General features: G+C 39.0%; 2 protein-coding genes, 1 long non-coding RNA gene and 1 pseudogene across 3 annotated transcripts; 1 reads left to right on the top strand and 3 right to left on the bottom strand.

Annotated features, from left to right (window-relative positions):
- Positions 1-14,192: 14,192 nt before the first annotated feature.
- Positions 14,193-19,686, top strand: LOC115897002. Its single transcript, XR_004056968.1, has 3 exons — positions 14,193-14,548; positions 16,949-17,014; positions 17,339-19,686. It is a non-coding gene; the product is annotated as an uncharacterized LOC115897002 (long non-coding RNA).
- A 4,547-nt stretch (positions 19,687-24,233) lies between these two features.
- MARCKS (myristoylated alanine rich protein kinase C substrate) lies at positions 24,234-30,419 on the bottom strand. The gene is made up of 2 exons (XM_030928583.1): positions 29,856-30,419; positions 24,234-28,015 (listed from the first exon to the last, which is right to left on the bottom strand). The coding sequence occupies exons 1-2, from the start codon at positions 29,955-29,957 to the stop codon at positions 27,119-27,121; spliced, it is 999 nt and encodes a 332-aa protein (XP_030784443.1). The 5' UTR covers positions 29,958-30,419; the 3' UTR covers positions 24,234-27,118.
- A 14,785-nt stretch (positions 30,420-45,204) lies between these two features.
- On the bottom strand, positions 45,205-45,293 carry LOC115897217 (annotated as a pseudogene).
- Positions 45,294-46,488: 1,195 nt separating this feature from the next.
- Positions 46,489-46,815, bottom strand: LOC104657113 (60S ribosomal protein L30-like). The gene has a single exon (XM_030929424.1). The coding sequence runs from the start codon at positions 46,813-46,815 to the stop codon at positions 46,489-46,491; it is 327 nt and encodes a 108-aa protein (XP_030785284.1).
- Between the last annotated feature and the right edge of the window lie 25,274 nt (positions 46,816-72,089).

The following is a 72,089-nucleotide window of genomic DNA, read 5'->3' as shown; positions in this document are numbered from 1 at the left end:
CAAAAAAAAAAAAAAAAAAAAGGCTTCTTTTACCCTGAAGAGCATGATGAACTAATACTGATACTATGCGATGACAAGATATGCTATGTTGCACATTGGAAAAAGAGTATTTTTACATATTTAGTTTATTTAAGGGAAAATGGTAAATTTAATTATGTGTGCACCATGATATGAAAAAATGTGAAAAAGGAGAATTTTACTGTTTTGTTTTTCCCCCCACTCCCACAAGCAATTCTCTTTTTAGCAGTAACTAAAGAAAGCTAAACATTTATTTTTATCTTTTAACTTCCATTTTTGTCTCGTCATCATCTTTTGGTTGCATGTAACTGTTTTTGTTTTTGTTTTTTTTAATCAGAAAATTTAGGGCAATCTAACTGCAAGGCTTAAGTGTGCGCATGCACGCATGGGCTTTGGAATCAGAAGGCCTGGGTCGTGCCCGGATACTTAATACCTGTTAAGACTTTGGGCAAGTAACTCAGACATTCTAAAGATGACTTCCTACCTTAGAATGATGCGATGTGACAATCAAGCTAAAAAACGTAGGTAAGTAAAAACGTAGTTCTTGGAACATGACATTCATTTGCTCATGTATTCACTCATTTGTTCATACATTCATTTGATGAATAGTTACTGGCACCTATTTCATGCAGGCCCCGAACCAGGTCCTGGAGATACAGCAGGGAACAAAACAGAACAACTCAGGCCCAGAGAGTTTATATTCTCTGAAAGGAGACGAACAATAATATGTAAGGTAAAATTTTAGGGTGGCAATTAGTCTATTGAAAAAGTAATAGGTATAGGGGACAGAGTGCTAGGGGTGCAGTTTTAATTTGATTGAACAAGGCTATGCTAAGAAAGAATGGGTTTAATTCAAGTTAGTTGTTAAAATTATTTTAATTGTTGCTGAGCACAGTGGCTCCCGCCTGTAATCCCAGCACTTCAGGAGGCTGAGGCGGGTGGATCACTTGAGGCCAGGAGTTCGAGACCAGCCTGGAAAACATAGTGAAACCTCATCTCTACTAAAAATGCAAAAAAATTAACCGGATATGGTGGTGCATGCCTATAATCCCAGCTACTTGGGAAGCTGAGGCAGGAGAATCCGTTGAACCTGGGAGGCGGAGAATGCTGTGAACTGAGATCATGGGACTGCACTCCAGCCTGGGTGACAGAGGGATACTCTGTCTCAAGAAAAAATTATTACAATAGCAATACATTCTCCATTCATATATCATATCTACATGTCTTTGTGAGTAAACTAATGACTGTGATATAATTATAAGAGCAAGCACAGAAGATCATTAAACACACATGCACAATGGCCACGCTCACCTTTCCTCTCTGAAAAGAATTTAACGTCCTAGAATTGTTCTGTGGCTCCCTATCATTGAACACTTAGTTTACATAAAATTTTATAGCAGATCTTGTATAAAAGTTATAATAATATTATGGTGAAAACTAGCCTGAATTTACCAAGCAAATGAAGAAGATAGATCTAACTCTCCAAAATAAATGTTTTTTGTAGTGTGGAGTGTCCATTTTGCAGTTCCTTGACTTGGCAAAGTTACTTGCTCCTGGTCTGAAGCTTCCTTTGAAGCAGTTATTACATCTGGAGAAAACAGGGCCCTGTACCTGGGGTCAGGACATAAGGAAAGGTATTTTATTACTCTTCAGAAAATAGAATCTTTATTCAGATTCCTTTTATTTTCTTGGCCCCACTAGTTCTTCCCTTTATTTCTTATCTTTTAATTTTTTTTCTTTCTACCTTTTCCTTTCTTCTTTACTTTCTTCTCTCAGATTCCTCCTCTTCTTCCTCTCTTCCTTCCTTGTTTTTGTTAGCTCTCTTCTCAGTGCAAGCTATGTAAAGAATAGGAAGCATTTTACCATCAAGTGAGAGCATTTCAGACTAAACAGAATGAGAATCTTCATAATCGATAGGCTCCCTTCACTCTGGAGAGCTTGAATCATCTGAAAGCTTCGCCCAAATCTCCAGTAAGAGGAGTGGTGCCGTGCACCAGCTGTGTGTCTCCAAGAACTCAACCTCGCTGAATCTCAGTTTCCTCAACAACCCACAATTACACATTCTGGTGGAAGCTTGTTTTATCCATTAGAAATAATAGATGAAAGTGCTTGGCCCTTTGGCATTGCAATGCGGCAACTACTGAGTGATGTCAATGCATGACATTTGAAAGGATGGCGATGGATTCATTACGTGTTTCAAAAAATATTAATAAGTTATTTTTAAAAAGTGCTTGGCATTCTGTAGGTACTAAAAAATATGAGTGATTGTTTCCTCACTCGGAGGTGTTCTCTGCAGTTTTCTCTTCCAGCCCAATCCTTCCTTTCTGTCCTCTCGGGTGTGTCTGTGCTTCTTCTCAGTCTAATACAAGCTTTTCCTCAGTTTCTTTGGGTTACCCAAGCAGCAGGTCCTTTCTTTCTGATTCTAAAGACCTTTGCCTAGGTCTGTGCATGCATGAGCTGATCCTGTCTTTCTCAGTTAGTTGTTGGCAATGCCAGGGCAGGAACCGGGGCTCCTTGACTATGGTTGTGGGGATTTTCCTTCGTGACACCATATGGCCTCTGAGAGCTGGCATATGATTTTCATTTAATTGAAATTCTCATAGAAGATCATCAACAATACCATTAGCAGGAACCAGCTTTTTAAATAGTCAGAATAATCCTTGTCCGTTTTTGGAGATGTCTTGCTCCTAGAGCAGCTGTGAGTGTGTGAACTCATCAGTGATGTGGACACTGCCCAAGTAGTAATCAGCAAAGAAATCTTATAAAATTACCAACAGATTACTGCTTCAGCCTGCCAGCACTTTCAATGCCAGCCAGCCTGTTTTTGTTTTTTCTTTGTTTGTTTTCCATTGCAATAGGTTTCAATTTAGAGTAAGTCTTTGTGGACTATGAATGAAAATAGAGTTTCACACTCAATTGATAAGCTTTGACAAATGAAAAAACACATACATGGTATATTTGGAAGAATAAACAGGAACGTAGAAAACTAGGGATTCATCTCCCCCTTTCCTTTACCTTAATAATATGAGACAAATATAATAAAACTCTGTCATACCCCCGTCATAATGCTGTACATGTAAGGAATGCCAAAGAAGTATATGATATTTCTTGCCCTTCAAGGATAAATGTCAGAAATTGTATCACAATGACCATGGTACAAATAATTCACCAGGACAGAAAAGAAAAAGAGGTTAAAAGTTTCCATTTGCATATATTTTGATGCACTTTGAAGTCCAAAGGATACAAGTTACATAACATATAAGTTAGATGCATTTCTAAACATCTTAGTGCTACCTCTGCTTGCTGTTGCTCACATTCTCAATTTTCCCCAGTGCCTCCTTCAGCTGTCCCTCAATGACTTCTCTAAGTTACATTTTATAGATTCTTCAAAGAATCCTTGCTTCTGTGAGGTTACCTAAACCAAGATCCCATAAACCTAAAGCAATGAGACAGGAACCACTGAGAGCACTGCAGGTGGCAGAGCAATTCTCAAATCACCAGAAGTTGATGCCACCAAATGGCTCCAGGCCTGAGCTTCTTCCACGTGCTTCTACCTGCTTTCTACCTCAAGGGAACTGTTCATTTTTTAAAAAAAAACAGATTTACTATTACTATCCAAACAGCTATGCACGATTTTTTCTACTCTATTTTATGTCCTTCCTCTGGATGCATTTTGAAATTCTGTTTTGAAAGCATTTAGATATTTAGAGAGCATAAATTTTTTTAAGATTTAAATCACTTTTGTCTTCACTACTGATTTTTTTTTCTTTTATTTTTAATTGATGCATAGTAGTTGTACATACTTATGGGGTACTATGTGATATTTTGACACGTCTACACACTGTGTAGTGATCAAATCAGGGTCATTAGCAAATTCATCACCTCAAAACTTAATTTCTTTGTGTTGGGAACATTCAAAATCCACTCTTGTAGCTTTCGAATATAAATTATTCAAAAAAATGGAAAGTAAATTTCTGTTAATTGTAACCATTCTATAGTGCCATAGAACACAAGGATTTATTCCTCCTATCTAGCAGTAGCTTAGCATTTGCTAATCAACCTCTGACTAGCTCCCTACCGCTCCAACCCCAACATACACCTTCCTCAGCCTCTAGGAGACACTATTCTACTCTCTACTTCTATGAGGTCAACTTTTTTGCCTTCCATAAATGAGTGAGAACATGCAGTATTTGTCTTTCTATGCCTGGATGATTTCACTTAACATAATATCCTCCAAGGTTCTCATTTTAACCAAACGACATGTCCTGGTATAGAATGTGAATTTAGATTTAGCAGGCAACTTTTATTTCAACACCGTGGAGTTTGGAAAGCACCCAAGAAGCCAACAATAAACCAAACCTTTTAAGAAGCCTGGGGCAAGTGCATTTAAGTCCATTTTCCCATCTATCACCAGGGCACTGGGCGAGGCCACACAGGCTCTGTCCTGCACAACTTCAAGGAACATGCAAAGAGGCAGCCTGTGTATAACATGACGAAGGATGGACAAGTTAACTGATTTTCAAAGTCCCTCTGAACTGAAATTTAATCGTTCTGACAATGGATACTCCAGCATTTCTCTATATCTTCTTCACATTTGTTTTTCTTTTTAAAACGTCATTTTTTAACATATATTGTTTTAATAACTGTTCTGAATTAAATTTAGTTTAGAAATAATTTTCAGTTTGTGTGCTACTTTATGTAATGAAATGAAATAGTAACTATTTAAAATGTTAATGAGTTTTAAAACATTATAAATCCCATGAAAATCAAAATCTAGTAACTCATCTGTCAGGCCATAGGCACAGTGATTTAAATTGAGATCTCTAACAAATGTAAATGGATTATTAGATATCAAATATTTTACTTTCCATTGTAATTTAAATTGAATATGGGCAAGGCTTAAACATCACCATAAACACTATTTGCTCTAGAGTGAACTTCCTTATAAGAATTACTGGTCTTGCAACTCAACCAAGGGAACTTAGTTACTGAATTGCTAACAGGAGACCCTGGGTGAAGTGATTCTCCCTGTTAAGTGGCTCTAATAGTGGTAGAATCCAGCTCTTTTGTTTTAGACAGTAGTATATTTATGTCAAATCACTATACTTCATATCCAAAAAAGATACAGGGAAGCTTCCAAGTTTACTAATGCCATCTTGACTGACACTGAGTAGGTGTTCCTTTCTTTGCAACTTCCAGCTCAATAGTATCTTACAGTGCAGTGTGCCAGGAAGTCTACAAACATGAAGCTAAGCCTTTCCTGCTATAAATTAAACCTGTTTCCTCCTTGGTACAAACCAAATGCTTAATTATCTCTCTCCTCTTTCACAGTCCCTTCATGCAGGCCAAGACTCTTTGATCTTCCTATTTTTTTCCACCTCTAGAAATGGGCATTATTTTAAAACTTCCACCAGTTTTATGGTTCATCTGGAGTCTACACCAACTTAAAAACTGGGCAGAGTATTCACTTTGATGTCTGAGTGCTTACTATGTGTCAAGATTAATGTTCACAATATCATGTGATACATGTATTATTACCCCATGAATCCTCACAGCAACCTGAAGAGGTAGTTCTGTTATCCTCCTTTTACAGATGAGGAACTTGAGGCAGAGAGAGGCTAGGTAAATTGCCGAAGGTCACATTGCACAAATTCCCCAAAGCAGAATGCGTGCCCATAACCACTGCTCTGCACTCCTTGTCTGTTACATTAAGCTTGCTGGTTTGGTTGCCCAATTCCTAAACACTGATGACCAACATATACTAAATTGCCTCTAGAACATTCTTCTGGTAAGTAGTATCATTGGAAGTCTAAAATCAGGCTTACCCATGGAACACATTCAAGTAAACTAAGAAATTATGCTCTAGGCCTGGCACAGCACCTCACGCCTGTAATCCCAACAATTTGGAAGGCTGAGGCGGGAAGATCACTTGTGCCTAGGTGTTTGAGATCACTTGGGGAATATAGCAACACCTCATCTGTATCAGAAAAAGAAAAAAAAAAGAAAATAAAGCCAGGCATGGTGGTGTGCAAGTAATCCCAGTTACTTGGCAGGCTGAGGTGGTAGGACTGCTTGAGCCTGGGAGGTCGAGGCTGCAGTTATCCATGATCATGCCACTGCACTCCAAACTGGGTGACAGAGCAAGCAGAGACTCTGTCACAAAAAAAGAAGAAAGAAAGAAAGAAAGAAAGAAAGAAAGAAAGAAAGAAAGAAAGAAAGAGAAAAGAAGTTATGCTCTAAACATGTCTCCTCATCCAGTACAGTCTCCTCTTAGACCACTCCCACTTAGTTTTGTGGATTTCGTTTTTCAAATGATGATTTTGATATTCAACCCCTTTTTCATCTTGAAAAGATGGTATATATACACCATGGAATACTATATAGCCATTAAAAAGAAGGAGATCATATCCTTTTGCAGGGACGTGGATGGAGCCAAAGGCCATTCATAGCAAACTACTACAGGAACAGAAAACCAAATACCACATATTCTCACTTATAAGTGGGAGATAAATGATGAGAACACGTGGACACATAGAGTGGAATAAGACACACTGGGGCCTTTCAAAGGGTGGAGAGTGGGAGGAGGAAGAGGATCAGGAAAAATAACTAATGGGTGCTAGGCTTAATACCTGGGTGATGAAATAATCTCAACAACAAACTCCCAAGATACAAGTTTACCTATGTAACAAAGCTGCACTTGTACCCCTGAAGTTAAAAGTTAAAAAAAAAATGAAAAAAAAAGAAAACATTGAATTTTACTTTAACTATCAGATATTGTCTTGCAGCATTTAAAAACGTACTAAAGCAGCCAAGCCAAGTGGGAGATAAAAATAATAAAGGTAAAAAATTAATACACTAAAAATATGGAGATTATACAGTAAACTATAAAAAATTTTGAGGCCGGGCGCGGTGGCTCAAGCCTGTAATCCCAGCACTTTGGGAGGCTGAGACGGGCGGATCACGAGGTCAGGAGATCGAGACCATCCTGGCTAACAAGGTGAAACCCCATCTCTACTAAAACATACAAAAAACTAGCCGGGCGAGGTGGTGGGCGTCTGTAGTCCCAGCTACTCGGGAGGCTGAGGCAGGAGAATGGCGTGAACCCGGGAGGCGGAGCTTGCAGTGAGCCGAGATCCGGCCACTGTACTCCAGCCTGGGCGACAGAGCGAGACTCCGTCTCAAAAAAAAAAAAAAAAAAAAAAAAAAAAATTTCGACTAGCATTGGTAGTTGAAAAGTAAAATAACAATCAATACAGTGAGAAATATAAAAATAATATATTCTTCTGAATTGTTCATAAGATAGATGAAAAAGACTTCCTTAGGAACAATTTTCTACACGTTATACTCACTTCAGCCACTGCACGGTATAAATGTGTGTTTTCAGATAATTGGGGCAAACCTAATAACTTTGAGAAAATAGAAATCAAAACAAACTGAAATCCTAGTTTGAAGGCTGAGACTATAATTTCAGTAAGTCTAAATTTAGTGCTTAATCCACTAAGGAGTGTCCTTGGCAGTGAAATTGAGATACAGTACATACCAGTGGCCTCTTCGTGTCGCTGGTGAGCTTTCCTTGGCTCCCTTCTACCAATCTCTTCAACCAGCTTCCACTCCAGTGCTATTGGTGTGCTTGCAAAGGCAAGAACTAAAGAGAACAGGTTTTTTTTTTTTTTTTTTTTAATTTTAAATCACAGCTAATCTTTTCCCAAGACAAACAGTATTCAGTGTGAAGAGAAAGCTCCTGGTTAATTTATATTGCTTAGAAAACTGAAACAGATAAAGGAATCTCCTTTAAAAATCACCACCAGACTGTAATATAATCAGGAACTGGGTAAATTCAACAATAGAAGGAAGTCAAATAGACTGACCTTTCCCAAGTTGTTTTAAAACTGACATGTGAGTGGAAGTTACTGGTGTGGTTTTGTTGCCGCTTCTTGTTTTCCTAAGGAATTTGGAATCTGAGCAGGGAGTCGCCTGCTCTTTAAGAGTAGAACAAGAAGGAATACACTCATCCTTCTGGGGGACAAAAAAAAAGTTATTCTAGCTGGGATGCACCTCCCCAAAAGAGATAGATAAAATCACCAACCAAGAATTTAAACAAGAAGTATTATTTATCTCTTACTATTGACCCGTACTGTCCTAAATATTGCTAGTGATGAAGGGAACAATTGTGCAAAAGGAGTATTGAAACACGTGGAGTTCATAAATGGTCTCTTCTGTCAAGACGTTGACAGTCTAACTCAAAATTGTTGTATTTTAAGCATGTTTGGAACTATTTAATTTTTTGCATCATTGTTGCTTGTCATTCTAAAAGTTACAGCTATGTCTACAGAAACTGTGGTTCCTGAGTTTTCTGACACAGAACCAATATATTGTTATATGTTACATATTATTTTGTCTTTTCATATAAATACATTAACAAATTATCAAAATGTAGTGGCTATTGCTAAGCCATCTGCTTTAATTTGGGTTTATGAAATGTGATCACTAGAACTATGCCCCAAGTTTTTAAGGGTGCTTATCCAATTTATATTTTTCAGTCAAAAAGTAATGTCTCCAAATAAAACAGCATCAGTCATTCCAATCTACGTTGTATCTTCACCCAGAATTGTTTCATGTTTGAAATCTTCAACTTCAAACCAATAATCAAATTATCTTCTATTCATCTAACTTGACTACCTTCTCTCCCATTACCATCTCTGAGTCTGCATGGGTGCTGCTGAGTTTCCATTGTCACCTGTTTCTTTTGGGTTCCTGTGCAGGACTGCGTGGTCAATGGCTTTTAACATCTCTCACATCAGTGTCCCTTCACATTCCTTCATCCTCCTCCCACACTTGCGCTGTTCATCCTCAACCCTGTGTCACTTCATGATCTGTTTCCTTTGTAACTGAGTGGGCAGAAAAATATCTCATCACTGTGTTGATGACAGTGTGGCAAATTCATGTATTTTTTGACCTGACTAGTCTACTTGTTCTTACTTTTAAAATTCATTTCCTACCTATGGAAATGCTGTTAACCTTTTTCATTCTCTTCAAGTTTTCCTCTTTATTCTCAAAAAATCATATTTAGGAGATAACCTTTCCTCTTCTTTCACATAAAAAATAGAAGCTGGGTGCAATGGCTCATGCCTGTAATTTCAGCACTTTGGGAGGCCGAGGCAGGTGGATCACCTGAGGTCAGGAGTTCAAGACCAGCCTGGCCCACATGGTGAAATCCCATCTCTACTAAAATTATAAAAATTAGCCAGGTCTGGTGGTGCACACCTGTAGTTCCAGTTACTCGGGAGGCTGAGGCAGGAGAATTGCTTGAACCCAGGAGGCAGAGGTTGTAGTGAGCTGAGATCATACCACTGTACTCCAGCCTGGGCGACACGGCGACACTCTCTCTCAAAGAAAAAAAAAAAAAGAAAAAAAGAAAACCATCAGGTTTGACTCTTCTCAGTCTTCTTACTGCAACTTGTCAATATTTATAGGTCATCATTTCACTCTTCAAGACCTAGCTCAAAAGCCATCCCTTTGTTGTGGCCACCCTGGATCATTCTCTTCCAGTTCCGGTGTCAGTCTTTATCAGTCACATTGTGAATATAATCACTACCAAAATGACAGATATTTTAGGAATATATTTCAAATTCCCTGCTCCCTACCAAATATCTGTTAATTTTTAGTTCAGGAAATGTAGCCTATGATACTTGTTATAATTTTTAGAGTTTAACTTTTAAAATAAGGTAATACATTCATATTATTCAAACTTCACCAGGCACAAAGATAAATTAGTGAGCATTCTTACATTCTTGGGTTTAACTACACAATTTCTTGTGTATTTTCTAAAGATATTCATGTAATATGTAAGTAATTAATCTTGCGTTTTCCCCTGTACCCATACTTTTTGCATACATACATAGTATATTATAGTATGCATGTATCATTATACTGTACTGATGTACACCCATTACTTAACAATAGGTACTAGAAATTATTCCAAATCAATACATAAAGTATTACTTCTTTCTATTTTATAGATGCATAGTATAGATTAGAGACTGTCACAAATTCCTGGCCACTTCTCTATTTAAGAGGTAGAGTCCACTTTTCTCCCCTTGTATCTGGGCTGGCTCTGAAACTTATTTTTCTCTATAGAATGAGATAGCAGTGATGTTGTATAATTTCTGAGATCTACAGCTTTTGAGATCTTAAGATATCTACAACTTTATGTCCTGAGAAAACTCCCTGTTGGAAGCTAGCCACCAAGCTGAAAGAAGCCCAAGCCATGAAGAGAGGTCACATGGAAGAAAGCTAATGCTAAAACCCTCCAGTTCGACAGTCCATGCTGATTTCCCATCCAACAACCAGCACCAACTAAAATGCATGTGAGGGAGCCATCTTGGATATTCCAGCTGATTTAACTCTCCAGATGACCCTGTGATGACCCTAGAGGACATCACACAGAACAGAATTTCTCAACTAAGCACAGTCACCCATGGAATTGTGGGAGAAAATAAATAATCATTATTGTTTTAAGCCACTATGTTTTGGGTGTTTTGTGACTATCAATAGATAACCAAAACACACAGTAATCCATCATGTGGGTATACGCTGTTTTATTTAACCCAACCTCTACTGATGGACATTCAGGTTGTTTCTCTTCTTTCGCTATTATAAACAACGTTGCAATTAATAATTATGTAAATATGTCACTTTTCATGTGTGACTGTATCTGTGGGATGAGTTCCTAAAATTAGAATTTCTAAATATAAGAGAATATGCACTTACAGGTTTGATAGATATTACAAAATTGTTATCTGGGAGATTTCACTACCCTACACTTCCAGCAATAATATATGAAGTTACAAGTCTCCTACACCTTGACTAATACTATGTCATTAAACTTTCTGATTTTTGCTAATCTAATTGGTAGAAAATGGTATAATTTTAATTTGCATTTCCATTTTTAAAATAACATTGATCATATTTTAATATATTTAACAGCCATTTGTATTTTTGCTAAATAGTCCATGTTCTTTGCTCAGGCTCTACTGGGATGTTGGTTTTTATTTTTTATTTTTATTTATTTATTTATTTATTTTTTTTTTGAGAAGGAGTCTCGCTCTGTCACCCAGGCTGGAGTGCAGTGGCCAGATCTCAGCTCACTGCAAACTCCGCCTCCTGGGTTTACGCCATTCTCCTGCCTCAGCCTCCCGAGTAGCTGGGACTACAGGCGCCCGACACCTCGCCCGGCTAGTTTTTTTGTATTTTTTTAGTAGAGACGGGGTTTCACCGTGTTAGCCAGGATGGTCTCGATCTCCTGACCTCGTGATCCGCCCGCCTCGGCCTCCCAAAGTGCTGGGATTACAGGCTTGAGCCACCGCGCCCGGCCGGATGTTGGTTTTTTAAAAAATTGATTTATAAAAACTCATTAGGGAATTTAATCATTTATTTATAGGAGTGGCAAACATTTTTTCTCAGTTTGTCATTTTTCTTTTGGCTTTACTTAGAGTAATTTTTACCATGCATAACTTTTTACTTCTATGTTGTCAAATTTATCAAAACTTTAACTACTCTGCTAGGAATTCTGCCTTGGATTCTTCTAACACTTTTTTTCACATTTAAATTTTATTGTATTTTTTAACATTTAAATTTTCTCTGAGACATGAGTTTCCTTTTTTAGGCCATTTTCTGTTATATTTAATTATGTTTCAAATCTTGCCTATTGCCTGTGTGCTTCTCAAGGGCAGGAAACCTGTCTTTTTCATGGCTGTATCCTGAAAACCTAGCACAATGGATCATATATAAAACACTCTCAGTAAGTATTGATACCATATGAAATAAACTTTAGGCCTGCACTGGGTTCCATAGATAAAGCCACTCTTTCTGACATCATCTGAGAGGAATTTGTTGACCATGAACAAAGAAGCTGCATTTTGAACAAGCATGTTTGAAACTCTAGAACTTAAAGCTCAGCAGTATAGAAATATCTTTGAGTCTCCTTTTCTCCAGATATATTTACTATCTACCATGTGTGACTTCTCTTTCTTCTGATGCTAATTAATTAATACCCCACATTCCAAACCCTTATTTACCACCCGCACATGCAGACTTCTATTAGAAGTCCGGAATGTTGATGGTTGGGTAGGTATTTTAACCTAGCTTAACCTCTATCACAATAATTAATTTTAATTGCTTTTCACCTTGGTTACATGATCCCCCAACTCCATGGAAATGATATAACCTTATAAAAAATAAAAAAAATTAAAAACCTTAACATGAGCTTCTTAAAAAAACAGACGTGAGATTTGACTTGAGCATTCAGTAACCAAAGGTATAAGATATTCAAAACAAAGGAAATGTGGTGCTTTCACTGCTTGTTTTTAGTGCTGCCACTGCTCTCCCAAGGAATGTCGCTGCCTTAAACTCTGTTCCGTGGCAGATACTTCCTGCCCCTATACATCACCTTCAGATGTACTAAATGATCAAAATCTTTACCATCTGGCCACTCCTCTAGCTCTAGTATTCCAAATGACTTATATTTTTAATGGTTCTTTGTGATCTCCCTGATATAGAAATACATGTATGCAGGCATATGTGCACTCAAAAAGAGTCTGTCTTCCTTCTTTGCATTCCTGTGTGCTTTAGCCAGAAGAGATGTTTTAGGATGGTGGTACAGTGAGAAATTTATGAAACAAGGGCCACTGGGACACTGAGATGACTATTTGTGGTTAAGCGGAATCCAAAAGGATGATACGGGGTGTCTCTTTCTTTACAAGTAGTAGCCACTGCCATTGAACAAATATTTAAATAATACAAACAATTGTTAATAATTATTTAGCTTCTCTTCAATGAGTCACGTACCCCCTTTTCATGTATAAAAACTGTACTTATACTTTGTGTTTCCCTTGTGTTTCTCAAAAGATCACAATAAAAACATTCTCTTGAAAAGTTTACTTAATTTCACTGACTTAGAAAAAAAAAATTTTTACTGCATTTTATGCTAGATTCACACATTTCACATGGTGGTTGAACATATAAGGAAAGATATATTTTTACCGTGGCTTGATGACATTTCTTCAATATGCTATCCTCACAGCAGATTATATTTATTCAGAAAATTTGAAGTCATCTATTTGAAATTACCTCTAGTAGTTTGTTAAAATATAAAAGATCCATTTATAGACTTTTAAAAGATGGAATTTTTATAAAGGTACAGTTTGTTTGTTTTTTAGACGGAGTCTCGTTCTGTCGCCAGGCTGGAGTGCAATGGCACGATCTCGGCTCACTGCAATCTCCACCTCCTGGGTTCAAACGATTCTCCCGCTTCAGCCTCCTGAGTAACTCGGATTACAGGTGGGCACCACCACGCACAGCTAATTTTTGTAGAGACGGGAGTTCATCGTGTTGGCTAGGATGGTCTTGATCTCCTCACCTAGTGATCCACATGCCTCAGCCTCCCAAAGTGTTGGGATTACAGGCATGAGCCACCGTGCCCGGCCAAAGGTACAGTTATTATATGTCAATTATACAATAGATTCCCAATAGGGTAAGATCCTAGGGGAATAACATCACTAGAATCTGATGTGTCCATCTCAAATAGTTTTTTACTGAATTGATTAAATCTCAATAATGTTTTGGAATCTTGATAAAAACTCATGGCTAAAGTATACCATTAACGTGACAATATTCTATAATAAATAAGCAATGGTATTTACCATATTACCTTTACCATGTGTATTTATATCCAAAACACACTAATTTATACCATATCAGGGCATAGCAACTCCAGCTGGTTTGAAGAACATTACTTGATAAACAGCAATGAAGGCAGAAGAGTTGATGGAAATTCTGGTATTACTACCACCTCCTTCCCCTACTACTGCCCTTGTAAAACACTGAAATACTCTGTTCATGTGACCAAACTGAACTCTTCTTTCACTCAGGAATTTAGAGTATCCAACATGTATTGTGGTGCTTTAAAAACAGTCAAAATTCTTTGACATCATCTCAAGAGGTGGTGTCAATGTTCTTCTTTCCCAGAATCTGGGTGGGCTCAGTGACTGCTTTGACCAATAAAGCATAGCGGAAGTGAAGCTGTGCCAGTGTCTAGGGCTCAGACTGTAAGAGATTGGCAGCTTTCACTTCCTGTCTCTTGGAAGTCTCTTGAAACTTTGGACCTGGGGGAAGCCAGCTGCAGAGTGAGAAGTCTGACTATCCTGAGATCACTGTGAGTATAGAGAATTCCTGCTAGGTCTCCTGTGTTTCAGCCATCCCAGCCCAGGCACCACAACACATTATCAAAGGACTGTCTTGGACCTTCTCATCCCAGCAAATATCCAATGGAGAAGAAGGAAGACCCCAGACATATGATCCCACTCTAGCCATCCCAGGAGCCCTCCGCTATCCAAACAACTACAGCTGTGGCCACAAACATTGTGTATCAGGGACAAACTCTCTCTGCTTATGGCTACTCTAATCCTTGACCTACAGAATCATGAACTTTGTGGGTCCGGTCATGATCTTGATTTTGGCAATGGCTTCCCAGGTGTGTGTATGCTTATCAAACTGTGCACTTTAAAATGTGCAGTTTATTATATGTCAATTATATACAAAGCTGCTCAAAAATTTTTAAAAAATTGTTTTTTTATACCACTGAGTTTTCAGATGGTTTGTAATATGACAATAGATAACCTGAACATGCACTTACTATGTTTTAATGTTTATTTCTTCCTGATATTTATTAAAATAAAAATATTATTAAAATACAAACTTGGCATATAAAACTTTACTAGGTACATTAAGTACTTTTTTTTACAATATTCAATTTGTTTTTACTAAATGTCTACAATCTAAACTATAGGTTATATAGTCTAGATTCTAATCTAATCTATAGATTATATAGTCTAGATTATAATGTATAGATACATAATAAGTTATATTATTAGATATAATATGCCAAATTAAATGAATTGGCTTTAAAAAAATCACATTATGGATTATTACTGATAACATTCGTATTAGTATTGTTTTTTACTCAAGTGAATTTCCTACCAGAACAGATTCAAGTCCTGTGTACATTCACTCTTAAGTTTCTAGATCCAAGTCCATTCCCTAGAACATATTAGGTATTCAATAAGTGTTTGGTAAAAAATACATGAAATATGGAATAGAATTGAAACCTTTTCTTTTGTTTTAATATTTTTATCTAGTGTATCTTAGTTTAAATGTATTGCAAATGATTTCAGGACACCAGTATCTACCTGAGCTAGATTGCTTTCAAGTTTTAGTTTAATATTCAACCAAAAATGCACATTATAAAACAATGTACCTTATATTACAAAAAGTTTGCATGTGACGGAGCCAGATCCCTTTGAGTCCAGCACCTGAGTGTCTAATCACTAATTCATTCTCGTGACCCCATCAGGAAATAACATGACCAGAAGTCTAACTGACAGGAATGAGACCTACAGAAGAACAAAAAAGAAGGAAAAGTTACTAATGTTTATTCTGTCCATTTTCTTCTTTACTGTAGGTCAGATGTACGTGATGGTTACCATTGTAACTACATTCTATGAAAGACTAATCAGTGGGAAAAAAAAATTAAAGACACACAAAAAACTTTAGAGAATCAACTTCTGGTCAAAAAAGTCCTCCTTTAGCCAACTCTAAACCTCATTCAACCATTATTCTCTATACTCTTAGAAAGCATTCAGAAGATATAATATTTTTTAAGGACTTCAAACAGCAAATGGCAGAATTGACAAAAATTGAAAATAGAGGAAAATTTTGTTTTGTTTAAAGAATTCTAATTTTAATAATGGGAAGCATGCATTCATGTTTATGCCTAATTGATCTATATATGCTATATATATATATTTCTTGTAAATGTACTTTTGCTAATGAAATAGGAATTCAGGACAATAAGAAGGTCGAGAAGAAGCATGCTTTATGAATAATTGGTTTCAATGATCATATTCTTGATCTAAACAATAAAAAATCAAAACTCTGCATTTTCTTAATAAATATGTTTTTCTCTGTGTTTTAAGTCTCAAGAAGTTATGGTAGAAATGCTTCGCAGAAAATATTTTTCAAGTCAGGCATGGTGGCTCAGGCCTGTAATCCCAGCACTTTGGGAGACTGAGGCGGGCAGATCACTTGAGGTCAGGAGTTCAAGACCTGCTTGCCAATATGGTGAAAACTTGTCTAGACAAAAAAAAAAAAAAAAAAAAAAAATTAGCCCGGCATGGTGGTGCACACCTGTAATCCCAGCTACTTGGGAGCTGAGGCACGAGAATTGCTTGAACCTAGGAATTGCTTGAACACCTGTAATCCCAGCTACTTGGGAGGCTGAGGCACGAGAATTGCTTGAACCCAATTGCTTGAATTAAAAAAAAAAAAAAAATTTTTTTAGAGTTTGCATTGGGCTAAGATGGCACCACTGCACTACAGCCTGAGTGACAGAGCAAGCAAGATTCTGTCTCAAGGGGGAAAAAAATGTTCATACGATGATACTACAGCTAGAATGCTAGAATTCTTTTTCACTAATAGTTATATTAAGTCCTTTTCTGTTCACTAAGCATTACTAAGCATGAAAAAAGTATTTGTGCCATGGTAAGAATGTTGAAAAATGTACAATTTCTCAGGAGATATGAATAACAACTTTCACTATGGTTTGGAAAATAAACTAGTATCGGTATATTTTTTGTTTGTTTTAAATAAACTCATCACTGGAGTTGTAATAAATTTTGCTTCTAGACCATGTGAAAATTTTAAATTAGAAGCTATGCAGCAACTAATTTTTAAATTAACATAAAAATTCTCATTTTAAATGTTCTGAAAACTTTTTAAACATATGCAGTTGCTATAATTTAATACATTCCTCTGTCTTTTACTGTCATTTAATACATTTCTCTGTGTTTTTTGTATCTCTTGTATTTCCTGGCAGTAACTCATGCTTTCAAAATATCAGGAAGCAAATGAGAAAAGGAAAAGAAGACATTCATTGTATATTGTAAGCCAAATAATGAACTAGCTAGATAGTGCCTCAGAGACTGGAGGAAAATGACATTGTTAACATAATTGTTTTTCCAGTTAATAATTAGTATTGTATAATCTGACCTTAATCTATAGGCATCTTTTTCATTATATTCTCACCAGAAGTCCTTAATTCTATTCAAATGTTATCTATTTTAGATTATCTATTGCCTCATCCAATGCTTCCCAGTTTCTCAAATACACTAAAATAAGTAGCTCTAGTTGGTGTTTATTTAGAAAGAAATGTTACCCCATGGTCACTTAAATCCAACATCCCCAAAAGTTCTTTTTTTATATAAAGCTGTCAAGTAATCCTGCCAAAGGACACTCTGGGCTCCAGAGTGAGTATAATTTTTCCTTAAAAATTGCCAATTTCTTGACCTACATTCTATGACAAAAGTTTTAATATTTTATATTAAATTTGTCAATAATATGCCTATTGATCAACATGTCCTATTTAGTGTACTGCTTCACCAAGTGCCAACATATATGTCTCCAGTGACTGCTGATCACTGAGTCTCCTCATGTTAGTAAATTTCTAAACATTTTTCTTAGTACATGGGGTAATGTGTTATGTTGATAAATGTTTCATGACGCTTAAATGTAGCTACATTGCAGTAATTCGAAGGTAAGAAAAAGTTACCATGACTCCCATTTCTTTGAAATTGTGTACAATGAAAGGCTTTTCAGCATGATACCCCAACTAAAATTTAGGGGTGTGACAGCACTTATAAGTAAATCCATTTTGTTTGAGTAAATATGGAGTTTCATTTACCTTTTAGCAAAATCCCAAGTAGCATCTCCATAAATTTAAACTGATTTTACTTATTGAGTTCTATTATTAACTTTAAAAGACAATCTACTTTGGGTCATTTTGAGCATCACATATTGCTTACATAAAATAAGTTTAAATCTGAGTCCATAATGATGCTAAGCAAACAAATACAGGCATTGGTCGCTGTATGGAGTCTGTTTTCATGCTGTTGATAAAGACATACCCAAGACTGGGCAATCTACAAAAGAAAGGTTTAATTGGACTTATAGTTCCATGTGGCTGGGGAAGCCTCACAGTCATAGTGGAAGGCGAAAGGCACATCTCACATGATAGCAGACAAGAGAAAAGAGCTTGTGCAGGGGAACTCCTTTTGTAAAACCATCAGATCTCATGAGACTTATCCACTATCATGAGAACAGCATGGGAAAGACCTTCCCCCATGATTCAATTACCTGCCACCAGTCCCTCACATAATACATGGGAATTGGGTGGGGACACAGCCAAACCATATCAGTCACCTTTGAAGAATACTAGAGAATGTATAATTATTCTGAAAATTAGTAAATAAAGGGAAAGAAGCAAACATTTTTTCTGTCTTTCCATAAAAAAAAATGTACTTTGAACAACCAAATGGGTGATAATGAAAGTCTGTCTTTATAAAAGTAACTGAAGAGCCCAGGCGTGGTGGCTCATGCCTGTAATCCCAGCACTTTGGGAGGCTGAGGTGGGCAGATCACTTGAGCCCAGAAGTTTGAGATCAGCCTGTGCAACATACCTAGATCCTGTCTTTAAAAAGAAAGAAAACATTTAAAACAGTAACTGAGCATCAGCTATTGTGGGCACACTGCCTACGGGTAGCCCTGCTCCACAAGAAGCAGTTAAAAAAAAAAAAAGTAACTGAGCAGATAAGTGAGAAAGGAATGATAATTACAATAACAAGATGTGGCAATCCTGATTTAATTAATGAATCTAAGCAAAAAGCAATGGCTTTGAATAGAATACAGAAAAGAAACAACTAAACATTATGTGCCTCCTGGTAGAAATATACACCATTAGCTATGATTTCATCTTTTGAACCTGAATCTGATCAAGCCTCTAGATCTATTCATCAATTTACAGAAAACACAAGGGACAAAGAAAAGACAAAGGAACATACTAAACTACAGCATGAGGTACAATCAGCAAAATTCATACCATGGAAACTATAGAACAAATAATTTCGTTTTTTGCAGAAATAAATTGCAAGGGAAAAATAAAGACATGGATAAAGACTCTTCAGAGATATGCTTACCAGATGCAATTCATGGATGTGTATTAGCGTTCTCCAGAGAAACAGAACCAAGAGGATATATATGGGTATATAAGAGGCAATTTATCATGGGAGCCAGCTCACATGATTATGGAGAGTGAAAAGTTCCACAACATCCCATCTGCAAGCTGTAGAACCAAGGAAGCCAATGTTGTAATTCAGTCTGAGTCTGAAAGCCAGAGAAACTGGGGGCATTGGTGTAGTCTTGGAGTCGGAAAGCTCAAGAACTTGTTGCTCTGATTTCCAAAGGCAGGAGAAGATGGATGTCCCAGTGCCAAGAGGGAGAGAATTCGCCCTTCTTCCCCTTTTCTTTTATTGGGACCCTTAACAGACTGGATGATGCCTGTCCATATTGATGAGAGTTGGTTCTTCTCCACTCGGTTTACTGCTTCAAATGCTAGTCTCTTCTGAAAATTCTCTCACAGACCCACCCAGAAATGCTTTACTACTATCTGGCTATCCCTTAACCCAGTCAAGTTGACACATAAAATTAACCATCACAGAATGTTATTTGGATTCAGATTTAAATCAACAAAGTGTGAAAACATCATAAGATTATTGGAGACATTTGTGCATTGACTGGATATTCAGTGACAAGGAATTTTTCATGTTTGAAGGTGTGCTAATGGTATTGTGGGTTTTGTTGAGTCTATATATTCTAAAAATACTTCCTAAAATAGTTACAGAAGAAAACATGTCTAATATGAAATTTGCTTCCAAATTATCCAAGAGTGTGGGGTTGGGGAGTGAGTGGAGGTATAGACAAGTCAATCTTGGCCATGGGTTCATGCTCAAATTTCTTATTCTAAGGACACCAATCAGATTAGATCATGGCCCACTCTAATGGCCTGATTTTAACTTAATCACCTTTAAAGTTCTCTTTCCAAATACAGTCATATTCTGAGATACTGGGGGGTTAAGGTATTAGTGAGAATTTGTGGGGACATAATTCAGTTCACAACAAGTCCATTCAGAATCTTGCCATATTTATTTGTAATATCAATGCTATATAAACTGCTTAAAATGGTTACCTTCAATATTGGCTCAAAAGCTGAACTGTGTAAGCTGCTGGCATTAATCACCATGCTATACTTTGCAAAGCCCATAGCCCAACAATCCTAACCACTCCTTCACTTTCAGACTAATTCTATAGATCTATTTTCTCCAATATGGCAGTCACACATCAAGTAGTAAACGCGTGAAATGTGGCTGATCCAAACTGAGATGTGTTGTAAGTATACATTACACTGGATTTCCAAGACTTAGCAAGAAAAAAAGAAAGTAAAATATCTCATTACTAGTTTTTGTATTGATTACATGTTGAAATGATAGTTTGGATATACTAAATTAGATTATTAATTTCAGCTGCTCCTTCTTAAAAAATATGGCTAGTAAATAACTTTAAAATTATGTGCTCACATTATATTTCTATTGGATGGAACTTTTCAAAAATATAGGTATCTGTCATTTGACCTAAGATTTGCTTCAAAGACTTTCTTAGCCTTCCAATGTATAACTCTCTCCAATAATCCCTTTCCTTTTTGCATCACACATTTAATAACCTAGGTGCAGAATTCTAGTGCTATGTGCAGTTCTTAATTCACATTTCAAACCTAAAAAACATGTGCCTACTTCTTAGGTAGACAATATGTAATGCTAACTTAACAAATGACACTGCAATTTGTTATATTTATTGAAATCCTAAGTGATGGATAGTTCTGTTGCCATTAACCATTTCCAAGGAAAAAGAGAAGCTATAATAATATGAATTGACAAAGATACTCTCATTTTTCCTTTACCAGTGGTACTAGATATTCTCAGACTGGCGCAGTGGCTCACATCTGTAATCCCAACACTTTGGGAGGCCAGTGTGGGAGGATCACTTGAGTCCAGGAGTTCAAGACCCCATTTCTACAAAAAAATTAAAAAAAAAAAAATAGCTGGGTATGGTGGCACATACCTGTAATTCCAGCTACTCTGGAGGCTGAGGTGGGAGGATCACTTGAGTCTCAGAGGTCGAGGCTGCAGTGAGCCATGATTGCACCACTGCACTCCAGCCTGAGTGATAGAGTGAGACTTTATTTCAAAACTAAATAAATAATTTAAAAAAGATACTCTCATATTTCATTTACAAACACTAGAAAAAGTCTTATGCTCCAATTTTATCAAAACACTAGAACTGGGCTTATACATATTTCTAGAAATTTTTGCAATACTTACATATTTGCAGCTGCTAACTTTTATGACAAAGATAATATTTCATTTTGCTTAAAAGTTGATGCTGAGAGGAGGAATTGTAGTTAGGAGTATTTCAGCATCAGTAATTTTTTATTTTCAGGAACATAAAATATGATTAACATCCACTGCTTGTATTTCTTGGCAGGTTCAGTTGTATCTTACCCAGATTTTCATTTTAGTACAATTAATCCATATAGGTTTAATTAGGTAGATTTAAATGATCATCAAATGAGTATACTTATTTGGCAGCACAACAGTGGCTCAAAACCTACAGGATTAAAAACTTTGCAGTTTGGCTTATCATCTATATCCCTGAATGATAGTTTCCACAATCATCAAAGTAATCTTTAAGAATTGCTAAGAAACCAAATAATGAAAACATCAGTTTTTAAAATAATTTTAAGGCATTGAAATAGGAAAAAAATAGCTTTTTGGAGAGTCAAGTTTTTATCAAGACTCCTTGTAATTAGATCTCTTTTTCATATCCTTAATTTTGATTGTCTCCTGTAAAAGTATTAAGTAAGGTCAACATAGAACCTCAAAATAATTATTTTTATAGTTGAAGTATCCTTCCAAACATTTCTTCAAGCAGTACTTTTGTACTTTTTTTTGTGGAGTTTGAAACCATTTTAGGGTGACGGGATTTCCTGTTTGGAGGACTGAGCTGGAGGAAAAAGGGGAGAGGGAGAGTACCCTGTTACAGAGAAAGCAAAATACTGTAGAAGTGGATTGCTGAGTATCTTGTTCCTTGAATGCACTTCAACACTGCACATTAGTAAGCATTAGAAAGAATCAATGCAAACATTAACTTAGCTTTCTCAACATTATAGTCTTTAAATGAAATCCTTTAGATTTAAATTGATTGCTATAAAAGGTTTACTTTTTTTCCCTTCTTGTATTTCCAGGGGCATACTATGCCACTTAGCTGTGTATTTAACTTCATTTAGCCTCCATCAAGGACCTGAAACAAAATGCTTACAAAGAATGCTATTTTGTCTTGGCACGGTGGCTCATGCCTCTAATCCCAGAATTTTGGGAGGCAGAGGTAGGCGGATTGCTTGAGGCCAGGAGTTTGAGACCAGCCTGGCCAACATGGCAAAACCCCATCTCTACGAAGAACACAAAAATTAGCCGGGCATGGTGGTGCATGCCTGTAATCCCAGCTATTAGGGAGGCTGGGGCACAAGAATTGCTTGAACCCAGGAGGTTACAGTGAACTGCACTCCAGCCTGGGCAATCAGAGTGAGACCCCGTCTCAAAAAAAAAAAAAAAAGTTCATATTTTGATACTAGATGGTCGTTAACTTTGTAATGTGGAGTTTGAGACCACAATTACCCCAGAATTCTATAAAGAGATACACAGTTTATTTTTGAACATTCAAATTTCAAGTCTCATAAACAAAAATTTTTAAAAAAAATGTTTCATTCACATTTTCAACATCAGTCTATAAAGAATTTTCTAAGAATGAAACACAACTTATATACCTAAATATGGGGCTTCCCTTACAGTGGTCTTGAGAGGTTTATTCATTCATTTAGTTGATGCTTTTAAGATTCAAAGTATTTTTAGAATTTAACAAGAAATGCCTATTATCCAGAAGACAGTTTTTCTAAATGATGCCAAATCCTCATCTTTTGAGAAAAGGTATGGCTTATGGTAAGTCATTATCACTCAAAGTAAGAAAGAGATCAAACTACGTATTACCATTTTTTCTTACATGAGCCATAACTATAAATAATAAGTACATTTCCATATGTCTCTGAAAGAGGAATTTCAGAAAATCTTTTGGGTTGAATAAATTCCAGGCAAAAAATTGATCTCAGTTTCACCAACCTACAACTTAAATGAAGAACATATGTAAATAAGTAACACTGAAAAGATTGCTTTTTATAAATTCATTAGTGACTGGCATATTACTAGAATAAAGAAAAAATAGAAAAAATGACAATCTCATCAGTTTTAGTCAACTACACCCAAGTATATCTATTGAATACTTTAAAAATATTGAAAATATATAGGAAATCCTAAAGCTGTTAAAATTCACACCTAACCTTTTAAAAGTATTTATTTTCCATTTTCAGAATAGCATTCTTGAGTATAATTTAAAAAGAGTGCTGGAACTTGAATCCCCAACTGGGACTGGAACATTTACAGATTAAAAGCATTTTAAAATTCCTGTGTGGCACACTACTTTCATAGGATGTGGAGAGGGGGAAAAAAATGCTCAATTTGCAGTGAATGATTAAAGGGAAGTTAAAAGCTAATAGATCTCTCACTTAAATACTTTTAAAATTTCTCAAACTTGACTGAGGCTACATTAAACTATGCTCCCCTACCAACTGCTAGTCAAGCACCTATCTAAAAAATATGGCTGCATGTCCAGGGATGGATGGTGGCTCACACCTGTAATCCTAGAACTTTGGGAGGCTGAGGCAGGAGGGTCGTTTGAGGCCAGAGTTCAAGACCAGCCTGGGCAACATAGTAAGGCACCTGCCTATAAATAAATAAATAAACGTTTATATATATATATATATATATATATATATATATATATATGGCTGTGAAAAGTACCTTACCCCAAATCCTTAACTTTAGTTGCAAGGTTACATTGTTTATATTCATATAAAAAAATTGCATTGTTTCTCAAATATATTATCAAGTTCTATCATTAAAATTTTTAATTGGCTTGGGGCATACAACTCACCTTCAATGGATATAATTTTATATGTTAAGTAAAATGCCAAGCATATGGTTTAAATCTCTTAAACTGAATGCTTACCTTTAACACCTAAGATTTTAAAATTTTCTCTAGAAATATTTGCATTTTAAAATAAAATTTGTAAAAAAAAATCCTATTTTAGCAGGCTTGATTATATCAACTGGTAAAACTTTATTTTACAAGCAATAGGAATTGGATCAAATGATTATTATAACCCAGGGGAAGTATTTTGTAACCACAGCAAATGCCGTTATACATACTGCCAATACAGATTTAATAGACAATACTGAACTGTACAAGAGTTATTTATTTTTCCTTAATCTCAAAGCTATTTTTAGTAATACAAAAAAGCCATATTAACATTTTTTTTTTCCGTTAGAAAACATGATGTACAAAACTTTGGATGAAAAGATACGTCAAATTTCATTTAATCGCTTGGAGGAAAATCCACCAACTCCATCAATACCACCCAAAGTGTTTTAGGCAGTGAATAAAATCAAAATAATGCATCTTAATAAATTCCAGCTGTTAAAAGAACAAACTCAGCAATATATAACAGTTTGCTACACAGGATTTTTGACTATTCACTTTGGGAGTTATTTTTAAAAATCTACTTTTTTACTGAGTCCTACTACACACCAGGCACTGTACTTGGCCATCTAGGTAACTAAGAAAAAGTTGGTTAAGATACGAAAGGCTCATAAATCAGTCCTTTGGTTACCAAATTCAATTTTTAACTTTCAAACATCCTCCAAGATCAAGAAACCCTAACTAAAAATATACACCCTTCTAAGTGTTATTTGATTTTATTAGTAGCAAGGGTGTTTGGTAAGGTCATGAACCACTATTTTTGATCCATTATTCCAATTAAGAGTGTGTGTCAAAAGCTAATTTGTTATTTTTCTAATGAGTTTAAGATTTGGCATTCAGTTGTTACACATGTGGTTCAATGATTTATCATGAACCCTAAACTGCACACTGCTCAAAAACAGCAAAACAGATGTGCATTAAATGAAATAATGGTTTTTAATACATATCTTAAAATTCAATCAGTTTAGGGTCCAGTGAAGAAAAAGATAACCAGTTACCGGGTGGTAAAGGGCAGAGGAGGTAAACTAGTAAAGATTATTAATATTCAGTGAAGTATTATTGTCTATCTTATCCTTTGAGTAACAAGATGCTAACACACTTGGAAAAAACAAAAAACAAAAAAAAAAAGCTTAAAACTATGCTAAAGGCCCATGAACTGACATCATCCATTCAACACCATTACTTTGTTACATAAACCTGTTTTCTTAAGGTATAACATATTAAGCAATAATTTGGAAATTAGCCAAGCACTAAGCAATTACAATAGCAAGTAATACACCATCAATTTTTGAAACACATTTGGCCACATTTCATGACCCATCTGCACTATGGATTCTATAGACTCTCAGTTTAAAATTTGTTTCTGGACCTGAATTACAAGAAAATGGCTTTATGAAATTTTCTCATAAGACATTTAAATAGTCTTAGGTTCACACCCCTTTTGTTCTAAATGATTTAATCTGACATGCTATATAACTACAATAAAAATAATTATGTTCAATTCTTAAATGAAAACTAAATGCCAATAAATGGTAACAGATTTGACATGGAATGTTGTAAGATCTTCCGCTACGTAATCTGACACTGCGGATTATGAATTTCAGAGCTTGAAAACTTCAGATTAAGAACCACAAGAAAATTTACTCTTGATGGCATGCAAGATCTTCCAAAAAATTAACCTAAGACCTAGAAGTCTCAGTATTATTAGAACATAAAAAAACACAACAAATTTGTACATTTTATTCACATTTATTTTTCGCTTTTAGTGTGCTCACAGAAAATTAGAACACCTTAAGCAGGAGTTTAATAGCAATTTTTGTAAGCAAAGTTACATTCCATCTCTAAGTCAAATTGGTCAAAGCTTCTCCAGTATTTACAAAACATGATAGACAAGATGCTACACAAAACCATTGCATCTGAAGATTTTTTTTCCTTTATTCTCAAAGACGACTGGAAAAGAAAGCATTATCTGCTGTAATCAAAAACATACCACAGTATAAACAGTAACCATTCCACTTATCACAGCTTGGTTGAGTTTAAAATTTGTGTTTTAAAAGGTCCAAGATGACTGCAGTTTTACAAAAATGGGCAGGGTGGAAAGTTGCAAACTTCATGTGCTTCTGGATATCAAGATTTGTTTTTATACAATAGTCACAGTTAAAAACACCCTGCTGGTAATACATAATTACACTTTATTAAGGTCATAAACCAGCAATAAACAATAAAGCCTATACAACTTGTAGTTCTACTTAATCACTGACTGGTACAGCTAACATGAGATAAGTGAAAAGTTCCTATGGTTTAAATGAACTCCTAAGACTATGATCGTTTTTTTTTTTTAAATCTGGGTATTGGTGTTTTTTCTTTTTTCCTCTTTCCTTCTTAGTCAAGACTTGTAGTGTTGTAAACCTGCCTCACAAAATACATGGTAATAACTTTTCTTTAAAAAAAAAAAAAAAAGACAGCCTTTACACCATTTCTAGTGGCACATTCTTTTGGCAATGTTATGCACCACTCCAATTTCCCCATTGTGACCCCTATCACTTCATTTGATATCCCTTTTTGACCCACCCATCTCCTTCATATATGGGCATGTCCATAGATTGACAAAGAAAGTTTACATTTTTGAATAAAGATGCAAAGTATGCAAAAACATTAATACTGATGCGAAAAAACAAAAAATAAAAGAGAAACAAGGCAGAGGAAGAAGGTGTTTAAGCTCTCCTCCACCTGTTGGAATGGTGGTTAACAGAATGATTTGAGATGGGATCTGTGGGGGTGGGGGGGGGAGAAAAAAAAATTTGGTGCTTAAAAAAAGTAAAATAAAAAAAGACATCTTTAAAATCAATCCCTGGTTGTAGACAAGTTCTCCAAAACCAGTACCTGGCACCACTCCAACAAACAAACAGGGGAGAAAAGTTCTTCGATTATCTCACAAAAGCTTGCTCTTTTACTCTGCCGCCTCCGCTGGGGGGGCTTCTGGACTGCACTCGGGCTGGGCCTCCTGTGACGGGGCTGCGCAGGCTGACGAGGCGGCGGCGACCGCGGGCTCCTCTGCGGGGGCGGCCTCCTGCTCCGGGGGCGCGCCAGGCCCGGCGGCCGAGGGGGCCTCGCAGGCTGCGGCGCTGGCCCCGGCCTCCTCGGCCTTCTTCTCCTCTACCTTGCTGGGCTCCTCGGCGGCCTTGGTCTCGTCGCTGGCGGGTGGCTTCTCTGGCGCGACAGCAGCCTCCTCGGGCTTGGCCTCCTGCGGGTCGCCACCCGCCGCCCCCTCCTCGCCAGCTGCCGCCTCCTCGCCCGGCGCCGCTGCCTGCTCCCCGGAGGCCGCGCCCGCCTCGGCGGCGGCGGCCGCAGCGGCGCCCCCGGCGGCCTCGTCCTTGCCGCCTTCGGCAGCGGGCGCCTCGGCCTCACCGCCTTCTCCAGCCTCCTTCTTGTTCTTCTTGAAGGAGAAGCCGCTCAGCTTGAAAGACTTCTTGAAGGAAAAGCGCTTCTTTTTTTTTTTCGGGGTCTCGTTGCTGGGCGAGGGCGTGGCCCCATCCTCGGCCTTGGGCGAAGACGTCGAGGAGGCGGCCGATGCGGCCTCTCCCTCCGCGGCCGTGGGCGAGCCGGGCTCCGCAGCCTCGCCTTCCGCGGGGGCCTCCTTCTCTACCGGGCTGGCCCCAGCCTCGGGGGCGGCGGCGGCCGGCTCATCTTTCTCGGCTGCGGAGGGCGACGCCGCCCCACTCCCGGCGGCCGCGGGCTCCTCCTTGTCGGCGGCCGGGGCGCTGCCGTTGGCCTGCAGCTCCTCCTTGGCGCCCGACTCGGCGGCCGCGGGCGAAGCGTCGCCGTTTACCTTCACGTGGCCATTCTCCTAAGAGGCAGAGAAAGCGGGAGCGTCACTGAAGCGGCCGGGGCGCCGCCATTCCCGCCCCCAGCCCTGGGCCGGGAGGGACCCGCTTCCCCCTAAGGCCCCTGTGGCCATCGAGACCCCACCCCCGCCGTTAGGGGGAGGCGCGGGTGGATGCCCAGACGAGAGCCCCACGAACGAGGAAATGGGCACCGCTGCCTGGAAACCCCCCCTCCCAAAACACAGCTGTAGCCCCCAAGTAGTACAGTGACCACCCAGCCATTCAGCAAGTGCCCTAAAGATGAAGTAGTCCGAAACGTAGCAAGCAAAGGCTAACCATGCCAGCCCTCGCCTTATGGGGGGCTTTGGGGAAAAAAGGTGCCAAGGAATAGTTGACACAGCAAACGCCCTTTGGAAGAAGGCACAGAGCCAGAGCTGGTGGTCCGCGCCTACGTTTCACATCCCTCTTTCGCCCTAAATACATAAAGGCCTCTTCAAAAATACCAGGAATTCCCAGGGGGACCACAGCACTCGAGCCAGGAGCCCCTCCCCGCACGGGGCCCTCCGAGGTCCTGCGCCCGCTCAGGGCCTTAGGACCGGCAGGGGGCGCTGTGCCTCCACTGCGCCGCGCTGGGGGCAGGCAGGCGAGGAGGGGCGGAGTCGCCGGGCCACCCCGCCCTGCCCAGCCGGGCCCTGCCCGCAGGCCGAGGCGCCCCCGAGCCCGGATCGCGCAGCTCAGCAGTCCGCAAACAAAGCTCAGGTGGCTTCCTGGCCTCTTGGTCGGTCCGAAACCAACAAGGCAGGGGGAAACCCATTATTTCTGAGGTCTCGCCTCTGCTTCCACGCCCACCTTCCCCTGTGATTCTGCGAAGCCTGGGCGCTCCTCGGCGGTTCATTTTGCATTTTTAACGGGTTTAAAGGCTCTTGGCAGACTTCGCTTTCCCCAGTAGGTTAGAGCAGGCGAAGCGACACGATCTCTTCTCTAGGAAAAGAGGCGTGGTGGGTGCCCAGTGTTTACGAAGCAGCCACCCATGGCCGACCTCTTGGGTCCACCCAACCGTAGCTATCTGCCTGGGTCCGGGCAGCGCCAGGCGGCCCCCCGCGGGTGGTCGAGGCGCCACGCACAAGAACAATCCCGACCCAAACGCACGAACCGCCTCTTTTTGACCATCTGGAAAGGTTCTTAAAGGACCCCCGTGTTCCCACCCCACAGATACCATTTAAAAATCAAATGGGTGTGTAATTCCACAGACAGCTACGAATAAAGATTTAGGACAGTGGGAAAGCCCCATCAAAAGGTACCGAAGCCCTCTGTCCAACCCCAGCCAACCACCTTTCCAAGAACCCAGGGAACGCCGCCGCGGCATACAATAAGACAGCCCTTCCCTCCTCGCCTTTCTCCACCACCATCCCCATTGCGCCCCCCTTTCCCGACTCCCCCACCCCACACACACAATCACACCACCAGTTCAGAAATCTCGAAGACAATCTCGCTTCGACAACAAACCCGAGAGCCACCCAAACACCATTGTGCCCCCAAACACAAATGCAACCTGGCTGGGGGCGGGGGAGGAGGGCACCTAGCTAGTCACGTTCTGCCAATCTCCAAACCACGCCATTTTAGACGATTTATCACTCCTTTCCTCCCTTCTACTCAAGAATTCTACAGGATTCTAAGGAACCACTCCTTTGGGGTGGGGGGAGACCCCTGCTATAAAAAATACACAATTTAGGCTATCCATTCCATTCAACTTTCAGACTAGAATCCAGCCACACTCCTCTCCACTAACGAGCCTTGGGAGCCACCAGGAGGGAAGGAGAGACAGACACCAGGTAAATGACCACAACCACAGGTAGAATTTACCTGCCCGTTCGCTTTGGAAGGCGACGAGGCCACAGCCGCCTCCCCGGGCCTCTCCGCGGCGGCTTCTCCCTTCGCTGCGGTCTTGGAGAACTGGGCACCCATGCTGGCTTCTTCAACAAAGAAACTCAACAGATCCAAGAGGGGAAACAAAGAGCCTCGGGTTGGTGTAACGACGGGGCGAGCAGCAGCAGCAGCGGCGGCGGCAACAGCGGCAGCGGCACACACACCGGAGGGAGGGGGGTGGGGGTGGTGGAGAAGACAGAACAGAACCGATTAAATACACTCCGGATAAAAAAATTTTAGTCGAAGAGATCAAAAAGCAGCAGCACAGGAGGGAGGGAAAAAGGGTGGAAAAGTCGAGCACAAAAAAAGGAGCCCAAGTGTAGTTCGAAAAAAAAAGAAGTAATAAAAAAATCCCAGATTTGTAGCCGCACTGTAGACAAGAGGAAAATGGAGAAATCTCCCTGGTTGCTAATAAGATGCGGGGTCCAACGCCCAAGTGCACAGATGAATGGGCTCGCGGGCGCTGACGCGGCCCCCGCGCGCGTCGGCCAATCCGCGCGCCGCACACAAAGCAGGGGGCGGGGTCTGCGCGCCTGGCGAACAATGGAGCCGCGCTTTGCAAACGGTTTGAAAATCAGCCTCAGACCGAGAATTAATGTCCTCCAAATAAATAAATCAATTAAAAAATACATGGCACTCGCCTCTCTCTGCTTGAAAATAATAATGCATTTCTTGATTGCTTGCTTTGTTTGGAATTAATTAACGCGGGAGGGGGGTAGTTGTGCATCTGGGCGGAGAAAGCGTTAACTTGACTCGCATTGACTCTCTTCGGTCTATATCCGTGTGTCTCTCTCTCCACTCGCTCCCCTCCCCCATCTTTCCCTGTGTTTATGTGTATGTGTGTTTATGCGAGTGTTGAAGACAATGGTCGTGATTTGTGTGTTTGCAGCATGCTTTCTTTCCTTCTTTCTTTTTCCATATTGGCTTTACAGATAAAGCGCAGGGTTGGTTTCTTCAACTGCTGCAATGGTTAAATCGTCCCAAATTGAAAGGTATTTAAACCACGAAGATCGAATTTCATCAAGCGAGATCGCAAGTTAGAATTAGGTCTGTAGGCCAGATGTGGAAAATGCAAAAGCGGCAGACAGCGAAGCCACACTCCCTTCCCTCTCCCACATTGGCATGCAATAAAATATTTTGAGATTGGCCTTGGGCGCTCAACAAATTCCCCCTTCTCTGGCTATTCCCAGTTAGTAATAGTTTTTTTTCCACAATTCAAAGTGAGAGCCATTTACAGAAGATCGAAACTCTTCGCATTTTATCACTGTTTGAAATGACATAATTTTCCTCTGTGGTGAAATGAGACACAGCCTCAAGTAGACGAATCCATATTTACAGTTGGGATATTATTCGCGTCAATATGGATCGTTTTCAGCCTACTGCCAGAATCGAATGGACTCTTTTTGAACGTGTGAGTGTGTGAATGCGCACGCAGGCGAATGTGCTCCTGGAAGGAAGGGAGGCAGCAATGATGACATTCTAAACCGGATTGCAGTTCTAAGGAGAAATGTTCTGCATGTTGAGAGATAGCAAGATCCCTGAGCTCTCCAAGTCTAACTTGGGTTAGAGGAAAAGCTTCTATAATGGTACACAGGATACCTCCATCTGTCACTGCACTCCTTGCCACCGAAGTACCAGACGCTATTTGTGTGTGAGAGACAAGGCACTGACTTAAAGTATGGGGGGTGAGGGGAACCAAGGAAACAGCTTAATAAGCATTTTCTTCCCAAAGTTTTCACTCGTGGCAAAATCAGACCACCTTTTCTCGTTTACATTTGGTGATCCTGCAAGAAATAATCTTTCGCTTATGAAGGTGAGAAGCAGTCGAGGGAATAGTTCATTTCTCCTGGTGCTAGCTCTGAATTCTCAAACAGTTTTATTTTCTGCTCACTGTAGGGAAATAGGTCACACTCTGAGTGAAAAAGACGGTTGGTTCAAGCCAATAACTCTTTGTTCAAGCGTTGCTTTGAAAATCACCAAGCTGAACATTGTTACGTGAAGCTTCGTCTTCTCACTGTTCAGTTCCTTCAGATGCATAATTCGACCATGGTCATATTCCCCAGAGCTGATGTAAAGACGTTTCCGTAGAAATGCATCTTGCCAACAAACGTGTTATTACCCTTAAGAGAGCCCGCTGGCCTGGCCCACGACCCCAGCCGCCAGAATGGACGCGAATCCCTTGTATTAGCAGTTCCAACTTGAAAAGCCAACTGGGCTGATCCGACACCATCATCCAGGTGATTCCCAAAAGCCCATTTAAGGCTCTTGATTTCCCCCCACCCCCAACGTGAATCATGCCCCTTCCTCTGCATCCCCCTCCCATTTTAAATTGAGGTGACTGCTAGCTCGCTTTCGGATTTTCTCCCAGACGCGTCCTTCGCCCTCCATTTGGGGGCTGCTTTTATTGCTCCTTTGTTACCAGGCTGCCGTGTAGCTTTCCCCCCTTTTCTTTCTCGTACGCCTATTTGCCTGGTATCGGCTGGTCTCCCTGGCAACGGCCAAGGAAGATTCGGAACACTGGGCCGGGGGAGGGGGAAGAGGCGGAGCCGGCGCTGGGGGGTGACGGAGGGAGGGGTCGGGGGCTGGGAGTGGTGGAGGGGAGAGGGGCAGAGTGAGAGACTGGGAGACAGACTGCGAAGCAGATGGCCGCGCGAGGGGGCGGGGTGAGGGCGGGGCGGGGCGGGGCGGGGGGGACAGCCCTAGCGTCAGAGGCGCGAGAGAGCCAATCAATTCCCGCAGCAGCTCTGGGGCAAAAAAAAAAAAAAAAAAACTGTAAACACATAAGTTCCCTCCTCACGAGCGGTCTGAGTGTCTAGTTTACGGTAGGAAAGATTTTTTTTTTGATACGCAAGCGCATTCTAAGGTAGCTGGAAAGCCGACGGTCCCCAGCAAGTGGCAGGCGGAGGCTCCTTGGGGGCGCTGCCGGCGGCCGCTGAGGGCTGGGCCACCCTTTACCCAACCTCCCCCAGCGACTAGCGTTGTCCAAGCAGGGGATTTCTTGAGCTTATGGGGAAGGGGGTCCCGGCGGAGGATGGGTAAGGAAGAACGGACTGGCAAATGGAAAACGGTTCTTCTTCTTCTTGCAAAACTGTTTAATGACAGGGAAAGAAGGCCAAGAACTTGGAACTGGTAGGGAAGCAGCACAGTACAAGCGTGGCTCCTCAGGAGTCTGGTGTGCTCACACGCAGCGTTAAAGGTTTCAAACAAAGCGCCAAAAATGTTTACAGAAATATGACTAAAGAACCCAAGAGTTCATAGTGAAAATGTAAAACCGGTGTCTGTAACCAAACCAAATTAATAATGTAGGAAGAAACGGTCGTTTATTCTTCATTTGTACTCCCCTTTCACCCTGCCCTAACATATTTGCAAGATAATAATAATCTGTGTATAGGTTTCTTTAGAAAAAAGAGCAATTTATTTAAGAGGCCTGTTATTTTTCTGTAAAATGTTAGCGTTGGAAAGAATTTTGGAGACTATTCCACAAAATCTTGAGGGCCCAGTGTGTCAAATACAATAATCTAGATCTTGTTTTCATATCATTGAACAAGATAAACTCGGTCTCTGACCTCAGGGGGCTTCCATTTTAGAAGATCATCTACTGAAGTTGAACTGGAGCACCTGGCTTCCCCCTCTCAACGATGAAGAAATAGGCACGGGAGAGTTGCCAGATTCTCAGAGGGCAGAGCCACGAATAGAGGTCAGGCCCCTTGATGACTGAGTCCTGGCTTTTTTACCACTGCCAGTGCTGCCATCTTCCCTTGATGGCACAGATTCACTCAGTAGGTCAGTCATTCATTCCTGAAGTATTTATTAAGGTCTTCCTAAGTACGAGGAAAAAGGCTTTAGACATCAGCTTACACCAGGGACAAATATGGACATGGTCTTTCCTCTCATGCAGCTTACATTTGTATTATTGTTTCTTAAAACTTCTTAACATGTGGAGAAAGAAAGCAAAAACAAGATTAACTGTGTGCTTAAAAAACAACACAAAAGATGACGACCACTTTGTAGATTCCAAATTAAATACACCTTTTTCACCTGGAAGCATTCATGCATTCACAACATATGCGATCCCACTGTGCAGGCAGTGTTCTGCTCCATCCTTCATCTTAGATTTTATGCTACTTGAAATTTAATTCCACAGAAATTGATTAGCTTGCAGTGTGGTGGGGAAGAAAACAGACGCAGCCCCTCAATTCATTTGGCAAGTATTTACTGAACTCCTATCATGTAGTAGGCATTTGGGAAGTATCAATGAACAGAACAGACAAGAAATCTTTATAAAGCATGCATTCTTGGGTGGGGAGAAAAGCACAAGTTGAAAAAATGTAAGCCAGCAAATTATATGAAATGTTAGAAGTCTGTAAGTGTTGTGGGAGGGGTGGAGTGGTGGGGGAAACTAAAGCAAAATAAGGGAGATGGGAGTTCAGGGGAGAGTTGAGTTGTAATTCCGTATAGACAGGGTCTCACTATGTTGCCCAGACTGGTCCCAAACTCCTGGGGAGTCCTAAGGTCTCCCACCTTAGCCTCTCAAAATGCTGGGATTACAGGCATGAGCCACTGCCCCCAGCCTGTAGTAGGAGTTTTATGAGTTTTTAAAATTGATACTAAAACTGCAACCTTCTTTACTTTTAGATTTTGTTTTAGTGTTCTTTATTAACTATCCAGTAGTACTCAACTAGAAAGATTCTTTCATAATTAGGAAACATCAGAGTCGCTGTTTATCTGTCTGAAGAATCAAGAACTAACATACCTACAACAGGAGTGAAGTTTCTGGCGTATTAGATCTCCACATGGCCGGAATAGGTGATCACCACAAAACCACTACAAACAAGAGTGTATTTTTTGGTCACTGCTATTCAGGCACACCAACTGACATATATATATGTATGTGTATACACACACACGCATACACACACACACACACACACACATATATATATATATATATATATATTTTTTTTTTTTTTTTTTTTTTTTTTTTGAGACAGGGTCTCGCTCTGTTGCCTAGGCTGATCTAACTCCTGGGCTCAAATGGTCTTCTAACCTCCTCCCCAGCCTCCCCAGTAGCTGGAACTATTTGTTGTAGAAACAGGATCTCCCTGTATTACCCAGACTGGTCTCTAACTCCTGGGCTCAAGTAATTCTTTCACCTCAGCTTCTCAAAGTGCTGGGATTACAGGTGTGAGCCATTATGCCTGGCCAAGAATTTTCAATATTTGAAAGAGTAATCAAAGAGTAGGACATAATATTAGAGACAAGTAAACAAAAAGTACGAAAATTTTTAAAGAAAAGTTTTATCCAGAAATTTTCAATCAAAGCTTATCCATAGTAGCATTTCTCAAAATTTGCAATACTTATCCTCCAGGGATAGGCTGAAAACTTTCCATATAAACTTTTGGAAGAACGGAATGAAGGTGGGGGATTGGGGAGGGCACAGGGATAATTCCCTTTCCAACTTTGTTCTCAGAGATAAGAGGTAAGTAAATAAAGAAAAGCAATCAAAGTTTTCATTAAAAGGATCAGGCGATCAGGGTCCTGGTCTTATAGAGTTACCTAGTCACTTTTCTCATTGTTCTTACCTGGCGGACCAGAAGTGGAAGTAAAACATTCACATGGAAAAAAGTTGAATCTTCAGCATGATAAGTATAGGGACCATACAAAGGGTAACTTTTCATTGCTTTTTTAGTCATAAATACTTTCTGATATTAAAAAGGAGATTTAAACAGTGGCTGAAATGAGTTATTTGAACTAATCTATGGTTCTAGAAATTAAAGTATAAAATCAAACACTTCCTTTATTCCAAATGACAATGTAGTTTTAAAAAAAGATGTATTAAACTCGTAGAAATAACTAGTGGCAATCAATAAATAGAAAGTTTTTATTAAGCTACTGCTAAACTAGAACTTTAGTAAGGGCCCCTCCAGTTTGATGGACTTTTCAGTGCCTTCAACACTCTATTAGGTTTTGTGATGAGATGACTGGGAAGGACTTCGTTTGCTCAGCAGATATTTATTAGGTACCTACTTTATGTCAGGCACTGGTGTACAGTGATTTGCCTCCATTACATATTAGAATCCCTACAGTAATCTTATAAAATAGAAACCATTACTCCCATTTTCTTTGTAAATCAAATCCCTGAGGCATAACATAACATGCTCAAGTTTATGCTGTTCATAAGTGGTCTGGACTGGGTTCTCAGTCCAGCTCTTGATGATTCCAAACCTGTGACACTGTTTCCCTGACTACATTATGCTGCCTCAGATAAAGTTAAGAATTTTATGGGATGTTTCCAGCTTTTGTGAAGGTTACAACAATGACCAAGATACACTAAAAAATGTCTGAAATATATTAAATATTAAACTTTATGTGTTGTAAGAGAAGTATTTAGGGCTACATCTACAAAGTGGGAGTTAGCATTCAAAGAAACACACACATGCACAAACAGAATCCGACAAGTCAGATTCTTGAATCTGGAAACATCCTTAGTAACTTTATCCAGAATATTGTCATCACAAAACATATTTTTGGACAACTGAATAAAAACATAAATGGTTGAATTGTGCCAAAAACTTACCTCTACCTTTCCTGGGGCAAAAGTGTGAGTGTTGCTTGGAGCAGAGTGAAGCTTTTTGGAATGTAGGTAAAATAGGGTGTAGAGAAAGGGAGAGAATGTTACAGTTGGGAAGAGAATCCAGATATGAGATGCAGCTGAGACAGGAGATCAGAGGTAAGAACGTATAGCCCTTCACAGCGCCACTGTGAGAAAACTGTAAGGATTCCTGGGATGGATGGGACTCATGGTCGAGAATGTAACGGGTGATGAAAATGTGACATTCTTCCATTAAGGCTACAGTTGGAATTTGATTTACATTTTGATTGTAGGTGTAAACGCTTGACAGTTTTAAAATTTCAATCACTATTGTATATATTATTTTATTTAATACCCACAGTAAATTCAGAGATCAATTAGATCAATTAGGTGAATTCCCAGTTATAAGGCTGTTAAATAATTTGCTTAAAATCCCAACTACAGGCTGGGCGCGGTGGCTCACGCCTGTAATCCCAGCACTTTGGGAGGCCGAGGAGGGAGGATCATGAGGTAAGGAGTTCGAGACTAGCCTGACCAATATGATAAAACCCTGTCTCTACTAAAAATACAAAAATTAGCCAGGCGTGGTGGCATGCATCTATAATCCCAGCTATTCAGGAGACTGAGGCAGGAGAATCTCTTGAACCTGGGAGGCAGAGGTTGCAGTGAGCGGAGATCACGCCACTGCACTCCAGCCTGGGTGACAGAGAGAGACCTCATCTAAAATAAGAAAAAAAAAAAGGTCCCCAATCTCAACTATGGCTGGTCTGGGTAGCTATCTTGTGGTCTGAGACAGACAGGGACTTTGTCACTGCCCTATCCTGCTGTCTCTGCCTCTTCTACATGTCTTCCACTCCTCTTCCTCTCCAGTGTGTGTATGTGTGTATTTTTTTTTAGATAGGTTTTCGCTATGTTGCCCAGCTGGAGTGCAGTGGCTCTTCACAGGCCTAATCATAGCTCACTGCAGTCTCAAACTCCCAGGCTGAAGCTACTCATCTTCCCAAGTAGCTAGGTCAACAGGCATGCACCACCGTACCCAACTCCTCTCCAATATTGAGGAAAAGATACGTAGGGCAAGTTTTCAATTGACTTTGGATCTTATTCTCATTGCTTTAAATACGGCTTTTATGCCAATGACACAACAATCAGAATTTCCTATCCTAATAGCTAACTGAAATTCCAGCTCTATACTTTCCATTGTCTCCTTACTGATCTGGTAATTGCTGCTTGTATATTTCTCTCCACTTTCTCAAAGTTAGGTTATTGTTTTCCCATCTAAACCAGCTCATCTTCTGAGTGATCTGGTGTACCATGTCTTCCACTTTCCAACCGAGATATTTTATAATGAGTCCAAAGTCTCCAGGAAAGTTGATGATTTCCTTCCCTTCCTTTCCTTCCCTTCCTTCTCTTCCTTTCTTCCCTGATGATTTCTTCAGCTTTCTTGGAGACATTTTGGACTCATTTCTCTCCACTTTTCAGGCTAAGAATAGAACCAAGTATAAGACCTCCTTAGGTTTCAGTATGGTTAAACACTCCACTACCAATTAGAATTTAAAACAAAAAATAAAACAAAACAAACCCTGAAGATTTTGCCCATTTGGTTAGTTTATAAACCTCTTTTCACCTCCATCATTTTTCATATCTCAAGCACATGTTACCCTATGTTGCTTTTTCCTCTAAAATTCCTATTGATTAGACTTTACTAAATATAAAAATAATTGAGTATCAAGGAGAAGACTGGAATTCTCACTGTATAATTTGTTATTAGCTCAGAGCACCCCATGGATTATCCTTGTCAAGTTGTGTTGATTTATTTTCCTTTCAAACATCTCTGGTATTTTCTCCCTTTCAAGGACTAAAACTCAAGTCAAAGTTCTTGATGTTTTCTGCCTGAATTACCTCTTTGGTCATTGTTCCCCTCTCCAGGGCATTCAATGCCATAAATATCTCTCTTGTCGCATCTCTGATCAAAAATTGGCTTCTAGTTGTCTGGGATCTAACCCTCCCTGCCTGACTTCCAAGGCTGTTTATAATCTGTCACCATAATCTCTAGACAGAGGACCAGTTTGGCTCACTGAATGATGATTTATTAAATTTTTCCTTATAATTGTTTTAATTTGCCTCCCAATAAAGAACTAGTAGTTACACGTTTTTAATATAGACCTAATAAATATACTTTATAGAGAAAAGATTGAAGAATTCCAAGATACTTTATAATTTAAAAAAATTTAGGAAGCCAGTTTTCCACCAGCATCTGTCCCTCTCTCCTTTATTCTCCACAAAATAAGCAGATTTCAAGGAGGTTGTGAACTGATCTCCCTTTTTACTGAGAAGAGAGCCTTGTCTTTGAACTTCTCAGGGTCCTGTCACAGTCTTTTATGTTTGTCTGACTCAACCACAGCAACAGTTGCATCAGTAGGGGCAAAATGTCCTCCTAAGAAGCAGAGAAGAGAAAATGACGATTGATAAATAATAGACATTGCCTCCTGATTATGGTGACAAGACCAGTTTTCCTTCTTGATCAGAATATTTTTTTTCATGTCCTTAACATTTTATTTTCTAACACTAACACTTAATTTCTTTATCTACTGCTTTTTCCTACTGTAATTTTTTTTTTCTGAGATATAGTCTTGTCTCAGTCACCCAGGCTGGAGTGTAGCAGTGCAATCTTGGCTCACTGCAACCTCTGCCTCCCAGGCTCAGGTGACTCTCCTGCCTCAGCCTCCTGAGTATCTGAGATTACAGGCATGCACCACCATGCCTGGCTAATTTTTGTGTTTTTAGTAGAGACAGGGCTTCACCGTTTTGGCCAGGCTAGTCTCAAAGTCCTGACCTCAGGTGATCCTCCCGCCCGGGCCTCCCAAAGTGCTAGGATTACAGGCCTGAGCCACTGTGCCCAGCCTGTACTGTGGCTTTAAATGTCATGAATGTTTAAACTGTAGAGTGACCATTAATCAAATAAAATGGGTAGTAATTTTCCCTGCATCTACTTTTATATTCTTTTCACCAAATGGCCAAAAAACAAATTTTTTTTTTACAACTTTTCATTTAAACAATCCATGTTATGGTAATTGTGGTGTTTTGAAAACATCCAATAACAAGCAGGATAAAGAATTATTATATTCTAGACATCATCACTACTTTTCAAAAATAATTTGATTTTCATTTTAACTTCTTTTTACTAATACAATCAAAAGATTCATTCAATTTAGTGGGGGAGAACTGTAAAAAAAATTCTTGGATATCAAATAGGCAAATACCTAGTTAAATTGTTTGGTCTGTATCTTTTTATTTAATGTTTTATTACAAACTTTTAAAATTCTTAATGTGCCCCTCAGGACTATTTCATGAAACATATTAAAATGCAGCTTAATGGGGATGGCATTGAATGTATAAATTATCTTGGGTAGTATGGCCATTTTCACAATATTGATTCTTCCTATCCATGAGCATGGTATGTTCTTCCATTTGTTTGTGTCCTCTTTTATTTCACTGAGCAGTGGTTTGTAGTTCTCCTTGAAGAGGTCCTTTACATCCCTTGTAAGTTGGATTCCTAGGTATTTTGTTCTCTTTGAAGCTATTGTGAATGGGAGTTCATTCATAATTTGGCTCTCTGTTTGTCTGTTACTGGTGTATAAGAATGCTTGTGATTTTTGCACATTAATTTTGTATCCTGAGACTTTGCTGAAGTTGTTCATCAGCTTAAGGAGATTTTGGGCTGAGACGATGGGGTTTTCTAAATATACAATCGTGTCATCTGCAAACAGGGACAATTTGACTTCTTGACCTAGCCATCCCATTACTGGGTATATACCCAAAGGATTATAAATCATGCTGCTATAAAGACACATTCACACGTATGTTTATTGCAGCACTATTCACAATAGCAAAGACTTGGAATCAACCCAAATGTCCATCAGTGACAGACTGGATTAAGAAAATGTGGCACATATACACCATGGAATACTATGCAGCCATAAAAAAGAATGAGTTCGTATCCTTTGTAGGGACATGGATGCAGCTGGAAACCATCATTCTCAGCAAACTATCCCAAGAACAGAAAACCAAACACCGCATGCTCTCACTCATAGGTGGGAATTGAACAATGAGAGCACTTGGACACAGGAAGGGGAACATCACACACCAGGGCCTATTGTGGGGAGGGGGGAGGGGAGAGGGATAGCATTAGGAGATATACCTAATGTAAATGATGAGTTAATGGGTGCAGCACACCAACATGGCATGTGTATACATATGTAACAAACCTGCACGTTGTGCACATGTACCCTAGAACTTAAAGTATAATAATACAAAATAAAAAATAAAAAAGTAAATAAAATTAAAAAATAATAAAATGCACCTTATGTCATTTTATACATAAATACATATATATAATTCCTTATCATAGTGTGTGTGTGTGTATATATATATATGCATGAACATGGCAAGAATATAAAGTTGAGAATGTTGATTTCCATTGTCATTGTATCAGAATTCATGGGAACAAGCAACTATCCTTTTTAATTATCACTTTATCAGAACACCCATCAGATCCATGCCAATCTCCAAATCAATTTGTCGGGGCGGGGGGGGGGGGCATTCCTCTTTGAGACTGGCCCCAGAAGCCACATAAGAAACTGTTTCAATACTTTATGATTGTATTTTAGGATCACTTTTATTACTGGAAACTGTGTTACCCACTTTGGTCACTCTTTAATAATACTAACACCTCCCAGGTGCATTAAACATTTCATTGTTCAACCAGCTTTCAAAATACTATTTTATTCACTGTGCTTTTGGCTGTTGCTAAAATAATACAGTACTTGTCTTTGGGGAATTTGCTACCCGGGGTGAAGGAGCTGCAGTGTAGCAGGGCTACACTTTTTGAGGACATGGGTTCAATTTCAGGTTCAAACATTTGGTGGCTATGTTGTGAACTAATGCAGTTGACTTCGTTTCTCTAAGCCCAAGTTTCTTCCTTTGTAAAATGTGGATAAAAGTTTCTATCTTAAACAAAGAATTCTAAGATTTAATAGAGATATCTAAAGGTAAGGTATGGTGATATTGTTGTTGTTTTAGGTGTTCTTAAAAAAATTTTTTGTTTATTTTTGAGACAGAGTCTTGCTCTGTCGCCCAGGCTGGAGTGCAGTGGGGAGATCTCACTGTAACCTCTGCTTCCCAGGTTCAAGTGATTCTCCTGCCTCAGCCTCCCGAGTGACTGAGATTACAAGCGTACACTACCATACCTGGCTAATTTTGTATTTCTTTTTTTTTTTTTTTTTTTTTTTAGTAGAGACGGGTTTTCGCCATGTTGTCCAGGCTTGTCTTAAACTCTTGGCCTCAAGTGATCTGCCAGCCTTGGCCTCCCAACGTGCTGGGATTACAGGTATGAGCCACCGCTTTAAGCGTTCTTTGTAAGAAGTTTTCTGGTGCGATTTGGATGAAAATAGGCAGAACGTGTAATGAAAGTTTTGGTATTTAGTAGCTCCAGGCCCCAGCATTTAGCAGGTCCTCAATAAAAGCTGGTTTTCCTTTCTATCTTATCATCCTGGAATAAGATGGATTTGGTGAAACTCTCTGACTAGATTTGGAAGTGAAAGGAAAATAAGAAAAACATGCAACAGCTGAGCTGTAATAAAGTACCCACTTGTAAAGTAAGCATTTGCAATGAACCCAGTTTTTTGACTCCTCCCTTGGGAAGGATTCCCAAAGGAATTCTGAGACACTGACCAGGGATTACTGAAGGCTCTAGACGACCAGTAGGAGGATTGGTGATTCCAAGTTGTCCTTTTCTTCCAGTAAGCCAGCCTTTCTCTTGAGGGAGGTGGGATTATAGTTCTTAATTAATGTCAATTTTAATTAACGTTTAGACTTTTACATGATTAAGCAAATGCTGTGTGACCACATTTTGCATTTCTTAAGCTATCTTTTCTTAGTCTTTGCTTTTCCTCAAATATTTTACAAGCCAGAGCTTTTTAATGTAATTTGACACTTCATCTATACTTAGCTAGGAGAGCTAGTCTTGCTATTTATCTGGGGGCAAGCAGCACTTTGAAAAAATTTACATTAGATTAAAAAAAAAAAAAAAAAAACTCATCTGACCTGGTGTGGTGGCTCACGCCTGTAATCCCAGCACTTTGGAAGGCCAAGGCAGGAGAGTCACTTGAGGTCGTGAGTTCGAGACCAGCCTGACCAACATGGCAAAACTCTGTCTCTACTAAAAATACAAAAATTATCCAGGCATGGTGGCCCATGCCTGTAATCCCAGCTACTTGGGGGGCTGAGGCACGAAAATCGCTTGCAGAGGTTGCATGAGCTGAGATTGCACCACAGCACTCTAGCCTGGGCAACAGAGCCAGACTCTGTTTCAAAACAACAACAACAACAACAAAACAAAAAAAACCTCATCCTTCTCACAGAAAGTCTAGATGTATAAATGAGCTTTCTTTGGGTTCTCTTGCTCTCTGTCTTTTTTCCTCAGTGCTAATTACCAATCTTGTTAGCAGCAGTGTATTAATAATGTATTTACACCCTGAATTTCTTTGGGCAATATTTTGTTAATACCTATGCAAATTTTATTTTTCCAGGCTTGCTTTTCTCCCAATTTTGAAAAAAATTTGTTGGAAAGAGATAATTTATAGCAATTATAATTCTCATAATAATTATTATCCTCATCGGTATTAAAAGATATGAAACATGAATATACTGGGAGGCAGTGCTCTGTTAGGAGCAGCAGTTAATAATTTTGGAATCAAATAAACAGCACTGAATTTAGGCTCTACTATTTCCTGGCTTTGTGACTTGGGGCTAGGTACCTAATCTTCTTCCTCATCTGAGAAATGGGGGTAATAGGAGCATTGCCTTCCAGAACTGTTTTGAGGCTTTTCCTAAGGACCTGAATATAGGAAGTTCTCATTAAATGATAACAAGTCTGACTCCAGACCATAAAAGGGTAAGGGTGGGGGTAGGAATATCAAATTGATTTGTGGAAGATCAACTGTTCATGTATTGGTAAAAACAATGTCTTACAGCAACTTCATAACTTTCAAAGCATTTTTGGATTCATTGTTTTACTTAATCATTATAACAAATGGCAGGTGAGAATTAGTATCATTTGAATGATGAAATAGATACCAAGGCCTAGAAATTTTTCTCTAGATTATGCTGTAGATAAGTTTCTGAAAGTGATTTCAGATGCCTGGTAACTGCGTTTAAAAGAACCCTCAAGAATCTTAGAACTTCATCGATCAGCTGTCAAATTTGAATGGAATTCTCCTTATGCGGTCACCAGCATCATGTGTTTCAAGGTTGATGTCCAGCCCAGTGCATGGCTCCACCGCATCATTTTGACACAGCGGCTTTTCCACAGTGGTAGGTCCTCTGGAGGCATTCAGTCCTCTGGGAAAAATTATGGACTTTTAGATCATACTTATATTAAAAAGCCAGCTTTAAAAGTTGGCTTTGTGTATATTTAAAAGGGGTACAGAAAAAAACTTAGATAAACCTTTTATTACTTTTGTAGTTGAACCTTAATAAAAGCTATAGTTATTTACATAAATACAAAAATTAAGGAGGCAAAATGAACATGTAACAAAAGAAAGTTGTAGGCTTTGTAATTCTGCTTGTTTTTTATATTACCAAGTAGTTCTGCATAAGGCAGGAACAACATTAATAGTACAGTTTGTTAACTCCTATTTTTTCCATTAAAATTTTTAATGAGAAAAAATGCATTTTTGTAACGTTTTTAAATGGGAAAGGAGTACATAAAATAACTGCAGTAAATTCCTTTGCATTGATCCTTTTTAAGAATTCTACCTCCTTTTAGCAAGTTGTAGTATATCTTTTCAGGCTTTTTTCTATTCCCATGCTTTCTCAGGCACAAATATATACATGAGTTTTACAAATGGGAGGAATGACATTATTATGTGCAATCTATCTAGATTGCTTTCTGACTTCTTTTTTGAACTTTATATCTTGAAGAATTTCCCTAGGAGTGTATATAAAACAACCTAATTCGTTTAAATAGCCATAGAGTGTTTCATTGTTCATATGGAAATATTAAAACTTAGTCATTACTTTCAATGATGAATGTTTAGGTTGTTTAAATTTTTTCTCTATTGTATCATTAATATTCATATATATATTTGTCCACATGTGTAAGTATTTTTGTAGGATGGATTGTTAGAAGTAATATTGTTCCATCAAAGGGCATAATCTTTAACATGTTGATGAATGTTGCCAAACTGACCCACAGAAATGCTATGGTTGTTTATATTCAGATTCACAGTGATGAAAATGCCCTTTTCCTTATACCCTTACCAAAACTACATATTATCAATTGTTTTCTTTAATCTGGTGGGAAATCACTAAAAAGATTATTGATCTTTATATTCGTTGATCACTTTTTTCTTTTTATGTTGTTCATTTTTATTCTTTTACCTTATTATATTGAATTGTCTTTTCATTATTTAATTGAAGGAACTCTTTAGTTTTTACATATTACAGCAGTTAATCCCTTTCTGTTATATGTTACACCTATCTCCTTTCAGTCTGTTTTGTCTTTCATTAAACATGGTTTACGTGATCTTTTCCTGGGCAGAACAATTTAAAGCATCATGTAGTTATATCTGACAGTTGTTTCCTTGTGTTCCTTGTGACTTCTGAGTTTTTTGCTTTTTTTCCTCCCCAAGTTCAGGTCAGATGGGTAATGTGCCGAGATTGTAGCGCATTTCACACGTGCATGTGAACACCCAGTCATCGTTGCTCAAGAGCTACAAAAGGATCAGGCTTCTAAGTTTTCTATCTTGTTTAGGAATGATATTTCCTTAAGAGTACATACGTATTCGGGTTGGGCGAGGTGGCACACGCCTGTAGTCCCAGCACTTTGGGAGGCCAAGGAGGGAAGATCACTTGAGGCCAGGATTTAGAGACCAGCCTGGCCAACATGGTGAAACCCCATCGATACTAAAAATACAAAAAATAGCTGGGAGTGGTGGTGCACATCTGTAATCCCAGCTACTCGGGAGGTTGAGGTGGGAGGATTGCTTGAACCCAGGGAGGCAGAGGTTGCAGTGAGCAGAGATTGTACCTGGGTGACAGAGCGAGACTTAAAAAAAAAAAAAAAAAAGTATATACATATTCTTATGTTTTCCTCATATTTGTTAAAATTTTTAATCTTATGATTATTAATTCAATTGGAATTTATGGCCAGGGCACGGTGGCTAACGCCTATAATCCTAGCACTTTGGAAAACCGAGGAAGGTGGATCACCTGAGGTTAGGAGTTCGAGACCAACCTGGGGCAACATGGTGACACCCCATCTCTACTAAAAGTACAAAAATTAGCCAGGCATGCTGGCATGCACCTGTAATCCCAGCTACTCACGGGGCTGAGACAGGAGAACTACTTGAACTCTGGAGGCAGAGGTTGCAGTGAGCCAAGATTCTGCCACTACACTCTAGCCTGGTTGACAGAGCAAGACTCCATCTCAAAAAAAAAAAAAAAAAAAAAAATTGGAATTTATTTTGAAGTATAGTGTGAGGTGGGAATCTCATTTGATTATTTTTCCCTTATGTTCTACCACAATTGATTTGAAATTCTTTCATTAGTATGCACTACAATTCCTGTGAAAACATGGGTCTATTGCTGGATTCTCTCTTCTGTTTACTGAACTATCTTTTTAGTCCTATGCCAATACATTTTTGTTTAATTACTATAATTTTGTAATGTATTTTGATATCTGGCATGGAAAATCATCTTTATTGTTCTTTTGCTTTAAAAATCAGCATTCTTACTTATTTATTCTCCCAGATAAAAGTAGGATCAGTCTTTCAATTCTAAACGTATTTTTTCTCTGAGTATTTGATGGGATTATACTGAGTTGATAAATTGGCATAAAATTGATATCTTTATAATGTTTTTTTTTTTTTTTAAAAAAACAAGCTTGGTAAGTTTTATTAAAGGAAAATTTTGCATAGTTTACTTTCCACCAGTCTGTTCTGGCATGCTTCTAATGATAGTGGAATCACCTGGTTCAGTCAGCGCCAGTGTGCGTACTCTGTAGTATTTTCCACATGCTGTGCCCAGTTCAATATTATTGCCACTGTAGTGATGGACACCAATTTTGGCCAACATTGCATAGTACTCTATTTCCGATTTCCTCAAAGCTGGGCAGTTGTTAGCAAGGACGACCAATTTTGCTGTGCCTTGTCTGATCATCTTTAGAGTCTGCTTGTACCCCAGCATGTACTTTCCACTTTCCATGAGTTGGAGCCGAGAATTAATTGACTCCAGCGACTTTTTCATCTCCTTGGTCGGGATGGCCCAAACCAAGAGCTGCTGCCAAGATGGTCGGGGAGTGAGAAAGGTGATATCTGTATAATATTACATTTACAATAAAGATATTATATATTATATATATATTATATATATATATATATATATATATATATATAATCTCTGTATTCAGGTCTCTTTTTTAACCTTACATATAGGTTTAGAGTTGTCTTCCTTATATGTTATGCAAATTATTCCTAGATAATCCATAATTTAACTTTTTCCTGTTGTTTTTAAATGAGTTACCTACATATGTGCCACATGCAGGAGGAGATGGCAGAAATAGTAAGTGATTTGCCTAAGTGCAACTAGTGAATAACAGAATTTAGATTAGAAACCAAGTCTTCTGACTGGAACTCCTCCCACAATAAAGCAGATTCTTTTACTATTGTCCCATTCTTGTTGCTATCTTTCTCTCTCTCTTTTATTTTATTTTATTTTGAGATAAGGTCTTGCTCTGTTGCCCAGGCTGGAGTGCAATAACACCATCTAAGCTCTCTGCAACCTTCACCTCTGGGGTTCAAGCGATTCTCCTGCCTCAACCTCCCAGGTAGCTGGGATTCCAGGCACCTGCCACCACGCCCAGCTGTTTTCTGTATTTTTAGTAGAGATGAGGTTTCACCATGTTGGCCAGGCTGGTCTCGAACTCCTGACCTCAAGTGATCAACCACCTTGGCCTTCCAGAGTACTGGGATTGCAGGCGTGAGCCACCACACCTGGCCTCTCTCTCTCTTTGAATGTAGCTTTGTGTTGAATAATGAATCTGAGTCAAGAAAATATAGCCTAATCCCATACATTTTAGACTTATAAGAAATTGAAATAAATGTGTAAGGCTCATTTCTCAAATTCTATTCATATTCAAAATAAGTGATATTTATGTTGATGGAATTTAGGGAGTCTGTCTTTAACCTAATATTTCTTTAAAGGCTTCACACAAATGAAACCTAAGCAAAATTTCTTAAATAGTAATCTCAAATTTTATCTATGAAATAAAGCTCTAAAAGGTAATCTTATTCATAAGTTTTATATCTCATTAAAGACTGAAAAAACATAATCTCATTATAATTAAACTTTGCATTTTGTCTTTTATTTAGTGCAGTTGCAAAACAGAATTGTTTGATCACTGTCAACAGTGGAAAACATGATGGTAGTTTCAGCAATTATTGGTACATTGTGAGTCTATCATCAAGTATTTTAATGCCAGTGCAAATCAGTGATTTCAATAAATAAATTTTGAAATAAATAAAACCAGAATGCTTTAACAAAACTTAAACTAAAGGCACAAAATGTATAGATGTAGGCTTAATGGTGTACCCTAACAACGTTTCTGCAGGTGGCTTGTCAGGAGGAAGCTTGATGCATTCTGTCCCTTCAATAGGCAAAGGTCTCCAGCCACTTTCTTTAAAGTTAGTAGGTGTGCCAACTAATTCCATTTCACAAGAAGAACCCTGAAAGATTTAACAAACTGCATCTTTTCCCCCTATTTTTAAGCACAGTGCCTCAAACAAGATGCTAGTTATGCCTGTGAAATCAGATCAAATATAACAGTGAGAAATTGAAATTTGTAGTCAGTCCACTTAAATGCTCATCCAGTCAAAAATAGATTTGGTAAATTATAAAAACATGGCTTGTTTTAAATACAAAAAAATTAGAAAAGGAACTGACTGAGAGGATATAAGATGAGTGGAACCGGGTTTTATGGTATGGAGGCCAGTTGAACAAGTAAAGAATACAAAATAAAATACAGACAGTTTTCTTCTTGATTCAGGAGGTATCTGAATTTCCTGCACTTGTGGAGAAAGTCATCATGCTTGAAAAGGTCTAGGTGTCCTGGTTGAAGCAGTATAAAAGCTGAGGATTCTGACACTCTTGTTTTCATGGTAGGCTCCTGACTTGATAATGAGCCAGTTGGATATGAACCCTTGTTGACACACATTGGTATGCAGATGCCAGCTGTGGAGTCTCCCACAAGTGAAGAGTAGGGCTTGAGTAGGTCTTACATGTTAGTAAAATCCTTGTGCTACTATTTACAGGGGTCTCACAGAATATCTTTGCCTTCTACTTTTAGTATTTGTAGCTCCCTTCTGGTGAAGAGTCCTGGGAAGACACGATGCTGATAGTGATCCAATACATCAAATACCATGACTGTTTTTTGTTTGTTGTCTTCCATCCGGGTCTTCTTAACAGAAAATTTATTATTTTTTAAAAATAAAATGTTTTCATTTTAAAAATGAAAATATTTTACACCATTACATGTAAACTCCAATATCTTTACTATTTGTGTCTCATTCTCATTGCTGCCCATGTGAAACCTGTACGTTCTATCAGATAGGCCTCTTGTCTTCATTCTTGCACAAGGCAGCCACACCTGGAATGAGAGCAACTGGGATCCAGTGCTCAGCCACAGGGACTGGAAGTAGCTGTGTCAGGAATATGGTGCCCCAGCTTTTCACTGAGGCATTGATGCTTCTTTGGCTGACATAAATCTGCTCTACTGAAAAACATTTGGAAAGGAGCTTTGCAGAGTGTAACTTGCCTGGTTGGCAGTCTTGTTTCTTTCTTAGCCAAGAAGAAGCAAAGGGCTCATCAAACCAAATTTCAACCTTCAGCTTCACTTGAAAAATCATGGTGGTTGACACAGGGATCAGCAAAGTCTTTGAAGTTCTTTGGCATGCAAGGCAAATTATAATTTCGTTCATAAGGGAAATGTTTTTCCTTTTGTGCTGTTTGGTATCCTGGGCACAGAATTCCTTTCCAGTTTTCCATAACCAGCATCCTGGGTATTTTTGTATTAAAATTATACCTTATGTTTTATCCTTCTCTTGCTGGATACGTTTCATCTTTTTTGCTTGAATAATTAGGCCAAGAGAATAAAAATGTAGTCTTGAGTCAAATAAATTCAAATTAAGTGGTTATTGAGAAAGAGACATTTCAATTTCTTCATTTGTGGTTTTGTTTGTTTTTAATTAATTAATTAATTAATTAATTAATTTTTTTATTATACTTTAAGTTCTAGGGTACATGTGCATAACGTGCAGGTTTGTTACATATGTATACTTGTGCCATGTTGGTGTGCTGCACCCATCAACTCGTCAGCACCCATCAATTCGTCATTTATATCAGGTATAACTCCCAATGCAATCCCTCCCCCTCCCCCATCCCCATGATAGACCCCCATTTGCGTTTTTATTTCCAGTGGAACACCAGCAATAAAGACTCTTACAATCAAATATGATAGAAATTCAGGACCAGGCGAGGTGGCTCATGCCTTTAATCCCAGCACTTTGGGATGCCAAGGTGGGCAGATCACTTGAGGTCAGGAGTTCAAGGCCAGCCTGGGCAACATGGCAAAATCCCATCTCTACTAAAAATACAAAAATTAGCCGGGTATGGTGGTGCACACCTGTAATCCCAGTTACTCTGGGGGCTGTGGCATGAGATTTGCTTGAACCTGGGAGGTGGAGGTTGCAGTGAGCTGAGATTGAGATCGTGCCACTCTACTCCAGCCTGAGAGATAGAGGGAGACTCTGTCTCTCAAAAAAAAAAAAAAAAATATATATATATATATATATGTATAATATATACACACACACACACATATATATGTTTTGGTGAATTTCTATTTTATGTATAAATATATATTATTTTATTTATTTATCATACACATATAACAGAAATTCACCAAAAACCTGACTCTTCTTTAAATCTTACCAATTAGTAGAAATAAAGGTTTAATTAATCAATCAGCATGTATGTTTGAGTGCCTCTGAGTTTAAAGATATTTAAAGTACTGCTGTTAGACTGTAGTGGTGGTAACAGTTCTTCCTAGAACCTAGAAAGAGGTGGCATTCTTCTTGCACCAGGTTCAGGCTTAGCTCTTTTGGATCATTCCTTACTGAGAGTCAGCTAATTCCTCCTCAGTCCCCTCTTTATCACTGGCCTCAAATACACTGACTGTCTGTTGCACTTATGGAAAATAGATCAGTGGGGTGCTCCTGAACTTCTTTATAAGTTGAAGTGCCATTGCTGAAATTCATAATAATGCAACATAATAATGTGTGATCGACACTAAAATAGGTGTTCAGCATTTTGTGTTTCTATAAGTTTAAGAAAAACTGTAAAGTTTTTGTTGTTGTTTTGTTTTGTTTTAGAGACGGGGTCTTGCTCTGTCACTCAGGCTGGAGTCCAGTGATATGATCACAGCTCACTGCAGCCTTGATCCACCTGGACTCAAACAATCCTCCCATCTCAGCCTCCTGATTAGTTGGATTTATAGGACCATGCCATTAGGCCCGGCATACGTGTGTGTGTGTGTGTGTTTATCAGAGACAGGGTTTCACTATATTGCCCAGGCTGGCTGGTCTCCAACTCTTGAGCTTAAATGATCCTTCCATCTTGGCCTCCCAAAGTGCTGGGATTACAGGAGTGAGCCACCGTGCTTGGCCTAGAAAAACTGTAAGTTAAATGAAAGCATATGTGGTAAGAACTGCCCTGACCTATAATTCCCCTATAGTCTCTTAATGCTTTTTTACCTTACCAGGCCCAGCACTGCCCTGGTTTTGTTGACCTAGGGTAACTTACTCTGTGTGAGTTTTCATCCAGAATGCAATCCTTTATACCAAGGCTCTATCCCAGAGGTCAGCAACAGTTTTGGGTATTTTAGACTTGGGGAATGAATTAGTTTTCTAGGCTGCTGTAACAAAATGCCACAAAATATGTAGCTTAAAATAACAGAAATGTATACCCTTGCAGTTCCGGAGGCTTTGAGAGAGAACACATTCCATGCCGTTTTTTGTTTTGTTTTTTGAGACAGAGTCTTATGCTGTCACTTAGGCTGAAGTGCAGTGGCACGATCATGGCTCACTGCAAGGCCTGATCTCCTGAGCCCAGGTGATCCTCAGACCTTAGCCTCTTAAGTAGTCAGCACTATAGGCATGCACCACCATGCCTGGTTAATTTTTGTTTTATTTTTTGTAGAGACATGGCCTTGCTAAGTTGCCCAGGCTGGCCATGCCTCTTTTCCAGCTTCTGCTGGTTGCTGGCAATCCTTGACTGGTAGATGCCTCACTCCAATTTCAGCCTCATTACAGCATGGCTTTCTTCCCACTGTATATCTGTGTTCTCTCCTCTTATAAGGACACCAGTGATTGGATTTAGGACCCACTCTAATCCAGTATGACTTCATCGAAACTTAATTACATCTGCAAAGACCCTATTTCCCAATAAGGTCACATTCTGAGGTTCTGGGTGGACTTGGGAGACATTATTACTACTACTCCTGCAGGAAGTCCTCTAGTCTCTGTTGTAACTACTAAACTCTAGTGTAGCAGCAAGGCAGCCATGGGTAATGCATAAATGAAAAAGTAGGCTCTGTTCCCATTAAAATTTTATTTATGAACATTGAAATTTGAATTTTATGCAGCAATTTAAAAGATCATTCTTAGTTTGTGGGTCTTACCAAAAGATGGATGGGGTGCAGGGGGAAGATTCAACCCAATGCCTATAGTTTGCTAACAAGTATGATATAGTGAGGGTGAGGAGGTAGATGTAACTTTAGGGTAATTTTTCTTCTTTCTGCTCATAAACAAAAGAACCACATTCTGAGAAAACCTGTTTGTGATTTGCATCAAGAAACTTTCAATGGCCTCGTGTTTTAGCAGAGAGGAAACCAGACCGATGCCTGTTTGGCAGCATCATTCCTGGTGTGCTTGCCAAAATTTTGGTGAGGATTTTGCTGTCAAGATTAAGAGGTGATACAGGCTTAAATGAAGAACATGACCCGGAGTCCTTGTGTTGAAGGATTAGGACATTTTCCTCATGGGATCATAGCATTCTCTGTGCCAAAGGTTTGAGTATACTTTTGAGGTGATTTTAAATTAAAGGAATTTTATGACTCAATACTACGTGGCATTCTGGTAAGATGTTGTCATTCCCTAGGTACTCATTGAAGATTAGATACTAGATAATATTCTGCACATCTGAACAGACTTCATCTTCTAATGCTAAGGGTTGCTATTTTATCTTGAGGCAAAATAAATCTAAATTTTCTGATTTATCATGCACATGCTTCTAATGAGATTTATGTAATGTAAAATTTGAAGTTAGTATTAAAGATTGTGATTTGTTTTTTCTAATTACAAAACCAAAACTTGCTCATTGCAGAAAATTTAAATAATGCCAAAATAGATAACATAAAAATAGGAAAATTTCCCATAATCTCAATTCTCAGAGATAATTTCTGAGACTTTGGTATGTATTTTTTCTTTCTTTCTCTTTTTTTTTTTTTTTTTTTGAGATGGGGTCTCTCTCTGTTGCCCAGGCTGGAGTGCAGTGGTGTGATCTCTGCTCAATGCAGCCTCTGCCTCCCAGGTTCCAGCGATTCTCCTGCCTTAGCCTCCTGGTAGCTGGGATTACAGGCATGCATCACCATGCCCGGCTAATTTTTGTATTTTTGGTAGAGACAGAGTTTCACCATGTTGGCCAGACTGGTCTTGAACTCCTGACCTCAGGTGATCCGCCCACCTTGGCCTCCCAAAGTGCTAGGATTATAGGCGTGAACTATCGGGTATGTATTTTTTCAAACATTCCCCCTACCAAGTAATTATAAAATCAAGTGAAAAAGTAAACACTGAACAGACATTTTACACGTTTTTAGGAGATTTTAGGACAAAGTATATGAGCAAAGTATCATTAGGTATTATACCTAATTATGTATTAGACTCATAGCATGCTAATAATAGAATATGAAATAGTTGTACCTCCTAATGTTAAGGGATATGTCTTTGTTTTGTTTTTGTTTTGCTGTCAACAAGCAGAGACTGATCTAGTAGAAACAATAACATCCATATACATATATAGTAAAGTCCTATTCAGAAACTCACTAAGCCGTGGGTTCAACAATAAGTCTTTTCTCCTTACTAGAGAGACTTGAAACAGGTATCCACCTTCTTCAATAATAGCATCAATAATTTAATAGGGTTTACCATTCACAGCATGTTATTAGTAGAGGCTTTATCTGGCTGAGAACTGAAAAAACTCTGGGAGCCTGTTTCATTTAGGGAGGAGTTCACTGTCAGGATCTCAAGTGGATATCGTAATGACTGCTGTAGTTTATGCCCTTAGCAGCTCAGAACAGAATGGTTGAATTACTACCCTCCTTAGACAACATGGAAATCTTGTGTATAAAAGTGGATAATCCTCCACTTGTATACAAAAGTGGCTAGATAATCACAGATCTGGGCATGAATCTTCCCTCTATTTCTGTCATCCGTGGGGCCTTAAACAAGTTACTTAAACTGCGTTTTGGTTTTCTCATCTGCAAAATGGAAATAAATAGCAATGTGTCTGGAGTTGGTTCCTTCTGGTGGGTTCATGGTCTCACTGACTTCAGGAACGAAGCTGTGGACCTTTGGGTGAGTGTCAGAGCTCTTAAAGATGGCACGGACCCAAAGAGTGAGAGGTAGCAAGGTTTATTGTGAAGAGCGAAAGAACAAAGCTTCCACAGCGAGGAAGAAGACCCAAGTGGATTGCTGCTGCTACCTGGGGTGGTCAGCTTTTATTCCCTTATTTGTCCCCTCCCATGTTCCATTTCTGTCCTATTAGAATGCCTTTTTTTTTTTTTCAATCCTCCCCACGATTGGCTACTTTTAGACTCCTGCTGATTGGTGTGTTTTACAGAGCGCTGATTGGTGCATTTTTTAATCTTCTGGCTATCCACAGAGCACTGATTGCTGCATTTTTACAGAGCACTGATTGGTATGTTTTACAATCCTCTTGTAAGACAGAAAAGTTCTTCAAGTCCCCACTCGACCCAGGAAGTCCAGCTGGCTTCACCTCTCAGTAATACTTTGTAGGAGTGTTAAGGATTAGTATTGATGTGTGTGTAAAGCACTGAACCAGTATCTCATATTTAGGAGGAGCTCAGAAATACTATTTTTTATTGTTATTACTTGAGAGGTATTTTTTGTCTTTTTTTTTTTTTTCCTTTTTGTAGAGAACAGTGTCTTGCTATATTGCTCAGGCAGGTGTCGAACTCCTGGGCTCAAGCTCTTCTCCTGCCTCTGCCTCCCTAAGAGCTGGTATTACAGATATGAGCCACTGTGCCTGGCTACAGAGAGATCTTTAGATGACCCAATTCAACTCTCTTATTTAACAAAAGAAAAAAATTGGGTTCCGAAGGCTTCCTGCTCTTAGGTTATTCAGGTAGTTGGTGGTAGACCAGGAAGGACAATTTTGACACTATGTTTCTTACTCCAGTCTTCCTTCCATCATTCATTCTTTCTTTTAAAATTTTTATTTAATAGTCCCAGACACTGATAAATTCATTCATGTCTATAATTTCTTTAGCCATACTGATTATTACATAACGAGTTCTCATTCAATAAAACGTCTGAAGATCTATACATTGCTTTTAAAGAAAAATGTCTATATAAATGATGTCCTCATTAAAGACTCAGTGAATTCTATTTTTTCTGTCTTCCATTTCTGGGGTTTGCTAAGATTTATATTCAGTTTTTTCCACATTATACTTACAGGTTTACTGAATTTCATAAGACTGGCTCAATTTCACAAATTTGTCTGGACTCTAAATATTAGCAACTGCTGTGTTCATTGTTACTGCAAGAAATACTTTTAACTTATGTTTTCATATAATTTCAGTATAGTCTCTCTATATATGCATATATATCCATGTGTACATATACATCTGTGTGTATATGAGACCTTATATGTTTTATTTTACACTGCACAAGCATGATTCTCCAACAAAACACATAGATTTTTCGAGCACCTTAGGCATTAAATTGACACATAGGGTCCCAAAGACTTCTTTAACAAGAGATCAATATTCCTTAAGCCTGTACTTTTTACACAATAATTGGAGAACAATGGGCCTTTCTTATCTGGTTTTCACTGAGATCTTCTCATACACAAACTGGTGAGATGTGCAGTCCTGGGCACAGGCACAATGTGCAGCCAGCAGCTAATATGTTCCTTGGCATAATAACTCACCTTGCCAGAATGACCCAAAGAAGCTCTGCCTGGTGAATTCCCCTGAGCCATACGGGCTGTTAGTTGACCTTGGACTGGCTGCTTACATTTTCTTAGCTTCATTAACTTCCCTTGCATACTTGGGGAAGGTTCAAATGAGGTAATCCAGGTAAAAAACATTTGTAAACTACTAAAAGCTACAGAAACATGAACTATTAATATAAACATGCTCTAACAATGTACCAAGAGGGAAACCAAGATTATTTAAAATTTTTAATCATTAGGTTCATAAAAATTCAAGGATTTTGGAATCACTCTCTGTACCTTTTCCATATATTTAGGTTTAGCAATACTCAAGAAATATCCCAATTCTGAGGAAAATCACAAATGCTATCAACTACACAAAGCCAGAAATTCAGTCTAGTGGTGAAATTCTTATGGTTAACCTTTTGTCCCCATTACTAAATCTCACCCCAAAAGAGAATGGAGGGGATGTGTGGAATCTCTCCGGGAGTCTATTCAAGAGGAAGTAACATTCCTACTTGTCCATTCTCTGCCTGCTTCCCCACACTGCACAGTACTTAGGCTACTCCTCGTCCTTGGTCTGGATTATTTTAGTGATTCTAATTATATTCATGACCTTGGCTTTCAGGCTAAGGTAACCTTTATGGCCAATTTGTGGACTATTTTCAAAGAAACTTCCTAGTGTTTTACAGGGACTTTATTTACTTTCGCAAGACCTCATCCATGTATTCATTATGAAGAACCACACTGGTTTGCTTTTCTACTCTTTCCTGCTCTGCCACCTCTACAGGAAATTACATTGCAGTCAGAGGCATCATGCAGAGAAAAGACGCCTCCTTATTCAGTGGAAGCAATTTCTGTCTTATGTGTTACTTCAACTGTCATAACATTCTCAGGCATGAACTTCACTCTCTTGATTAATATTTATAACCTCCTCTTTAGACACCTGTAATGTCAGTGCCTGTTGGGGTGGGAAGCTCAGTACATGGCAGGCAGGAGAGTTGATACAGTCTGTTAATACTTAAAGAGACTAGGGTCGTCTAAAGGTTCCATTGTCAAAGGAAGCCCGGCGATGGATTCTGGCTACAAACCAGGGAGGGACATTTCTATCCAGCCTTGAACTAGTCCTAATTGGAAGTGGCATGACCCACTGGACTCGGAGCAGGAGTATCTACTTGCTGCTGGCTTGTTCTGTGAGTTGGGGCAATTCCCTGATGTCTGATACCTTTACTTCCCCAACTGTAACATGGACTAACTGAATGATTGCCTGCCTGGGCTTGTTATAAATAGGACAAATGGCATGTCTGTGCAGCTGCTTTCATTCTCTTGCTTTCAGAATGGTTAAAATCAGGGTATTTAATTTCCCCTGGAAAGAAAGATTTTCAGGAGCAGCTTGGAGTTATAGGCATTGAAAAGGGAGGATCAGTGCCCATCACTCTATTGGCTCTCAGACACTGCCTACCTCTGGAGCAACACAACAATATCACACACCTCTGGTAGATCATGATAGAGGATCTGAGAAGACTTGAAAATTAAAGGAAAAATTAAAGCTGGGAATGTCTATTTGGACTTAAAACGGTTCATGGAGTCTCCTAAGCTCCAGTCCTGAACATTTAACAAACTGCTTCCTGCCTGCATCCTCTGCACCCAAACATTCAATTGTATTTTCAACCTGAAAACGCCTAAAATGGAATGCATTATTCTGTAAGCTTTTCTAATCTTTGTCATTAAGTTAGTGAATGATTTTTGATAAATTACATTGTTCTTTGTGTCCATTTTTATCATTCATTAACTCATTTATTGTGATTTATCCAATCAATTTATATTCCTGGAGAATCTACTATGTCTAAGACATAGAGTGTTATCCAAACATAAGGGTGCAAATGCTGCCTTTTCCACAATTTTTCTCTCTGGTACTCAGTTGCAGGCAATCTTTCTTTCCTTGACTTCACTACTTTCTAACTTTCTTACAATATTTATCATGTGCTGATACATATAATGTTATTTGTGTACATGTTTTATTTCCCATACTATAAGTTTTATTATCTTAAAACCTTTAAACTGCCTACAGCATCCCCTTGTACTTTACAGAAAAAAATATAGACTGGAAGACATATGCAAAAATAACAATAATGTAAGACAATATATAATGACATAGTGGGCATATGGGTGGTAGACATTACAAAGTGCTCTGGGAATGAAGAGATGAACTGATCAGGGAAAAGCACTTGGAAGTAGGGTGGTTGATATGGTTTGGCTCTGTGTCTCCACCCAAATTTCACCTCAAATTATAATCCCCATAATCCCCAAGTGTCGGGGGATGGAACAGGTGGGAGGTGATTGGATCATGGGGGTGTTTTCCCCCATGCTGTTCTCATGATAGTGAGTGAGTTCTCACAACATATAATGGTTTTATAAGGCAGTTTTTCCTGCTCTTGCTTGCTCTCTCTCACCTGCCACCATGTAAGATGTGCCTCTTCCCCTTCCTTCATGACTGTAAGTTTCCTGAAGCGTCCCCAGCCATGCAGAACTATGAGTCAATTAAACCTCTTTCCTTTATAAATTACCCAGTGTTGGGTTTTCTTTATAGCAGTGTGAGAATGGTCTAATCCAGTGGTCATGGGAGAGGTGGGGTGAAGTCATTCCAGGTAGAGAAAAAACACTGGCAACTGGTGCCCATAGGAAATAATATATCTTTGGGAAACCAAGAGTGATGATGATGGACAGTAAATAGCCACTAGAGGATGGGACGTTGCAAATGCCAAACTAAGATGATTAGGCTCTTCTATAAGCAAAGATTAGATACAAAATTTTTTTGAGCGGTTGAGTGCCATATCAAAGAGACATTTTCAAGAGATTTCTCAGGTAATGGTATGCAAGTTGGTGAGACAACTTGGAGGCAGAAAAAATCAGAATTAGTTACTGGTGCAAGAGTACGTGAACATCTTGGAACAGATATAAACGTGTAAGGCAGAGAAACCAGAGCAGGAGAGTGGAATCCTCAGATTGTAAAGAGATGATCAATAAGACATTGCAATTGAGTTTGAGGATAAGGAAAGGGGTAAATAAAAACTCATTTCTAGGTCTCGTGTTTAAATTACGTTAAAAATTGTGATACCATTGATAAACGGTGGAAAATCAATTTTGGAGGAAAAATAATGCATTCAGTTTTAGGCATTTTCACATTGAAAATGCAATGATGGAATATTTGGGTGCAGAGGAGGCAGGTGCTCACCAGTTTGTTAAATGCTCAAGACTGGAGCTTAGAAGGGAGATCAGATGTTAGAAAGTAAATACAAGGCCTGCGTATTAGCTCACGCCTGTAATGCCAGCATTTTGGGAGGCCAAGGCAGGAGGATCGCTTGAGGCCAGGAGTTTGACACCAGCCTGGACAACATAGTAAAGACCTATCTCTACAAAAATATAATTAAAAAGCTAGCCAGGCATGTGGTGCATGTCTGTAGCTCTAGTTACTCAGAAGACTGAGGCAGGAGGATTGCTTGAGGCTGCAGTGAGCTATGATCGTGCCACTGTACTCTACCCTGGATGACGGGGTGAGACTCTGTGTCTAAATAAATAAATAAAAAGGAAAGTAAAAACGTATAGATGAAATGATGAAAAAGAGTTGTCCATTAATTCCTTTGTTGTAATTTCTGTGTAATAAGCTCCTTGAAGGTAGGACCAAGTCCTATTTGTTTTTGTTATCTGCCTTTGCATGTGAAGTACCTGGTACATAATCGGCATTTTATGAGTCATTTTTCTTGAAAGCTACCTAGACCCATATGCAACCCTATGTTACTTGTGCTAACGAGGTACAAAGAGAACGCTTATGTGCAAAATTCACAGACAAGTGAATTTTTTGGCACTAGCCTCAATCTTCCCTTTCTCCTAGAAAATAATTTATTACTACAAGTTACCAAATTAAAATTTATATATATATTTTCATCTGATGATAGGGTGAAAGGCTTTAAGCCTGTTACAGATAGGAAGTCTCAGTTAATTGCTATTTTGTACTTGCTGATTTCTCAGGTTGCTTAAAGTTTTCAGAAATCTAAGTTTAAGTCGGGTGGGAAGGAACTAGATAAAGCTACGAATCCTCGACATATTAGGAGTGCACATTACTCCAAAACCTCTGTTTATTTTTTTCTCCATGTTTCTCTGTAAATTAGCCCAGCACTGAGAAGTGATGGCTGAGCCTTGTAAAAGAGTCCCTTCTGGTTCAACTTCTGTAGCTTAATCTGCTTCTCCCCTCCCAGCATGGGAGAGCTCAAGCAATGCATGTTTCCAAGTGTGGAGGAAAAAAGTCAGAGCCCCCTCTCCGCCAGCCCAGCAGTTCTCAGAGGAGCTGGAGCCATGCCCGGTTGCTCCTGGCAATTGTGCGGTCGCCAGTGCAGCTGCGCTCCTCATTACATGGTGGCCAAGAAGAGTCTCTTTCTATGCGCTGATTTTTCAGCTCATAGACATTGAGGCACCAGGATGTTGTAGGGGTTTGGGGAGGCACTCTGCCCTACAAATATGACTTTCCCAAAGTTGCCCCTCCTTCTCCTCACTCTGGCCACAATTTACACAGGAACACCGCAGAAAGATTGCATATTTAAGTCTTTTCCCCCTTCAAGGGAGAGACAGTCACCCCTGCTTAGGTGCAGAGAAAGACAGGAGAGTGGAGAGACAGAAAATGGGCCTCCTTTAGTCTCCCTTCAGTGGCTGGAGGACGTGTGGCACAGTGGGAGAGCCCCAGACTCGGAGGCAGTCAGAGATCTGCTACCGGGACTCTTATCACCCTGGACCTTCATTTCCTCTTTGCAAAATAAGGGGCTCTAACTAGATCTCTAAAATCTCTTTCGTGGCTAGGCTCAGTGGCTCACCCTTGTAACCCTAGCACTTTGGGAGGCGGAGGTGTGTAGATTACATGAGGACAGCAGTTTGAGACCAGCCTGACCAACATGGCAAAACCCCGTCTCTACTAAAACTACACAAATTAGCCGGGTGTGCTAGTGCACACCTGTAGTCCCAGTTACTCGGGAGGCTGACGCAGGAAAATTGCTTGAACCGGGCAGGGGGAGGTTGCAGTGAGCTGAGATTGCACCACTGCACTCCAGCCTGGGCCACAGAGTGAGACTGTCTCAAACAACAACAACAACACAAAACAAAACAAACAAACAAAAAGAAAAGTATCTTTCCTGTCCTCATATTCTATTTTTTTCTTTCATGAGATGAAACATAATACACACTCCAAGTTTATTCTTGACGTAATTCCACTAGAGTACTGGGCAACATCTAGGTCATGTATAAACACTTCTCCATGCCTTTTGAAATACTTCGGAGGAGAATAAGGAAAAGGTAAATCTGAGAGAATACAATTAATTCTGATATTTCTGTTAAATTTGGAAAACTACAGTCTTGAACTAGAGTTTGTAGGTTGGCCGGAACCTAAGTTTTGAGGAGGTATCTTCTAGGCTGAACTGATTTATGCTGGCCTTGAGCATGCAAGGACTCCCAGCCTGAAGGACTGTGATACAGTTCAGAGGCAAACTGTCTTTGATTAAACTGTTCCATCTAGCCCTGCTCCTGGTTACTGAGGGCATGCTGTTAGTTAGCACTGTGAGTGAGAAGTGGAGTCCACGTAGATACTTGGCAAGGGTTGGCATCTATGTGGTCATGTGTGTTGTTTGTGCCGAAATCCCATAATACCTCCAGGCAGTTTAATTCTGTGGTGGAACCAACTTGAATAATTAAACAAAGCTAAGATTTGACAACACTGCACTTGTGGTACAACACAGCTGTGATTCCATGAGCTCAGCAGGGAGAAGGAGTTGGGGGAATCTGTCATAGCAAAAGCACGCTTTGTAACAAATAACAATTTAGCAGACATCCAAAGTGCTATGAAACAGAGGCTATAAAGAGTACGGTCTGTCAGGAGTGAATGGGCCATGGTCTCTGTTCTTGGGGAGTGGTGTTAAAGGGGTGGTTGATCACGTCTGCTTGAATCACGGGTGTCTTATGAAATGAAACTTCTTGCCAGAGTTGGATCGCCCCATGATGCTCTCCTCCTATAAACACTTGCCAACTGAAATATAAATTGTCAGTAGGTAAACATTTTGGGGGAGAAAAGGTCACTTTTGGGAACAACTAAAAATGTGATACCTTTTTTCTTTTTTTTTTTTTTTTTTTTTTTTTTTTTTTTTTTTTTTTTTTTTTTTTTTTTTTTTGAGACGGAGTCTCGCTCTGTCGCCCGGCCTGGAGTGCAGTGGCCGGATCTCAGCTCACTGCAAGCTCCGCCTCCCGGGTTTACGCCATTCTCCTGCCTCAGCCTCCCGAGTAGCTGGGACTACAGGCGCCAGCCACCTCGCCCGGCTAGCTTTTTGTATTTTTTAGTAGAGACGGGGTTTCACCGTGTTAGCCAGGATGGTCTCGAACTCCTGACCTCGTGATTCGCCCGTCTCGGCCTCCCAAAGTGCTGGGATTACAGGCTTGAGCCACCGCGCCCGGCCTGATACCTTTTTTCTATGTGTGTCTGGGATAGCCCTAGAGATTAAGGAAGACTAAAGACTTTGTTTATTAGATACAATAGAAGTTTGTATATTTGAAAGGATTTCTTTCCTACCGCCTTTTCTTATTGGGAAAAGCTTAAAAAATAAAAATACTTTTGGGAAGTAACTAATTTTCTGATGCTAGACTTTGGGATCTCTATTGCAAAAGGGTTCTTCTTTATTTTATCCTTAATGTGATGGCTTTTTGTGTTCCCAAGTCATTCAGGAGATGCTTTTCAATGGCTGTTTCCTCACCAGTCACATTTAGTCCTGCAGAAGCCATTTGTGTAGCTAACATGATCCACTCAGCAAGTGAGAGCTGGAGCATATTAAGCACTGGAATCATTTTACTGCAGAGCAGAAAAGATCTTGGATTTCAATGTTTAAGACTTTTGAATTGTGGGACTCAGTTACCCAAATAGATCAGTATGTGATTCCAAAGAGCAGTAAAATTGATATGTGACTTGCATGCTTTGACTTCAGAAGTCTTCAACATAAGTTAAATTACTATCATACTTTAGTTTTGTGATTAATGTAACTGCAATTGCGGATGTTTTCTCAAAAGATTGATTTACCTCAGAATTCTCTTTTCTCTCTCTCTGTTTCTTTTCTTTTTTTTTTGTTTTGTTTTTTTTTTTTTTTTTTTTTTGAGACGGAGTCTTGCTCTGTCACCAGGCTGGAGTGCAGTGGCACGATCTTGGCTCACTGCAACCTCTGCCTGCCAGGTTCAAGTGATTCTCCTGCCTCAGCCTCCCAAGTAGCTAGGATTACAGGTGTGCACCACCATGCCCAGCTAATTTTTGTATTTTTAGTAGAGACGGGATTTCACCATGTTGGCCAGGATGGTCTGGATCTCTTGACCTCAGGTGATCCAGCCACCTCGGCCTCCCAGAGTGCTGGGATTATAGACCACCGCGCCTGGCTTCTTTTCTCATTTTTAACATGGGCAATTCATTAGCTTAAAATCATAATAAACTTCTAGAATGATATATTTCAGATTTTATAGAAGATGTGTAAAAACAAATATTAAACATTGATTTATAAAAAACTATTTAAAATCTTTCTTTTAATCTGATCTGTCTTGGCTTTTTTTTTTCTGCTTCTGTTTCCATTAATTTTTCCTGTCATGTCTCCAGATTCTTCTTCTTCTTCTTCTTCTTCTTCTTCTTCTTCTTCTTCTTCTTCTTCTTCTTCTTCTTCTTCTTCTTTTTTAAATATAGAGACAGGGTCTTGCCATCTTGCCCAGGCTGGTCTTGAACTCCTGGGCTCAAGCAATCCTCCTGCCTTGGCCTCCCAAAGTGCTGGGATTACAGGTGTGAACCACCATACCATGCCCGGCCTGATTCTTCTTTTGGAGACTTTTCCTTTTTGTCTTCTGAAAGAGGCTCCACTGAGAATCCACCCCACTTTCCTGTCATAGTTTCTTCACTGTCTGGTGTCATTATACTTTTTTTCTTTTCTTTTCTTTTTTTTTTTTTTTTGAGACAGTCTCAGCTCTGTGGCCCAGGCTGGAGTGCAGTGGTGTGATTTCGGCTCACTGCAACATCTGCCTTCCAGGTTCAAGCGATTCTCCTGCCTCAGCCTCCGGGGTAGCTGGGACTACAGGCGTGCATTGCCACGGCCCTCTAGTTTTTGTATTTTTAGTAGAAATGGGGTTTCACCATGTTGGCCAGGCTGGTCTCGAACTCCTGACCTCAGGCAATCTGTCTGCCTCGGCGTCCCAAAGTGCTGAGATTACAGGTATGAGCCACAGTGCCCGGCCCTTCATACTCTTCTGATGACCACTGCACAACCCAAATGTCTGTCCATCGCTCCAGTTCCTTCCTTCGTCAGACTTCTGGTGTCCCTGCTACACAATAGCTGCCTGAGAGGTCAGCCTACACAGAGCCTAAGTCATTTTCTTCATAAAGTACTTCTCTTCACTCAGTTCCTACCGTTAGTCTCCCTTCTCACAACCCTACTCTGTATTCTAATTCAGTCACTTAGAGAACTCTGGCATTTTTTCTGATGGCTCACCCTCCCATTCTCAGGTATCTCTTGCCTGTATATCCAGCTTGTCCAACTGCGGGCTACATGTGGCCCAGAATGGCTTTGAATGTGGCCTAACACAAATTTGTAAACTTTCTTAAAACATCATGAAATTTTTGGGGTTTTTTGTTTTTTGTTTTTTGGGGTTTTTTTTGCTCATCAGTTATCATTAGTGTTAGCATATTTTATGTGTGGCCCAAGACAATTCTTCTTCCAGCGTGGCCAAGGGAAGCCAAAAGATTGGACACCCCTGCATATTTTTACTTGATTTTCCTGTCTGAAGTTTCTGGATTTTGGTCACCATAAAATGCTTCAGTGCAAAAATTTCTTTGCTTTCTGGTATGTTTTTCACTCACTTTGCTTCGAATTCTTTCATCAGGTTTCTTTTATCTTTACCTGTAATTTATCCATTGGTAATTTTTAGGATAAAGCTTTCAGCCTCCTGTTACTTGTACCCTTTCTATAAAGCCTTGTCCATTGTCAGCCACAATCAGGCAAGAGAAAGAAATAAAGGGTATTCAATTAGGAAAATTTGTGTTAGGCCACATTCAAAGCCATTCTGGGCCACATGCATGTAAGCATTTTGAATAATTTTATGCGGTGTATTTTCTTAGTTCAGTGGTTAATATCATGCACAAGCCAGAGATGCTTTATTATTCCAAAGTTTCTCTAAAAGGATTTTTCAACTGAAGTGAATCTGTCACTATTAGTGCTCTAGTCATGTCTCTATAGCTACTAGTAGAAAAGTACATTTTTGTGACACTAAATTTTATTGCTTAGAGTTTGTCTTCCAAATGAGTAATGTCTACAGAGAATCACAATCTGAAAAGATAGTGAAGCTTCGGCTGGTCAGTTTCATTTCTCCCTCCCTTTAAATCTGTCTTTGGCTTATGCAATACCAACAGGATGGTGTAGTTTTTGAAGTATTTACTTTGTAAAGATACTAATTTTCTAAGCAAACTTTTTATATATCAGAAGGTGTATGAAAAATGAAGCCTTATCTGTCTTTCTCTTTCTTTCTGCCCTCCAATCTCCCGTTTAGTAAAACTTGTAGAGCAAATTGTTTCATTGACCTTGAACATTTTGATTGCATCCTCTGAAGAAAAAGGCAGGAATATAGAATGATTTTTTGTAAGGTACTGTATCACAAAAGAAAAAGAGTGCCTGATAGTCAATGTTCCAGGTAATAATACTTCTCAAGCTTCCAATTTGGGAATGCACAGATAACTAGAATATTACAGCTAGGAGGAAAAGACTCTTAATGATAACATCAAACCCCTTTGATGTAATATAACTAGAAGAGATTTAAGAAATTCCTTATTTCTGCTCCAAACTCAAAATATTGTCCATTTTTTTCTTTTATTATTGTTAGTATTATTATTTTGAGACAGGATCTGGCTCTGTCACTCAGGCTGGAGTGCAGTGGCATGAGCTCAGCTCACTACAACCTCCAACTCCCAGGCTCAAGCAATCTTCCTGCCTCAGCCTCCTGAGTAGCTGGGACTCACAGGCGGGAGCCACCACGCCCGACCAATTTTTCTTAATAAAAAATAATATAGAAGTTTAATGTAAAAATTAGGAAAAACAACAATTACAAATACTTCTGTGCATTCTATCCAGCTTAAAATACAGAGCATTACCCTAATCAATATAATATTTAGTTTTGTACCTTTTTTTAAACTTGAGATAGATGGGAATCAAAATGTGTATATAATTCTATGACTTGCTTCTTTGGATCCATATTGTTTTCATGACGTTGACCCATGTTGATACATGTGGCAGCCCATAGCTTATTTATTTTCATATCTGTATGACATTCCATTGTGAAAGTGTACCACAATTTATCTATTTTCTTGTGACTGAACGTTACTTCCAAATTTTGCAGCATAAACATTGCTGCCATGAACACATGACTACTAGTGGACATGTGCAGGAGATTCGCTACATTATATATCTAGAAAGAGAATTGGTGATCACGTATAATATGCATTCTTCATTTACTAAATATTACCAAATTGTTTCCCAAAGTGCTTGTACCAGTTTATACATACATACAAAGTGCTATCAGCAGAGTTTAAGTTCTTATTATTCCACATCCATGCCAACACTAGATAAGGATAAGCTTTAAAATTTTTGCTTCCCTGGTGGTTGTGAAATGGTATCTTCTGATCTGAATTAGGATTTCTGTGACTGCTAACAACACTGAACATCTTTTTATGTGTTTTCTGGAGGGGGAATCCATTCTTGTTTTCTTTTGATTGCTTTCCTGTTTAAGTCTTTTGCCCATTTTTTTTCTATTGGGTTGTTTAAAGTCTTCTTAAAATTTGTAGAGATTTTAAAGTGTATTTTGGGGCTGGGTGTGGTGGCTCCTGTCTGTGATCCTAGCACTTTGGGTGGCTGAAACGGATGGATGACCTGAGGTTAGGAGTTCGAGACCAGCTTGACCAACATGGTGAAATCCCGTCTCTACTAAAATTACATAAATTAGCTGGGTGTGTTGGCACATGCCTGTAATCCTAGCTACTCAGGAGGCTGAGGTGGGAGAATTGCTTGAATCCTGGAGGCGGAGGTTGCAGTGAGCCGAGATCCCACCACTGCACTCCAGCCTGGATGACAGAGTGAGCCTTCATCTCAAAAATAAATAAATAGATAAATAAATAAATACATACATAAATAAAGTGTTTGGGTACTGATCTTTTGTCAATTATGTTTTGCAAATATATTTTCTCATGTTTATATTTTTACATCCTTTGCCTTTAATTTTGTTTTTATTATGGAGGTGTTACCTACAATCAGCAAAGTGAATAAACCTGTGTACAGAATTATTATATATGTGTATATCCACATAGCCATCCCCTAGATCAGTGTGTAAAACACTTCCAAGACCACAGTAGGCACTCTCACGCCTCCGTTCCAGGTAATGTCTCTGAGTCTCCCACACCTCCAGTATTTTCTTCACTCCCACTCGGAGTAATTTTGTCTTTTTTGAACTCTTAATGAATAGAATCATGAAATAGGTACTATATCGTATTTCATTTCTTTCACTCAGTATTTTATCTGAGGGATGTTGTGCATAAAAATATTGTGTTTTTTCATTGCTGTGTAGTATTCCAATGTGTGAACATTTTATGATTTCCCACTCTACAATTGATGTGTGTGTAGATTGTTTCATAGCTTAGACTATTATACATCCCTGTACTCATCCTTTATTGTACAGCAGCCGTCAATTTCCTTCTGCAGGTATCCAGGAGCAGAATTTCTGGGCATAACATGTATGCATGTTTGGGTTTAGTAGGTATAGCCAGAAAGTATGCCAAAGCGGTTGTGCCAATATATACTCACATCTACAGTGTATGACAGTCCAGTTGCTTTATGTCCTCATCAATATGTGGTATGGTTAGTCCTTGAATTTTAGCCACATTGTATCAGTTTGGTGCATCTAAAACAATCTTTTTGTAGGTGATTTTATTTTTATTTAGTTAGTCAGTTTTTGGAGACAGAGTCTCGCTCTGTCACCCAGGCTGTAGTGCAGTGGCGCAATCTGGGCTTACTGCAACCTCCGCCTCCTGCGTTCAAGAGATTCTCCTGCCTCAGCCTCCTGAGTAACTGGGACTACAGGCGCGTGCCACCATGCCTGGCTAATTTTTGTAGTTTTGGTAGAGACGTGGTTTCACCATGTTGGCCAGGCAGGTCTCAAATTCCTGACCTCAGGTGATCTGCCCACCTGGACCCTGCAAAGTGCTGGGATTACAGGCGTGAGCCACCATGCCCGACCTTTGTAGGTGATTTTATGTGTTTTAACCTAATGCTCTCATTTTCTCTTTGATTTACATTTTTCTCATGACTAATGATGTCAAACAAGTTTTCATAGGTCATTCATAATTTTTTTCTATTAAAAAAATTTTTATTTGAAGTTCAGGGTTACAAGTGCAGGTTTGTTATGTAGGTAAACTTGCGTCATGGGGATTTGTTGTACAGATTATTTCATCACCCAGGTATTAAGCTCAGTACTCATTTGTTATTTTTCCTGATCCGCTACCCCCTCCCACCCTCCACCCTCCAAAAACCCCATGTGTCCATGTGTTCTCATGATTTAGCTCCCACTTATAAGTGAGAACATGTGGTATTTAATTTTCTGTTCCTGCGTTAGTTTGCTAAGGATAATGGCCTCCAGCTCCATCCATGGCTTTGCAATGAACATGATCTCATTCTTTTTTTTTGTCTGCATAGTATTCCATTTTCTTTATCCAGTCTATCATTGATGAGCATTTACTCTGATTTCATGTCTCTACTATTGTGAATACTGCTGTGATGAACATATGCATGCATGTATCTTTGTAATAGAATGATTTATATTCTTTTGGGCATATACCCAGTAATGGGATTGCTGGGTTGAATGGTATTTCTGTCTTTAGGTCTCTGAGAACGTAAATCTCTTTTATAAAGTCCTATTATCTTTTGCTTGTTTTTTCTGATATTGATTTGTATTTCTTTACATATTATGGATTCATATCCATTGTTGGATGCATATAATGAAACAGTCTTCTTCAGGTTTGTGACTTTCTCTTTTATTCCCTTCATATTGTCTTTTAATAAACAGAAGTTCCTAATTTTAATCAAATCCAATTTATAAATTTCCTATGGTAGTGTTTAACATTACACAAAGATTTTATGTTTAATAAATTTTTGCCTACTCCAAGATTATATGTTTTAATCTACAAGTTTGACTATTTCAGCTTTCATATTTAAGCCATTTTGATTTTTTTTTTTGTATGTAGTGTGAAGATGTCCAAGTTCATGTTTTTCTATATTAATATTCAATCAACCAAGCACAATTTGTTGAAAAGTTTACCCCTTTCTCACTGAATTGTAGTGATACCTTTATCATAAATCAGGTGACTGTAAATGTGTTGGTCTCTTCTGGGCTTTCTATCCTGTTCTATTAATCTATTTGTATCCTCTCTATGTGCCTTCTGATGGATAGTAATTCCACGTTTAAATCTACACAAATATATCAATCTTTTTCTTTATAGTTTACACAATTTTTATCTTCCCTAAGCCAAGGTAATATAGATATATTTCTATATTTCTCCTAAAATATAGTTTTTTATAGTTTTATCTTCCAGATTTTAAGGTTTTTCAAATTTATTTAATCAACTTGGCACTGATATTTGAGACTGGTTTGAAGTACAGATCTGATTTTATTTTCACCCATGTGTATTTACAATTGTCCCAGCATCATTTATGGAATAGACCTTCCCTTTGTTTTTGTTTTTGTTTTTGTTTTTGTTTGGTTGTTGTCACTATGTTGCCCAGTCTGGTTTCAAACTTCTGGGCTCAACTGATCTTCCTGCCTCAGCCTCCAAAAGTGCTGGGAGTATAGGCGTGAGCCATCACACCTGGCTGAATAGTCCCTTTTCTCATCTTTGAGCTACTATGCCAACTCTGGTACAAATTAACTTTTCACATATTCATGAGTTTGTTTCTGGGCTCTAGATTTTGTTCCATTTGTCTATTTGTCTATTTCTGTGTCAAGATCATACCATTTTAATCATAATAGCTTCAAGTCTTCCAGCATTGTATTCATCAGGAGTGTCATGATGATTTTTGACCATTTATAATTCCTTGTGAATTTTAGAATAAGTCTGTCAACTCCACAAAAGTCCCTGTTAGGATTTTGATTGGGTTTGTTTTTGTTTTTGTTTGAGATGGAGTCTCATCATTTACTATGATTACATTCCTTATTTTATTTATTTATTTTTTTTGAGACAGAGTCTCACTCTTGCCAGGCTGGAGTGCAGTGGCTATCTTGACAACCTCCACCTCCTGGGTTCAAGCAATTCTTGTGCCTCAGCCTCCCGAGTAGCACCCTCCACCAAACCGGGCTAATGTTTGTATTTTTAGTAGAGATGGGGTTTCACCATGTTGGTCAGGATGGTCTCGATCTCCTGACCTCGTGATCCGCCCGCCTCAGCCTCCCAAAGTGCTGGGATTACAGGCACTTTGTAATTTATGTTAGAAATTACATACATGTAATTTATGTAATTTATGTTATGTAAATTATGTTTCTAATTTATGTTAGAAACATTTTTCCCTCAAAAAATTGAAACTATTTCTTCTTTAATTACTTCCTAAAAGTGTAACTATTTGAAATCCAGTGTCATATGTATGTAACCTGTTTTTCTTTCTGTAAGCAATGATGGCCTTGGTGTGCTTTTTTGCTTTGTAATTAAATGTGGAAACTAATGTTCTTTAGTTCTGGAAGCTTTTTCTATTATTTCTTCAACAATGTCATCCTTGCCATTTTTTCTGAGCTTTCTCTTTAGAATTCCTGTTATTAAGATTTCTTGGATTGATTCTCATCTTTTCACTATTATGTGTAGTCTGTTTATCATTTGGTTTTATTTCCTGGGAGATTTTCTCAACTTTATCTTCCAATTTTTCTGTTGCTTTTTTGTTTGTTTTTATCATACATTTTTATTTTTTGTTTGTTTTTATCATACATTTTTATTTTTTATTTGTTTTATTTTATTTTATTTTATTTTATTATTTTGAGACAGAGCCTTACTGTGTCACCCAGGCTGGAGTGCAGTGGCATGATCTCTGCTCACTGCAGCCTCCACCCCATGGGTTCAAACAATTTTCTTGTGTGTCTCAGTCTCCAGAGTAGCTGGGATTATAGGCATGTGCCACCACGCCCGGTGGTATATTTTGTATTTTTAGTAAAGATGGGGTTTTGCAATGTTGGCCAGGCTAGTCTCGAACTCCTGACCTCAAGTGACCCACCCACCTTGGCCTCCCAAAGTGCTGAGATTACAGGTGTGAGCCACTGTGCCTGGCCTTCTTTTACGTTTTTAAATTCCCAAAGTTCTTTATGTTCTCTGAATGTTTTCTTTTATTCTTTCCTTTCTTTTCTTTGTTTCTTTCCGTCTTTCTCTCTCATTCTCCTTCCCTTCCATTTTTCTTTCCTGCAGTTTTTTTTTTTTGTAATCTTTTTAAAATTTTTTTATTCTGCTCCCTGCATTTTTCCCTATGTACTTGTTTATTTTGATCTTATTTGAGGTTTAAATCAAATACCTGTGGATCCTTGGCTATTCATTCATATGATAAGTGAGGCACTAAAAACCTGACTGATATTTCTAAGAACGTGGGTTTTTAGCCAGGCGTGGTGACAGGCCTCTATAATCCCAGTTACTCAGGAGGGCGAGGCAGGAGAATCGCTTGAACCTGGGAGGCAGAGGTTGCAGTCAGCTGAGACTGTGCCACTGCACCACTGCACTCCAGTATGGGCAGCAGAGTGAGACTCCATCTCAAAAAAAAAAAAAAAAAAAAAAAAAAATCAAAAAACACATAAAAACATGGATTTCAACATTACGATTTTGTTTTAGAATTCTAGAAGGTCCTCTACAACGAGTTTACATAAGAACATTTTCTTCCATTACTGCCTTGCTGAGAAATGTTTCAAGAACAAAACCAAAAAGAACAGGAATGAATTCTATATTTCAACAAATGCTTTCTTGGCATCTATTGAAATCATTATATACTTTTTAACCTTTACTTTGTTAATGCAGTTTCCTAATGGTAGGGGTTTTCTAACAGTAGTCTTTCAGGATGGCTTTACTACTCTTCTCCAAGGAGACACTGAAAATTTTTTTAGTAAAGGGGAAAGTTTGA

Source organism: Rhinopithecus roxellana, chromosome 4 (genome assembly GCF_007565055.1).
Source record: "Rhinopithecus roxellana isolate Shanxi Qingling chromosome 4, ASM756505v1, whole genome shotgun sequence".
Lineage (NCBI taxonomy): Eukaryota > Metazoa > Chordata > Mammalia > Primates > Cercopithecidae > Rhinopithecus > Rhinopithecus roxellana.
The sequence above is the reverse complement of the archived record's forward strand: the minus strand, read 5'-3'. Positions and strand labels throughout refer to the sequence as shown.

Coding starts and splice junctions, on each gene's coding strand:
- MARCKS (XM_030928583.1), bottom strand. CDS start 29,957: ATGGGTGCCCAGTTCTCCAAGACCGCAGCGAAGGGAGAAGCCGCCGCG. Junction 28,016..29,855: donor CTTCCAAAGCGAACGGGCAG/GTAAATTCTACC, acceptor TCTGCCTCTTAG/GAGAATGGCCACGTGAAGGT.
- LOC104657113 (XM_030929424.1), bottom strand. CDS start 46,815: ATGAAAAAGTCGCTGGAGTCAATTAATTCTCGGCTCCAACTCATGGAA.